We start from the raw sequence: 71,802 nt of genomic DNA on the forward strand, positions 1-71,802 counted from the left end.
ATACATTTTTTTTGGTCATGTTCTCATTATGGATATTTTCTAGCTCATTTCTCTTGCTAACAGCTCCCAGGTTCCATCAGTCCCAGAGCCAGCTCACAGAAGCCCCAGGTTTGTATGCTGAGTGACTGCAGAGCTGGGCACAGAGATTTTCTTTACAAATGAATCTGAGGGAGGGAGGATTTAATCTCGTAATGTGCTCAGAGGGGAGAGAAAAGAGCAAATGATCAAATAAAAACTGTAGTGTCTCCTCCATTTGATCCTGCCATAAACTGGGGCATTCTTAGGGTGAAATTCTCCCCTTTAGATCTGTTTATGTGCTGATTGCCAGGATTTCTGACCATGCTCTTCATGGGTGGTGGCTATGTGTGCCAAAAACATCTATAGTGTAATTACCCACTACTTGTGCCTTCATGCCAGAAGAATGCTGTGCCCATTGATTCTGCTCCACTGTTATCCCAAGATCCATGTGAGTGTTGAATTCAAAGGGGAAAAAAAGATCAAAAACGTTCTGCTTGGGACTCAGGGGCATCTGAGCTTCCTGTTGCTCTTCTTTCCAAAAACAGATCCACTGCCTGCTCCTCCCTTTCCTCCTCCTCTCCTCGGCTTGGCTGCTTTCCTCTTCCCTATTTTGGAATGAAGATCAGGCTGAGTCAGAGGGAAGTTCGTCAGATTCAGAGGAAAATAATTCCCAACTGCTTGTGGCCACTGCTGGTTGCTGCTGGCTGAGTGGGATTAGGGAGAGACTGGGAATGGCTGCAGAGCAGTGATGTTGTAGGGAAGAGCTGTGGGCACTCAGATATACATCAGCCTTTGCTTCACTTCTGAGGTTGGATGAGAGTTCAAATTAGATTTGGCATTAAAATCCCATCAATCCCCTTGCACAGTTTCAGTGTGAGCTGCTGTGAAATCTTTTAGTCACCTGTATTAACAAGGTTCCTTTGGCTGTGCAGATTCAGAGGATGAACAATGTGGGGTTTGGACGGATGGTGCTGCTGGATCTCTGAATGGTGTTTGGATCAAAGGCTGCGAGTCAAAACTTCCCGAGGTATCCCAGAGGTTTGGAAGGTCCTGGCTTTGGGCCTTCACTGGGACCAAAAGCCTTTTAGGTTTCTGTGTGATGTGAGGCAGTGCAGGGATGTGCCCTGGGCTCCCAGAGGAGAAAGAGAGGTGGTTCTGGACTGACCCCACAACTGGCAAGTGGACATGGCTGGAACAGAGCAGCCAATATCCTGCAGGGGAGTAATTAAAAATCTTATCAATGTGAGCAGACAATTTTGAAGTGTTCCTGGAGGAGCAGTCTCTTTGTCAGGAACTGTAGTGATAGGAAGAGAAGGAATGGGCTCAAACTGAGAGAGGGGAAATTTAGGTTGGATATACAGAAGATATTCTTCCCTGTGAGGGGGGGAGGCCCCATCCCTGGAAGTGTCCAAGGCCAGGTTGGATGGGGCTTGGAGCAACCTGGGCTAGTGGAAGGTGTCCCTGCCCAATTCAGGGGGTGAAACTGGATGAGCTTTAAGATCCTTTCCAACCCAAACCATTCTGTGATTCTCTGATTTTCATTGAAGTGCACTGTGACCTCCAACCTTCTGCAGAAGAACTGTGATGGTTCTTAAAATATGAAAAAAAAAATGGGTTATACAGACCCGTGGAATTGAGAGAGGCTGTAGTGAGACGTATAATTTGGTTTTTAATCTGCAGTCATATACAATTTCTAGTCTTTGATTTGAGAAAAATATACAGCTTGTTGTCAAGGCAGTCATTAAATGCTGCTGTTTATTCAGCTTTGCACCATTTTTTCCCCATATTATCTGTACAACAGAGTTTTATTTCATTCATTCATTATCATTGTTTATCAGTAACTGCAGCCTAAAATGTGTCAGTTCTAGTTACTGCCCTTTATTTTACCAAGGCATCTCAATTTGTGTGTACTTGTGCAATGACCTACAACAAAGTCCTGTAAAAAAGGACACGAAAGCCATGAAGTTCTGTGGTTAAACTTGCTGAATGTGCTGGAGTTATCCAGGATGTCAAACGAAATCCAGTATGGAGATCCCTGTCTTCCTTACCTTCTTCTGGAAGTTTTAAAAATCCTGAATTGCATGAGTTTCCCAGGCTTTGTCTGGCCCTGCTGTGAATGGACACCCTGTAATTGCAGTGTCTTAGAGCAGCAGGTAAAGTTCAACCCAGAGAAGCTTTCCAGCAAGGTTTAATCCAATTAGAGGTTTGACCTACCCATGCATTTGACACCAGCACAGGCTGTTCCAGAGCTGTGCCTCGGGCTGGCCTTGGAGGTCTCTCAGATGGCCAGAGTGACACCTGCCCAACTTCCTGCTGTGCTGAGCTGGTACAAACCTCCCCCTGACCCACCTGCTCACTTGTGCATGGACTTAAACTCTTTGCTGTCACCTCTGAAATCTCTGCCTGTGGCTGTCGGAGAGGTCACCGTGCCCTCAGCCCAGGGGATGCTGACAGTGATGGCTGGTGCACTACTGCACTGCTCAAAGAGACAGAACTTACTCCATGGAGTAAGTAAACCTTTAGGTAGAGCTAATTCTGCACAGCACAATGTGATTACATCCACTGGAGCCTTTTTGAAAGATTACGACGTTTTCAAGCTGTTGTGTAAGTGCCAACAGAGATGTCTTTCTACTCAATGTGTCCCCAGTTTGGAATTTCAAAGAATAGCTGTAGTTGTAACCACACTGAGTTTCTATATATTCATTGAAGGAAAAATCACTTCATAAATATTGGATTTAGCTGCTACCTGCAGCACACTTTGTATGTGATGGTGATCTAGAAATAAACTGATAGAACTAAGGTGTTTATCAGTGGTGGTATTCATGAGAATTTCAAGGCACATAAATAATGAATAGAAATGTCACTTACTCAGCTTCAGACCTAAGAACAGTCTCCTCATTATTCTATTGACTCAGTGAGAGGGAAGAGCTCTGTGAGGGAAGAAAATGGAAAACTAAAGACCATCAAAGCATTTCAGAAGCATCCTAAACTCCCCACTCGTACCAATTTAGGGATGGAGAGCCCAGGAGAGGAACAGTAGTGCTTAAGAGGTTATTTAGAAGTGTTATCACAGCACTTGTGTTGATGTGGTTTAAAATTAGGCTTTGTCTGGTTTGAAGTTAGGCCTGTCAGTTGTCACTGGCTCTGCTGGTTAAGGACCAGATCTCAGACCACAGAACATGCACCAGGGTGGTCAGTGGATGCAGAAGGTTTCAGGGCTGCTCTCTATTGACCTTGGGCCTTTTCTCTTTTTGCAAAAAACTAGGATTTCTAAAGGGTGCAATTGCTGTGGGCCTGTGCCTGGTCAGTGCATAATTCATTAGTGTGTGTCTGTTTTAAAAACTAGAGGCACAAATGAGTTGACTGTTTGCTAATTTTAATACTGCTGTGGTTAACACTGCATTTGAGACCAAGCTTCTTAAATATTTGTTTTAATATTAATGCAAGAAATGAGAAAGGGAAAACAGGTGTTCCAAGGAGAAAGGTGTTTTTGTTTAAGCATTAGGAACGAGGTGGGCAGTGGGAAGTGGTTTCCCTCTCCTGTAGTAGCTGCTGAGGGCAGGTTGATGACACCACATCGGAAAATCAGGGGAGAGCGGTTAGACAAGAAGAGGAATAGTGTGGGATGGGCCAGGGAAGAATGAAGGATTAAGCTGATGGACTTCAGGAATTGCTGAATTGAGAAACAGCTTTAAGAAGAGAAAATCTTGTTTCTCACTTGCAAAAACCTGCCCTCCTACCAAAACCTGCCTTGCTCTGTCTCTGCAGTGGTGCCCAGGTTCCTGAAGAGATGCCCATGACTGTTATCCCGTGGGATTGCTCCTCTGGAGCTTGGGCTTGATGTGCTGCATAACAACCAACCAGTCAGTTAATAACCAGAAGTGTTGCCTGTTCTGGGAGATGAGACTAAACCCTGGCTGTACGTTCTGTGTATCAAAGCACAACGTGAATTTTGTTCTGATTTCTATGTATTTTGAGCAGGTCCTGGGTGAAGTGTGACACTGAGAACAGCAAAGTGCCCGAGTCCAGGCATCTCTGGGTGCCTGAGAGCCAAGAGTGGGGTCTGGCAGCTCAGTGTTTTTTCACAAGCATCCTTTTCAGTCTCACCATTTGGCCTTGACCTCCTTCCCTTCCTCCTGTGGCTAATTTTGAAGTTCCATTAGTCAAACACTGATAAAAATGCTGAGCTCTGTATCTCTCTGCTGTCAGGTAATGGTTTTTTGCTATCTCCCTTTCCTTCCACTGCTGATTTCTGACTCGTTCATCCAGCTATTCTCTTTATTTTCTCAGCCCTTGCATCAGTGGGAGAACCTCTGTGAGAAAATGAGGACAGTAATTGTACATTGCCATTATTTATCTAAAAATCCATTTTAAAACCTAAAAAGCCCCTGGAACTAGATATTTTCCTGTGAAGTGTGTTTGTCCTTTGGAAAATCCCCTCCATTGCTGAAGGCATGTCTCCTCTGACAGTCTGTGCCCGAGTTAAAGTGAGGACAGGAACGATGTTGAGCACCTTTATTCCTGTTGCTTATGCTCAGTTATTCCCAGTGGGCTGGAGGTAAAATGTTCTGAATGATGCTTTAAATTTCATTGAGGTCTGGTTGCAGCTGCCTGGGTTCATTTGGTGTCAAACAATATGAATCATTTTCTCCCATTTTTTTATATAAAATGACTTGCCCTTATGAAGAAGCAAATATTTCCTTTTGGAAAAAAAAACCCCAACATATTTTGTTTTTCGTGGTCAATGGCTTTTCTTTTCCAGTCAGTGCTGACATGTGTCACTGCTGTCACAGCCTGGATGAGCTTTGATACCAGAGTTTAGTTGGTTGGTTACGTTGCTTTCTGAAACAAGAGAAAAACAGAGGAAAACCAAGCCTGTCACTCTGTGGGCTGGCTTACAGCGAGTTAACAGAAGTACTGGAAATTCAAGGAGTGAAAGTAGCTTTTTTGGCTTCCATCATAAATTAAATATGAGTATAATTGCACCATTATTTCAGTGTAGCAAGATTCTCAGAAAGTTGATGGGCTTGTTTATGAATAAAGTGTGAATAAAAGTTCCCATCATATTAGAAATGTGACATTCAAAACATACCATTTGCAAACTAAATGTGTCCATTTTATCTGTGTAGAAAATCCAGTCTGGCCCTTGCAAATGAAGTATCTGTGTGGTTGTTTTTGCACAGAGCATCAATCTTAACATGGTAAAATTCCAGTGTGAACCAATTCTGTCTAGTTAATATTCTTCTATGTTTTCCTGCAGAAAAAGGTTATTCTTGGTGTTCTCGCATTTAGACTTTAATAGTGATGCTATTTTAGCACCTGAGACTTGAATAGTGTGCTTTTAAATACCTCAGAAAATTTGATCAGGTTTGCCTGTCATCTTGTGTAGAAACTCCCAAATACAGTAAAGCAGCAGCATCAGTAAATCATCACATTTGGAGAGGTTCCCTTTATTAAAAATATTGCCTTTTGGGGCAGGACTATTTAGCCAAAATAAGGGATTTTATACTCCTATTATTGTACCAGAGATTTTTTTGCTGGTTATTCCCTTGATGAAATTGCCTTTCTGCAGGAAAACAGCACCAAATGATGTAGAGAAGACCAGGTGGGTGATAATAAGTCCCAACTCATATATTTGTACCCCAGAAGAGGTTTTTTCAGTGTTTCCCAAGTGCTGTTGTGATTTACAAGTGTTTGAGTACATCTTTATGGATGCACGAGAGTGTCTGTGACAATACAAAGGTGCAAAGCTGCAGAAAACTGACCTCATAAATTTATTTTGCAGCTGATTCTTGAGCTACAACCTCTTAAACTTCACCCCTTTCATTTTGTAGAAGTGCTTTTAGTTTGGCCTTTTCTGCTTGCCCGGGTAGGATATTAAAGCAAATATCACTGCACAGGGATTGTGTGGTGCTGTGCCCATCCCCTCCTGCAACAGGCAGAGCCTTTCAACTCACGTGTCGTTCCCAGACTGTGGCAGTGAGATGAAATCCCTGCAATGAGACAAATATGAAAGGGAAATATTTATTTTCTTCTCTTTGTTTTTTTGAATCAATGAACACTGGACGCACACACATCCTTTTTCTCCTCACAACTACAGTTGTTCTGACAGTCGAGAATTTTCTCCATCTCTCATCCTGTTGAACAGCATATATTTAGTTGTTGGTTTGGTTTTTTAGTTTTTGGGGTTTTTTTTCTGTCTTGAAAATTCCATTTATGGAGTGGCTGGCACAATTCTGCTTCCACTAATCACGATCCAGCTGAGCTGATGGCAAATTCACAAATCTTTAATGCACACTGGGAGGATACAGAATAAGGTGCTTGTAATGGGTTCTTGGTATCTCTTAACCCAAAGGAAACCTTGGTGATAAATACTGATTTTGTGTGAATTAGGGGAGAGAAGTGCATCCCTTGTCAGGGAAAGTGGCAGAAAATCAAAGCTTCTTGCTGCAGTTCAGAGCCAATATCTTAAAGTGGGATCTCATATTGCAATTTCTACTCACACATGTGATCATCTTTATTCCCATGGAGCATCTGATGGAAGCAAGAGTTGATATAATTGGATTCTCTTACCCTTCCTGTTCGTGAATTTAATTGAAATTCTGGTCTTTTTAATAATTATTGAGAAATCAACCCTTTTCCCTCTCCCCCTATTGCTCTTCCTAATGTGAACACAGTGTTCTTCATTTAAAAATTGAATTAAAAGAAAATCTTTCTGGAGCATGTCTGAGTTAATCAGTTAAAACTAACTTTCAAGCTGAACAGAAGAAAATACTCTTCTGTTCAAGGGTAAAGCTATGTCCGGTGCTGAAGAATTAAGCAACTTAAAGGTTCTCAGTCAAGTGGAAGAATAAAGGGAAAGAAGATACTTGGGGGTTGGAATTAGATGATCCTTAAGGTCCCTTCCAACCCTAACCATTTTATGATTCTATGACCTCAAAAATAGTGACTGTCTAACAGGACAGGACCTCTATAAACATTAAATTTAATTCCTGTTTTACTGTGCTTCTGATTTCAAACTGAAGTCAGAGCAGGACTGTTTCTGCTGAATGATGTGGTGAAAAGCAAGTTGGGGTAGTGGAACATCATGGAACAATATTTCATGTTCTATGAGTTGTTGTGAAAACAGTGGGAAGGAAGAGGGAATAGGAATGTTTAGAGGGAAGAAGTAAGGAAAAGAGGACAAGGGAGAAAATGTAAATGCAAATCCTGTTAATTAACAGGAGCTGCACAGAAGGTCAGTGCTGCAGGAACATGTGCACGATTCCTGGGGCCCCTGCAGCGCTGGCTTCAGGTGATTGGAGCTCTGGGAGAAGAGAAGGAATTTCAGGAGGTGGCTGGGGAAGGGGAACAGCCCTGACACACTCACCTCACTCTGCAGGATCTTGGGTGGAATTGTTCTCCCTTCCCTTGTCACTCCCCTGCAGGATCTTAGCCTTTCAAACTGCACCTGGTGTGCCAAGCAGAGAGAAGGCAGAGGTATTATTAAAGTAGTAAAGGTGCAGTTTTCTTAAAGGCTTTTTGTGTTGTCTGCAGCTGTGTAATTGCCAGCTTTCGTGTAGGCTGAGAGGGCTGAGCCTCTGCTACGGAGCAGTTAAAATTCTTATTCAACAGAAGCTTCAAAAGACCCAGAAATACAGGTGAGAGCAGCAAGTGTCCACCAAGAGCCACCACAAATTACCCCTCAAAGTGGTTAGTCTCTTGTAATTATGAGAGCTCTCCTCGTAGCTTTGTTTTAAAAGGCATCTAGGAATCTCCTAAATGGGCTTCATAGGGAAGGACAATGCTGCAAGATCAGCTCTTGGGCTTTTAATGCAGTGATATATAATGTCACTGTGGATTGATGCTCTGGGCTGTCTGTGCTGCTGAGTTGGAAGGGATGAGTGATGAGGAACTGCTGGGATACACTCCATGGAGCACAGCCTTCATCTGCAGTGGGGCATCAGTGGTGACACTACTTTTAAAAAGGCCAGAGATCAGGACACATAGAAATCAGCTGCTTTCCAAGATGAGAAAAGCCACAGTCAGGGTACGAGTCTTTTTTTTTTTTTTAATGTCTTCATTCTTTCTCAACCTCTTGTTCCTCATTTTGCTGCTCTTCTGCTTCCTCTAACTTGATTAAATGATTGGATTAAACAGGCCATGATTTTTAAAGCCTTCATTTTGTTCTGAGGATTCTCTTGTATTATGGAATTTGGAACAGAAAACCCCCCAAATACACTGGCCTGTTAGGAAGAGGAATTATAGTATTACTGATGACAGAGAATTGAACACTGCTACTTTTATCCTTGTGCAGCTCCTTCTGTGTTACCCTCTGTGATGTGCTTTGAAAATGTTGACAGTATTCCTTTAAAACAGCTAAACATTCTCCTCTTTTTCCTAAGATGGAGTGACTTGGCCGAGGCCCCGAGTCAGCCAGAAAAAGGACCACTGCAATCCTTTTTTCTCAACCTGTAGTTTTAACCCCTCTTTCCATGGGCTTTGCCTGCCTGTCTCTTCTCGGCAACATACTTAAAGGTCTGCTTCTAAAATGCAGCTTCTTGGGGCTTTCTGTAGATATATTTTAATTAATACCTTTTTTTCTTCTCAGTAAAGGGCCAGATTAAGACAGATTATGGAGTTTCTAGATGTCCTTTCTCATGCTTGAATATTTCTGAATTAAGAAGGCTGTTGGGAAGCAGAGGCAGTGTTATTCTGATGTTAAATTCTTCTCATCCTCCCGCATGATTTGGCATCTTTTCTGCCAAAAAAGAAGCTGTTTTTACCTCCTCAGCTGGTGCCTGTGTGTGTGTCTTTGTGCAGCCAGCTCAGACAGCTGCAGTGGTCAGAGCACTCTGGAGGGTGCTGACATCTCTGCTCTGGAGAAAAGTGAATTCCTTGGCACCTCAGATTTGGGAAATATCTTGTCTGAAGTGGTATATGAGTGGTTTGCTCACGAAAACCTCCCTGGTTTAGGGGATGGTTGTATAAAGGTGGGCAATGAAGAGCAGCAGAGGTGAGATAAGATGAGGGACGGCGAATTCCTGGCCTGGAAAAAGTAAGCATTGCCCATGGGGAGATGCTGCCACAATCCACATTCCCCTGTAACCTGGGAAGGGCCATAAAGGCATTGGTGAAGAGGTTGTCATGGCAGGATTGCTTCCTAAAACTCTGTTTCTTCTCTTTCTGTTGCTCTATCTGGGACATACCTGGGCTTTAGAGTGAAATGGATCCTGTTTCATATGTCATCGATGTATTTGGTTTTCTTTCCTTGTTCATTTTGAAGATGAACCCCAAAATTTGCATTTAGGGACAATTGTCGTGAGAACTTATGACATGGGTAAAAGTTGGGGGTTTATATACTTATATATTCATAAAGCTTTTGGGAAACAGAGGCAATATTAGTCCAGTCTCGTGTCTGTCCTATCTTCCTGCATGGTTTGCCCCATGCAGGCTTCTTTTCTTCCAAAAAAGAAGCTGCTTTTGGCTCCTCAGGTTGTGGCTCTATTTGTGTATTTGTACACAGCTGGGTTATATATATATTTTTACTTCTTTTTAATATATTTTAATATATTTATATATATAACATTTATTTGCAATATGTATTTGTAGCACTGGAAACATGCCTTCCTTTCATACATGCACTCCATTTGGAGGGCATTTCACTGTTTCCCTTAGAAGACATCCTTTCATCTCTTATGTTTTTCCTCATTTCTAAATGAAGTCCTTTCTGTTGGTGCTTCTAAATGTACTGCTAATTCCTGGCTGGGTGCTATGCCATTCATTATGTTTTGCTTTTTAAACTGCTGTGCAGACAGGACAAAGCTTTCCTCACCTCCCATGCCACAGGTAGAGACACTGAAGTTGCTCAAGTGACTGGCCAAAAGCCAAAGAAGGAGTCTGGCTGAAATGTTTGTGCTCAGAGCTCCCAGAGGGATCAAACCCTTGTTACACTGCATGTTGCTGAATTCACACTGAGATGTGCAGCAGAACTGTGTGTGGAATTGTCTGCAGAAAAGTGTCAGTAGTAAATTACGTTGCTCGTGTAATTCTTGTGTATCATATTAAAGGGTCAGAGAACGAAGTGCTTAGTCAGGAAAAGTCCCGATTTCCTGGAATTTTGCCTGACAAACAGACTGAGAGAGGGCCACGGGACAGGGCTTGGCAGCATGCTTGATTTCTACTGGAGAAATGAATGTGACACAGTGGGAGCTGAGCTGGATTCCTCTGCAGCATGCAAATGTCATTCATCAGAGGAACAAAAAGCCACAGCGCTGACTAATTTGAAACATCCTGCCCAGTGGCCCTGTGGTGCACCAAGGAGTGGAATTGGTGCTGGCACATAATGGCTGTGATGAATATTGTATTTAATATTTGACTTGCTGAGCTTTTCAGGAATTCAGTCTGTACAGGGATGACGATGCAGACGAAGCATCATCAGATCTGTGCTGATTTATCCGGTTCAGTTGGGCAGATGGAAAGGTACAGTTCTAGGAGAGGTGAGCTTAGACTACTCCGAAGTAACAAGATATGTATCAACAGCCTTTGGGTCTTCTTGGGTTTATAGACCACATTTGAGTCTTGAGCAGCAGTGGAATTGTTAATAGTGCTGAAGATGCAGAAATCAGCAATGCTGCACCTCATCCTACACCCTCCCCAGACTGGAGTCTTTTTGGCATATGACTCATTCAAGAGTCCTGAACATTCAATCTCCTTTGAACTTATATTTGCTTTTATATCTTCTAATTGTAAATCCAACTTTCATCTCTGAAATATGTGGCTTCTTTCTCGTCTGCTTCTTGCTTAAGTGAAAACTGCTGTTCCTGAATCTGGGCTACCAAGTGAGTGACCTCTCCTGGAGGGTGATTCAGACTCCTGTCCTTGCTAAACTTCATTATACTGATTGTCATCTGGATGGGATCCAGTTGACTCTTGTAGTGCTTGTTATTGGTGCTGCTTGGCTTTAGATTACACGGTATTTGAAAACTAAGAAGCATGGCCAATTAAAAAGAATTCCAATTTTTAAATAAAACAAAGACCCAAGACCTCAGGACCTTCTCATGCATTTCCTGGGTGCTCCGAGTGCCTTCGCTTGCTTCTCTCTCATTTTTTAAAAATGTTCTTTTCGGATTTTAGGTGCAGAATTATTCATCCAACAATCATGTATATGCTGATCTATTTTGTCCCATTCAAATGCCAACACAAATGACTAGTTGGTTCCTTGATTTGCAAGTAGCACATGAGGTAACCCTTTCTCTTATCTCCTGCCAAACGGAGTTTGTTTTCAAAAGTGTTTTTCAGACCAGGCCTCTGGTGCTGTATAGTGAAGGAAGATTTACAAGTATTGCCTGAAATGTTCACGTTCATTGTGCATTTTTGGGGACCACAGGATCCAGCTGGATTTGTGCAGTGATGGAGCTGTGTGTTGAATACTCACTCAGCTCCCCCAGCACCATCCAGGCACAGGCTGGCCCAGCTAAGCTGGGTTCGAGTTCCCCCTAAAGACCATGCAGGGAAGTTAAGTCTCCATAGGGTGATCGTGATCCATCTGCCTGTCTTGGGAAAAGATGAATTGCCCTTTCAAAGTGCTGATTTTCCTTTTTGGAATGCAGAGGGAGTTCAGGCTCACTGCCAGCCCGGGATTAGATGTCTGACTTGGTGGTAAGATGTGGCCAGGCCTTTACTCCCTGAAGTTGAGGCTCCTGTAAAAAGTGCCCAGATCACTTTATTCTCAACTCTGCTGGAGGAAGAGAGTGAAAAGAGAGAGCGGGGGGGAAAACAACCAACCCAACAAACAAACTCAAAAACCCAATAGTGCATGAGTCAAATCAGGCTTGTGCTCCACTGCAGAGGGATAATAGTCTGTAAGATGGAAAACCTGTCTGGGACTGGCAGTTAAATGTGTGTTGATGGATATAAAGTGCTCATAGATTCTATGAGGTGGTCTGGGCAAACTGACAAAGAAGTTTCTAATGATGAAACAAATTGTTTCTCATTTTGGAAATCCTGTTTTACACTCCTAAATGTGATGATATGACAGAACAGATACATTTCTAAGGGGATTTTTGAAGCCTGTGGATCTGAATGGAAAGGACACCTCAGTCTCTCTTCTTTTGAGCTAATTCTAGTAGCTGAGGATTTGTCTTGGTATAATTCCTTGTGTTTTCTGGGGAGCAGCTGGAACTGAGCATATCTGGCTAAAAGGGGTTGCAAACGAGGTAAGGACTGGGCCACCCTAGTCCTCAGCAGGGTGTCCCTGCTCCCAGGCACCTGCTTGGTGTCCTAAGGACAGGCAGAGGCAGGAGCCCATCAGTCCCTCTCCAGTCTTCTGTCAGAGCAGCCTGAGGGAAGGCTGGAAAGAACAACCCTAACACGTCCTGGCGCTGTAGTACTGAACCCAGACCTTACCAAAACCTTTAAACACAGACAAACCCCTTCTAATTTACAAGTGCTTTTGTCAGAAAATCATGGATTCTAGGAAAGGTCACTCTCTGAACTTCAGAAGTTGTGGTTAATCCTGTTATAAGCAACATCCAACAGTTTTCTCTTTACCCTGAGGTACTGGCATCCCCAAGGGAGGGGAAGGGGACTGGTGAGACAGACAAACAGCTCTTTCTTTTCATGTCAAGTGTTTCTGAAAGTGCTTCCTCTAAGTTGTCACAACCAATAACCCTAAAGCCTCAGCTCCTGGGAGCAGCCCTGCACAGTCCTTCATGTCCTAGACAGTGTTGGGAGCCCCTGAGGGCCTGTTCTTTTGGCAGGGTGTTACTGGCCACGGCAGCCCAGGGGAGGGAGGGCAGGAGCTCTGTAGGACACAAACTTGGCTTTGGGCTGCTGGGTTTTAGGCTCATTTTCAAATATGAGGGATCAGGAAAATGGCAAAATATATAAAACTGGTTCTTGCCAGAGCACAGACTGTAACTTTGTGTAATCCAACACTCTCCAGGGGCTGGGTTTGAATAAAATAAGGACTGATGACTCATCCCTTCATCTTAAACTCCAAATGAACCTAAGCACGGAATTAAAACATGAGTAGCTTTTTCCCCTACTTTAATTATTTCCACATTTCTCTGTAAACCCCGATTCCTACCCAGGCTGGAAGTGAAGATTCTCTGAACACAGTAAAACCTGTGCTCTCGATGCATCTGGAAGTAGGAAATTTATACAACTCAATAAAGTCTGTCCCCAGGAAGATTCTGTAGGTGCTGGTGTCCGTTTTCCTCTTCCATTGTAGGAAATATTTAATCCTAGAAGTGCTTAAAAGTTGCTTTTTATAAGGACTGGATCATTTAGTGCCCCTGTTCTAAACAAATAAAGGAAATGTATTTATTTCAATTCACACATATATGACATGACCGTGGAAATGCAGCTGGAGGGACCTTAAGTAGCACATACAAGGATTAATTGTGAGTGTTCCAGAGCAGAGCTCCCACCAGAGCTGTGCTCAGTAGCTCCATCCTGTAATGAACCTTCACTAATCCTGGGACATGCTGGAAAAATAAGAGTATTTGAAGTCCAAGCTTTTCAGAAGTGCCTGCGATTTCCATGGGTTTGAAATCTCCATCCTCACGACACAAGTTTGTCTCTGGATTGAGTTCAATGTGAAAAATGCAGTTCTAGACCACTGCAAGTCATTGCTGCTTTGGAAAGGGAACAGCCACAATAGGGCAGTCTTCAGAAAAGCAGGATGAAAACTCCAGGCACTGGGGAAATTTTTGGAAGTGTTTCTTATGGTCTGTGGTAGGAGTACATTGCATTGTGCACAGGAACAGGTCTGTCTAATACAAGATCTTGTGTAGTAGGTTACCAGAAATGTAATGTCACTCTAAATTTTATCTATAAAAGCAATAAAATACTGCATTAGGGATATTTTATAATTTCAAATCATGGATATAATGCATAAATGCTGACATAGAATGGATTTATCACAGTATTTCTTGTAGTGTTGTGTTGGAAAGTACATGATTTAGCTCCTGGCAAACCCTGTGAAGACAGACAGCAGGAGGCTGTCATGGATTTTGTATCAAATCTTCAAGAAAGAAAAAAAAATTTTAAACTTTCTCTACCTCTTCTTTAACCTGGGTGCTCTTCTGTTTACCTGAAAGTCTAGTGAAGGTCTTACTGATTACACCTGTCATTTTGCTGGTCAAATCACAGTTTCAGACTGTGTGTTACGTTTTGGAGTTCTTTTTGTTTTAGAAAATGTTGATGAGGGCAATTCAAAAATATTGCTTTGCTGATTTCTGTTGATATCTTGCAGGCTTAATGAATTGCTTTCTGTTTCAATGGGTTTTCCAAACCTACTTGAGATTGACAGGTTATGATAATCAGTGCTTTTGTAGTTAAAATGCATAAAGGGAGCCACTAAAACCATGTGGATTATTATACCTGATGTTATTAGAAGCTGATCAGGATTTGCCCATCATTTTTAATAATGTAGAGCTGCAAAAATCTCCAATCCCATCTCAAGAGTTATTCAAGCAATATTTCTTCTGATTTCATCAACTCTGTTTTCTTGATGAGTTTTGATTAAGGGACTTGGGGATTAACTGTAGTGATTGCAGGAGTGGAAGTGTTACACAAGTACTGTGTTTTTTCTGGTCTGCTCCCTCTCATACCTTGATAGGCTGTGCATGTGTTAATACTGCAGCTGGGATTTATCTTTCATAACTATTTGGAATTAAATGAGGTTTGCTGTGAATGGGAGCCATCCATGCAGTTGCTGAGTACAGTGTAATCTCTTTCTGAGGGTGATTAGTCTGACAGCACAGCTTTACTGGCTGCCCATTCTTGACTTCCTTGCTTTGCCAGTGGTGCTCAGAGCCTGAACATGCTCCTGTCCCAAATTCCCAGCCCCATGACATCCTGGATGGGGATTTAGTTGTGCTTAAGGACATACCAATGAGTATTGGTGCCTAATGGTGAACTCTTGCCTTTCTCCACACACTTCTCATGCCCCTCCCATTATGGACATGCCATAGGGTGCAGCCACATCCTTCTCTAGGCAGTTCTTTCATCCCCAAATTACCTTGGCCCTGCTGCTTTTCTGTATAACTTGTGAATTTTTGCCTGCACACTCTATTCTACTGTAAGATTTATACTAGAACCTTTTCCTCTGCAACTCCCTTCCATTGAAATGCCTTCCTGGTACTACTTTTGATTCCAAATCTCATCTGAAAATCTCTTTTATTACCTGTTTAATTTCCTTTTTTCCTTTCTCACTCTCACATTCTTTTGCTACTATTATGCTGACTTTGTAATTCTGTTATTTAAGAGTAAAGAACATTTCAGGTAGAATTTTATGAAAGGCATTCCTTGGCATGCCTATAAAAAAAAGCAGCTTCCAAACAANTGATATGGCATAGCAAAGATTACACTGCATCTAGATTTAAATTAAGATTATGAACATCAAAATGAACAAGAGCCAGAAAGTGCCAGAGGGAAAGAATGGAAACCCAGCATTGAAAGTGTGAAGGTTATACTGAGAGCAAAACTTTATCCCTGTGAACATATTTGTTATTTCTCCGCTGGTGTTGCCCAATTTAATAAAATCTTGGAGAACTTTCAACCCTGCACAACTCCTGATTTTTAATGAAAAATGATGAAAGAGATCAGAGATCTGTGTGCTTGCAATCTCTTTCATAAAGTGAACATTTTCTGTACATCAGAAACTGCGCCTGCATAAAAACGCCTGTGAAAGGTGATTTTTAAAGAAATCCCCATAATGTTTATTCTTGTTTTATTGGGTGCTAAATCTAATACTCCTTGTATGCTCTTGGAGTCATGTTTACACTGGAAAACAGAGGTTGTCAAGGCATCTGTCTTCATTTTCTGACTATTGTTGACTTACTGTTCCCCTGTTAGAAGAACATGACCTGCCTGTGCCTGTGGTTTGTGTCTCTGCAGCACTGAGGTGCTGCTCAGGTGTCACACAGTGTCTAAGAAGCACCTTGAGCTCCACAGAATTCAGATGGGCCCATGGCACGAAGCTCCTGGTGTCTCTTTAAATGCCTCCTGATTTGAAGAAGAGAGGGAAGCCAGACTGCCATGTAAAAATGTGTATAAACATATTTTTCTCACTTGCAGATTGGGAAAAGCAGTGTTTGTTTAGTCCTCACTGCCCCATTGGTGTCACTGAGTGATGCCCCTGGGAAGAGTCCTGCCTGTTCCTACTGAAACTTCCCTGCTGCACCTTGGGCTCCATGGAGCCCCAGGATGCTTCCTTCCCTTCCTATTCCTGGGGCTGTGAGCTATCCCTGTGCCCTCACACACATCACAGCCTTGCCTCAGCTGCTGGGCAGCAGATCTGTCCATGTGTGCTGAGAAGCACCGGAGACACTGCCCTGAGATGGTCAGAGAAGGGTTTGAGAAGGGCCCTACGCAGCGTTCCCGTGCTCCCCACTCCCAGACCCGGCACTTCCGACAGCTCTGACGTCCCCAGGGGCAGCTGCAATGTGAAAGTGGCTCTTTCCTGACAGCTCCCTAATATGTACAGAAAATTTGTCTTGCGAAATCTTACCGTGGTTGTAGACTTAAAAATACACGTTGAGTCAACTGAGCTGAGCGTAGGCTGAGCTCCTGAGTCTCCAGGAGATGCTGCTCTGTACAGGCATTCAAACTTTGCTGTTTGGGGGGCACTTCCTCAGCACAGAGGAAAAGGTTCATTGGGAAACGTGACTTCCATGATGAACCATCTCCCAGAATGTGTCTCTGCTCTTTCCTGTCCATACCCAAAACCCCTGGAACGCTGGGGGTGAGTCCCCAGCCCTGTTGGAGCCTTTAACTTCATTATCTTCATGGAGAAGGACACTTAGATGTTTTAGTAACAACAAAATAGATGTCAGAGACCCTGTTTTATCTCCTCCAGGACCCAGGAGGGTGTGTGTATCCTCACTAGTGTGATGACTCCTGGAACAAGATGTTACTCCAAGTGAGGAGGCTCAGACCTCCCATCATTTACACTGTCTGGTATCATGGCTGGCCATCAAGTTTAATGGAAGTGCTTGGCATCCTCCTAAATAAAATATTAAACCTTAAGGCTGAGAGGCAGAAGCACACAAGTGATGTATGAAAATGCTGGTTCCCAATTGCCATGTTCCAGGTGTGATTCCTGAGGATGCTGCCTGGGAACCATTTATATCCAACTGTAGCAAACCTAAACAGAATGACACAGTTTATTAAGCCAGAGGCAAATGTAAATGATGAAAGGCTGCTGTGTAAAACTGCATTAAACATGTCCCATTACATGAGGCAAACCACATTGTGTAGCTGTTTTAACATAACGCTCCTTTCATTACGCTAATTCCTTGGTGATTTAAATTTCTATATTTTATGAGATAGGAAAACAATAAAATATTAATTGCACTGGTGTGTGCTAACTTTATCTCTTTTTTTTGTGTTGATAATAGAATGTTATGTCACCGGGAGGAATGTAGACCTCTAAATATCTATTGTCAGGAAGGGAGAATCAGCCCTACCTGAAAGTGTGATGTTATAAACAGAGAAATGTGAGAAATGCTCGGAGTCCTTTGGTTTTCAGCAGAGTAGTTTCATTCTTCTCGCATTTAAGAGTCATTGAAAATATTTTGCAGAGAGAATTCATCTCTCCTTACACAGGAATTAAAGCACATTAAACAACTTCCTGGGCTTCCACTGGTGTCACCTGAAGGTGAAGGCTCAGCTTTGTTCTCCAAACGTGGCTTTCTTAGGTAGATTTTTTTTTTCCTAGTTCGTAGAGATCTGACAATTTGGGATCAGATTTTTTCAAAATTTAATGCCCAGCTCTGAATGCAGAGAGATCCCTCGAGTGTGGAGGGATCACTTTGGTGCCCGTGGGCCTGGTTTGGGTGGGATTCGTGGCCTTCTGGAATCACCATGAGAGGGACCAGGGCTGGTTGAGCTTTGCTACTACCCTGCTCTCTCCCTGCAGGCAGCTGGATGTGCTGTTGCAGAGAGCAGAGCAGTCCTGTGCCATTGCCTCACTTGTCATGCAATCTGAATTTCGATTATTAGAAGAGGCAGAGGAAGAGAAACCTCTAAGAGCATGAAGGAAACAGTAGGTGGGTTTGTTCTGACTTGCTGCTTAAAAACGGAGTTGGGAAGGAAATCCATTTCCCGTCCTGAAAAAATATTTTCGCTGTGGCTTAAAAAAATATTTGAGCTGTGCTGGAGGTGAGGCTAAAATCCCTCCAAAGCTTTGAGGAAGGCCCACCTGCTCTTTCCAGAGCAAGGGCACTCCTCTAGGTTGATCTAGAGAGAAAAGGAATCTAAATCTGTGTCCAGACACCCCTGGCCTGCAGAGCAAACATTTCCCACACCTTATATTATCTGAAAGTCCTCCCAGGGTATAAAATGTTTCCAGGTGATACCTTTACAAAAATTGATACATTGTTCTGGGTTTTTTTTTTGAGAAACTGGCATTTTCTGAGGGTTGGGTTTTTTCCCAAATAGACTGAAGACAATCAAATTCTGTTGTCATGCCAGAGGAGAGAGACTCATTTTGAAGAAGGATATATTATTTGTGCAGTGAAAAGTATTCCCATCTATTCTACACTATTTATGGTACTCTCATATCCTGGTTCTTGTTAGTGGAAACCATCAGCCAGTTCCAGTGATAAACTACTGATCTCCAAACATACCCAGTGCACAGCAAAAGCTGCATAGAACATAACTCACAGCACCAATTAAAAATATTTACAGCACTATACTTCCTATACGAAGTTTAAACATAGCCTTTTCATCTTTTTAGAGTTCTGTTTTGCACAGATTTGATTACAATTTGTAGTTCACAAAGGTGGGCAATAGTAATGTTGGCCAGAAGGGATTTGGAGGCACCACAGGTCAGCACGGTTCATTTGTCCAAATCTGTTCTTACTCCACACTCTTATTTTGGGGTCTTTGGTAAGTATCACAGAATCATGGAATCTTCTGAGCTGGAAGGGACCCACAAGGATCATCCAGTCCAACTCCTGGTCCTGCACAGGACACCCCAACAATCCCACCCTGTCCCTGAGAGCGTTGTCCAAACACTCCTGGAGCTCTGGCAGCCTTGGGGCCGTGACCACTGCCCTGGGGAGCCTGTTCAGTGTCCAACCACCCTCTGGGGGAAGGACCTTTTCCTGATATCTTAGTACAGGCTGTCAGTGTATGAAGGACCTGTGCCTCCTGGCAACACACCTCCTGGCTACCAGGGTCACATTGCTTTCTTCATGCACGAGACAGGATGTTATTTAGAGTCCAGGACTGGTAGAGGGGAGAATGGAGGAAAAGAGGGTCCATCCATCTCCCCCTTTTGTGGGAAGCCCTACTGCATCTTGTGACAAAAAGTCTCCTCAAGAGAATTGTCTCAGAAATGGAAGAATTCAGTGCATCACAGCCTTAATGACCACTACAACCATGGTCTTTGCAGCTCATGTTTTAAACCAAGGCTATTTCCTCAAGGATGGATAGAGGGGGTCTTTTCTCTCAAGTATTCCACTCTCTGCTAAGGAGAAGGTGATCTCAGTCGCTCAAGAATCCTGACCTGAACAGAAAGGTTTAGGACAAGGCCAGCCAATGAGATTTTGGATTCACACACCCTTGCATTTGAGGAGTTCTTCTTTAAGATTTCAGTCCAAAATGTCAGAAACATTTCCAAGAACTGCTAACCTGAAGAGGTTTTTCTAACCTTGGATGATACAAATCATAGCAGAAATTTCCTAGGAGTTTTAGCAACAGCTAAAGGAACCTAAAGGCAATGCTTCTTACAACCTTCTGGCTACCTCTGGATCAGACCTGGAGAATAAACTCCCTTTCAATTTAATCTCCTTATGTTTTATGGTTGCAAATCCTTTTCAGGTCCTTTTAAGGACCTAAAGAAGCCGTCTTTCTCTTTTAAGTAATTGCACTTTAACCCAGTGTCGAACACTGGCTTGTCCTTCCATCAGCTGGTCCCTCTCACTCTGCCAGTCCCACACATGGGGATCTCCTTCATGGCTGTGCAGAACCTCTCCTGGCACCTGCCTCACTTGGCTCCATGGGCTGGGGAGCATCCCAGCAGAGAGACAGGGATACCAGCTCAGGGGGAGCTCTGCTGCCTCTGTGACTTCTTCGCTGTCTTCACCCGTGAGATGTCGAAGGGTTCCAGGAGATGTTACTCTTGAAGAAATTTTCAGAAGCTGATTTTGCTCAACTTCTCTTTCAGGGAGTATTTTTATGCACCTCCCATTATAGTCATTAGACTTGTGTGGCTGTTCAACCCCTACATGCTCCACATTTATGTTTTCCTCCTACCTTTTTAAAAATAGACGTTTCAGTGTTCTGCAGCATCACATTTGTTGCTGTGGAGACGATTGTGATGTTGCCAATGGAGATATGATTTCACTGACAACCTCTGAAGAAGGACAGGAACATGAAGACTGTGGCTCTATTTCTCTCCTGCCCCTTTCCTAATAAACCTGTTCTGCCATTCCCTCTTCCCTGTGCTGCTCTATGCTGCATCCTGAACTTGAGCTGATGCACAAATCTATCTTCTTTCTTAACCTGCATTTTGGCATAAACATATAAATGCAGTGGATGCAAATTGCCTATAATTAGAGGTAGAACACAGCACTGGTGTAATAATTTGTGTATTCCTGCGACACTCTTCGTAAAACTTCACCAACACCCTTTTGGGCTGTAACTCTGTAGGAATAATCTACCAAAGGTACAAGCACAGAGAAATTGTCTAATATTCAGGGAAAATGAAAGTAATTTCCTAGTTCTTTGCGTGGGCAATTCCAAAGCAAAGTGACAGGTTGGAGGGAGGGAGGGAAAGGGAAAAGGGACGGGAAGAGTGACAGGCCATTATTGCTCCTGCTGCTCGTGCTGAACGTCTGGCAAAAATATAAACGTCGCTCCCCAACCTGCTGATACCCCGTGGTGTGTCTAATGAGGACTGGTGGGCTTGTGAGAACAGGTTTGACCTGAAGGAGGAAAGAAAGCCAGGAGAGAGCTGAGGATTTGGATCGGTGGGGTGCAGGAGGGTGTGGGCAGGGCCGTGTGGGTGGTTCTGCGGGACCCCAGGGGCAAGTTCCCTCCTGCCATGGAAAGATTTGTGCTCTGGTGATGCTGGAATATAGTGCCATGGTCAACATCAAATTAAAGTTCCCTGAGAAGAAAAATCCAGCTCCACTATGTAGTTTTTTTGTTAGTACAAAGGTTTGTAGAAAATTCCCATAGTACCTAAACAAATGAGCTGTGTTTGCCACCGGGGAAAGGAGCGTGTTGGGAGTACAGTGGTATTTCTTCCTGGCAGCCTGAGATCTGCCTCAGGAGTGGTTTGTACTGGATGGTAATTGAGTTTCAGCTGATTGCAGCAAAACTATGAATCAACTGCAGCCCATTTTTAATAATGAAGAACTGAAATATAATCAAAAATATATTCACAGCGCTACAGCTTTCAGTGATTATATGCAGCAACTGGTGCCTGCAGCCTCTTTGGACTCAGATTCTCTCTCTTGGCTTTTTTTTTTTTTAGTTTAAGGATTAGAAAAAAATCCAATATTCAGAGCAGTTGATTTGGCACGAGATGGCAGAGAATGCAAGGATTAATAGTGCTCTTTTCTGTGCTCCAGTTATTTCCGATGCCCTGTTGCAGGGGAGCTCCTCTCCCCACTCCTGCCTCAGGCCAAAGTACTCAGCAGGCAGCAGAATTTGGCAAGCCATGGTGAGCTCTTGAAATCACTTGTGAAAATGGTGCAATAACCTTGAGTGCTGACAACAGAAGACTGTATTTTGCCTCTCTGGAATACAGGAAGATATTGTGTGGCATTAACAGAAGGATATGTTACTATGGTGATGAAGTCTATATAACAGATGGAAATAAATATATGTATAATGCCTTTTAGGTATGATCTGACAAGAAAATTGTGACCTGTTTCCATGGGACTTGGTGGAGCATTGGAGCGTGTTAACACTGATACTTTCTGCAAGTTGGAAGTGATGGATGAGAGACCTTGTTTTCTGTCAGAAAAGCACTGCAAGGTGTCTGTGCTGCAGCAGCACCTACTGAATCTCACATTTCTCTCATATTAGCTGCAGGCCTTTCACCCTCTCACGTCCAGAGCTGTGGTTTTACAATATAAACAATTCCCCTGTCCTTTCCTTGTCTGCTGCCTGTGGACACTGGGCTTTGCTGGGGTCAGCTCAATCTCCCAGGGCTGTCCCCTCTTGCCACCTTCTGTTGCAGCCAAAAACTCCCAAAGTGACACATTTCTGGCCTCTGTCCTTCTGGCTCCTGCCATTTCTTTGTTCTGACTCTGCTGTACGATGTTCCTGGGCCCAGGATCCAAAGTTGGCTTGGCTTTAAGGAGAAGATGATCTGTCCAGGGAGGGAAGGGCAGTGGCTGTTTCTTGCACAGAGGCTCCTACAGTGGCTGTGCCAGAGCCCTGCAAACACTCATGGCTGAGTTTGTAACCACAGCCCTGCAGACCCTCAGGGGCTCTGGGCTTGGACAAATAAATGGAAATGCCAGAGGCAGGAGAAGATTTAACTCCTCACACTCCCACTTCCCACAGACCCTCTGGGTGCTTCAGTTTCAAATCTTTTCTGGGAGAAAAAAAAGAATATTCAGTTTTCCCTGCTTTCTCCACCTCTCCTGCTGCCAGGTCACTGGACCATTTTCAACTGATCTTCAGTACTGCTTTGCTTTTCTCCTCCCATATCTCCCCACTGTAGCCTAAGGCAGCTTGGCCAGTTGGACTCTGGGTGTCCCTTATCTTCATCTGTAAAATGCCAAAGTGAGTTAGAGAAAGAATTTAGGCAGCACTGAAGGTAATGTGATGACTATGTAGATTAATTTTGAAGCCTTTTTTTGCTTTCAGGATTTTGTTCATGACTCATATTTGTTCACAAGATATGATTACAGAAGTTTTTAGAGCAATGGCATGTGTGCAGCTTTGGGAGGCCTCTTGTTGGTTTAAAGGAGACATCCCAAATGAGAAGGTAAAAGTCAAGTCTCAGATAAGACACCAGAACTTTATATTTCCACCAGCTGGTATTTATTTGTCTGCATCTGTCATTCTTCAGAAAAGGCTTCTGGCAGCAAGAGCTGTGCTGCATTTTCATGATGGATGCAGGGGAATCTGCTCCCTGGATTGGTTCTGCAGTGCTGAGAAGGTGGAAAACTTGCTTTTGTCAGTAAAATAAAGAGATATGACTCAAGGAGCAAAACAGGAGCTGAGTAAGGCTGTTCTGTCAAAGAAGGATTTAAAGAGGGCTGTGAGGGAGCAGTGAGTGGCTGCTGTGCATCCACAGCACCTTCACACCCCAGGCCTCTGCCACTCACCACACAACCTGCTCGGTTTTTCACATGGAAAAAAACCTCACAGGTCACTTTTCCAAAGAGTGGATGGTTGAAAGGGGACACATCAGCTCCCAGAGTGGCTGAACTCCAGCCCTGAGTCCAATACACCAAGTAAGGGCACATATTTATCTGTACCTATAATCTGGAGTTTATTTCTCCATTCAGAGTTTTGTGTTCTCTCAGAAGTGCTTCTGTGGTTTCTGCAACCAGCATTTTATTTGTGTGCTTCAGCCTGACTGAAGGTGCTTCTGTCCTGGCTGGGCAGCTGATGGCACCGTTGTGCTACCCCCCAGCCACGCTGGCAGAGCTGGATTGTCACCCCTCCCTTCCTGGCAGTGTCTGACTCCTGACAGACACATTATTTGCACTCAGTTTAACTCAAGACTCCCCAGTGCCAGATGGGCTCTCACCAGCCCCGTGCTCAACCTTGGCACACTCTTGTTCCATGATCCCAAGGAAAAACTGGTTTAAGACAGAAAACAGCACCAGGAATTCAGCTTTCTGTTTCAACAGCCAGAGCCTGCTTTGATAGAAGGTGTTTATTCAGTTGTGCACCCAGCTGATGACTGGACATGGTCAACAGTTGGTGTTTTGGCTGCTCTGGCCTGAGCCAATTAACTGATTTATTCCTGCACTGGCAGTCATTGGGCAGATGAATCAGATGTGTATTTGCATTTCCTAAATTTAGCATATGCATCTATGTATCCAGCCTGTGTGCACAGTTTGGGCATGTTTTCATTTGCATTTTGTCACATTCGACTGAGGGAGGTTCAGACCATTTTGAGTTGAGCAGGACCCCTCGTGGCCACTCCATCAGAACACTGGCATTCCCAGACCCTTCATCCCCCTTTGGAGGCTTACTTGCAAGGGAAGACTTCTCCAGTAGTGCAAATAAAGTTAAGCAAGTCCATGAAAATATCCCTATTCCTTGGAGGCTTATACAGCAGTTACCCTCGTGGAAGGCTACTCTGCTGTAATCATATCAGCTTGAACCCACAAACAAATTTAACCAGTATAGTTTCCTCTGTAAGTGGCCTTTAAACACCTCTGATACTGTGTTTTTGAACTATCTGTGGGTGTTTTTTTCCCATATCTTCCATTAAATGTACTTAATATTAAACAGATGATATATTGCATAGTCGTTGAATATCCTCCCATGGAGTCACAAGGGATGCACAGGAGGAATGCAGAACATGGTGGGAGCAGTAAAATCCTGGAGCTCTTATCTCACATCTCCATTTGTACAAAGGTTTTATCTCACAGTCTGATTTCATTTTCACTCCTTAGAGAAAGGGGAAGCTCATAGGGATTGGGGTTGTTTCTGAGGAAATGAATACCAAGTTTTATCGTACCAAGTTCACTGCTGTGATCTGAAGGTATTTAAGCAAAGGCAGGATAAATGACAATGTTTGAGTGCATCAGGAATTTACTCTGCTAAAATAAAAGCTGGCCCTTTGGATTTAGTTTCAAATTGGAGCAAAGAAAGTTCTGTTACTGCTGTCAGCTTTTGATGCTTGTTGTGTTCCTCTGTTTTCTTCCCTGACAGAAGGAACTAAGGAGTGGCAGAGTGTTTGGCACAGTCTTGGAGATTGGGAAGCATCACTCTATCCTACTACTGAGGCACTAGACCTTAAAGAAGATGCTAATGAAGCTTGAAATCACATTTGCATTGCAAATGATACAATTTGTTCTGCCTTTATACAGAATTAATTTGAACTGTTTGCTGCTTTGTTCCAATTGTGCAGCTGAATAATGCTGCAGCTTTCAGTGGCTCAGCGCTGTAAAGATCTGAGTCATAAACAAGGCAGGGTAAATTAAAAATTTGCTATGTTGGACAGATCATCTATTCAACTTTCTGACATTTTTTTATCAGCCATCTTCAAATTATCAAGCAATAGATAAGCAAGTCCTGCTCTCCCTCCAGGTCTGAAGTATTGATGCTCATTTGTTCGGTTACAAGCAGATTTTTAATTACAACTGCTTAAGAGATTACCTAAGGAGTTAAACCAGCCTCCTGAAGTGGTTTCAGTAGCTCTCTTGAGTAAACAGAGCATAAGAAAGTGTGAGTTTTATTTAGCAACTGGTTAACAAGAAAAGTGGCAGGTCTTAGGGGAAACCTGCTGAGAAACAACCCCTTTTGGCCACCTCAGCATGAGGCTTTGAACACCTGTGGGTGGTGACAGCAGAAAGCCAGGCCTGGAGTTAGTTAAGTCCAGTATGAAGAATAGAGTCCATCCACATCCAGTGACCTTGTTCCAAAAGTCTGAGAACCCCCTTGCTGAGCCTGTGAATCTAAACCAAAGCTTTTATGTGTGGCAGAGCCACAAGATGTGCTCAGGTGTGTGTGGGACCTGTGAGGTTGCAGCATCTCCAGGGTCCCACACTGGGGGTTAAGGGGTCCTGGGCAGACAGGTGATTTCACTTGGGCAGCTATGTCACTGTGAGTGTGTTCCCTACGTGACTGAGCACTGGGATCACCCCCTGCTCCCATGACAGCATCCCCTCATGGACTCCAGGCTGCAGCCCCCACCAGCTCTGGGTGCAGCTCACGGCTCTGCTGCCTTGGGGTCTGCCATCCAGCTCTAGTGCAGTCCATTAGAAGGACAGATTGCTGTTATTAGAATGTTATTTCTCTGTCCATGAGCCCAGAGGCAGGGAAAGACCTGCACACTGGCTACTAAACACTTCTTGTCCCTGGGTGGCAGGATGGGAATGTTGCCAGGAAGAGGCATCCGAGCAGGTTCTCCCTCGGGCAGTGCATGGATAAAGCAGCTCCTGTCTGGTCCTGTAACTTCCTGACAAATTTCTTTCTGGGCCCCTCGTAAAGCTAAGGATGATTTTTGTGTTATTTCAATGTACACTGCTGAAAAGGCAGGAAACCTTGGAAACATGACTGATCTGCATGGTGAGATCTCAGGTGAGCCTGGGTGAAAAGTCAGGTTGTTAATAGCTGGGATCAAATCCTGATCCTCTTGCTTTTATTTCAGAACATATTTGAAATCTGAAGATGATATTTTCTAGGCCTACAGTGTTTATGGATCTGTCTGAATGCAGTATTTGTGTGGCAGGGATGAAATCTGTAGCAGAAGCCCTTCATGGGTAGTTTACTGCCCAAGCAGCAGTGGCAAGTGTGACCAGGTCAGAAGAGAACAAAACCCAGACTTCTTATGTTACAGGTGCTTGGATGTCCCTCTGAATCCTGGGGAGATGGTTCTCCCCAGTGGTAGATCCAGGAGACACACTTTAATCAGCATTAGTTGCCTCTGACTTTGTCTCAGGCAGACCAGGCATCTCCTGCACAGTAGTCTGGTGTGCTTTGATCAAAGCCAGATGAGCTCCAGAAGGACAAGGCCTGAACAGCTTATTACCAGGTCGGGTCTAGTTCTAACAGATGTTAAACATCCACAAGTTCAGATTTAGTCTGAGGTTGTGTTCCTTGGCCAAAGCAGCCTGGCTTTGGAACAGCCAGAAATCTGGAGCTGGTGTTGAACAGCTGGGGAATCATTTAAGGCCCCTTAATGCAGACATTTAGGGGTCACTGGGTGTGATTCAGTCTCAGTCTGAGAGTTGGATTTGAAAAGGTTGCTGATGATGTAGGAGCCAGTTCCCATTTTTATTGATAATGAATGTAACTACTCAAGGCATGTTCCATACACTTTTGAAAAAGGAATGTGAGTTCAGATGCCAAAATGGTGACAATTCTACCTGCCTTGTGCATCTCACCTTTTGTGAGGAGCAAGAAGAGGTCTTTGGAAGGGTAAAGGGTACAGCTGAAGCTCTCTCCCATGGCACTCAGCAAAGGGAGTTGTTCTCACCTTCAACAGAAGAGCAGATCCTTAGTCCAGACAGAAGAAAAGCATTTCAGATGATCTCACAAGTCACTGTCTGACCTGCTGAAGGTTTGACTTTTTTTCCTTTGACTTGTGTGGGTTTTTTTCTTTTAATGATATTACTTATAATTTTGCTTTAGAGTTCTGTGCTGCCTCAGCCTGACAGGAGAAATACCTAAAGGCTTTACTATGATACAGTTGAATAACAGTGTGATTAAGTACCTGAGTGTTTGAAAAGTTTTCAAAAGGGTGCGAAGAAAATATATTTCATCTACTTATGCAGCCAGAGTTGATATCCAGAGATTCAGATATTGGCAGCCTTCACATTGGGTGTCCAGATGCCATTTGACAGCTTGAGATAAGACATGTGTGTACTGGGGTTCCTGCTGCATGAACATAAAAAAAGTGTGTGCATGAGGTTTTGGGTTGATTTTTTTACTTATTCATACAAAACAATTTTTGCATGTCCTAGGAGGAGAGGCTTATTTAAATTTCTCAATATGTTTTTTCTCAATAAAAAAACATTAAATAACAAAACCTAATGCAAACTGAAGAATTATAGCACTTGAAAATGAAGTTACTTTGATTTATTTTCAAAGAAAGAGCATTAAATTACCTTCTTCAATATAATGTCTGGACAAGGGATCATCTTACTTAAATTTGTTGTATCTCTGCAATAACTTTAGTCCACCTTTTAAATGCTGATCTATACTCTCGTCATAATTTCAGATTCTTCATCCATTAGCAGCTGTAACAACAACATCTCCTTAGTCTGTGACCTTCCTAAACTGGTGCCTATCTGGCTCAGTTGACATTTCCTGGACTTTCTGAAGAGATTTTTGGGTAAGTGTAGAGTGGTGCAGCTTCATCTGCATAGCTTTTTTTGTCTCTCTGCAAACAGAGGCTTCACAACAGTAACATCTACAAATTATTTAACTTTCAAATGCTCATTAAATCTTGGGCTCCTTCTGGGAAGGCTCTGCAAGTGCCACACACAGAATTCGGGAAGGGAGGTGGGAGGAGGAACAGGACAAAAATTGCTTTTCCTTTGCCCTGGGATGAGTTTCTGTGTGGTCATTCACTGTCCCTCAGCTCAGTGTCCCTTCTTTGCCCAGGCAGTGTTGTGACATGGACAGCAGCCCATAATTCAGCCCATAACAAAGCCTGATTAGCAGAAGGCTTGGGCAACACTAATGAGGAATTCTCATTCAACTTCAGAATTTTAAGTTTGCATCAGAGCATTCTGAAAGGAGGCTGCTGCCTTAATATGCTGATGGGGCTCACGTGGCTAAAGCAAGAATTATTGTGATGTCTGATTTAAACCACACTTTGCACCATCTAAATCTTTTTTTTATTCCTGCTGCATAGTTTTAGCAAGAAAAACGAGTGAAAAATTGCTGTCATAAAAGACTCATCTGCTTTCCATTACACTGACATTTAAGGATTGCACACATTAAAATGCTCCTCTGCGCTACAGAGAGCCACAGAAAAACCAGGAGGGTGAAATCTCTAACAAAAGGGAGGTTTTGTAATTCAGCCACCCAGGGATGGACGTGAACCAGGACTGGGGAAGGGTAAAGCTCTCCCTGCATCCAACCCTCCAATCCCTCCCTAGAGCTGCTGTCAGGGAATTGAACTGCCAGTGCATAGGAGAATATTTTCTCAAGGCACCTTTTACCCTCTGTCTCCTTCAGATAAAAAATAAAGGTGTTTTTACTTTCAGCCCCAAGTCAGCATGTTGTGCTCCCTGAAGGGAGAACTCCAAAGTCAGGGAATTAATGTGATCCAGGTTATCAGGGCCTTTTTAGTCTGTACTGGAATGCAATTGTTAAGAAGCTTTTTCTGTGAATTAGGAAAGCCAATTCCTCCTTTTCTTCTGGGCACCTTCCCACTCCTGATATCTTTGGCTTTCTCACCAGCTGAGGAGCAGCGTTTTTTGTGAGAGATTTCCCAAAACACTGTCTGTTTTCTAAGTGAGTGGCAGACAGATAGCTCTGTGTGCCTGTCCATGGAGAGCTGAGGGGTGTCCCTGTGGGTACATGGAGGAAAATGTGGTCTTGCACACCCACCTCCCCAGATACCTCCAGTAGACCCCATGAAAAAAATTCAAGAACCTAATTTTTAAAATACCATCTCATATGTCTCTTGGCATTTGGACCACATAGCACAAGCCCAGGTATGGGAATTTTGACTACAATTCTGAGGGATTTTCCTCCAGAACTTTTTCTACAAGTCTCAGATAGGCACAAACCATCTAAAATCTTTTTTTAAAAAATCTTCTTGTGGTCAAAACACAGAGTGTAAAAGCACCAGCGCTGGGATTCTGCCTCTTATTCTCCAGCTACTACGTCTGTATCACATTTATTCAGTTTTCAAGTCAGGCCCAGGGTCTTGTTTCCATCTCTGTGGCTTCCTGCTCAGCCTGTTTCTTGTAACTCCCACAGTGTTTACTCTGTTTGGTGTGATGCTCCTGCCAGGAGTGAACCTGGACTGGGGGTGCTGCTGCCTGAGAGGGAGGGAAATGCCTGTTTTCTAACTGGGATATCCCTCCTCTTTCCAAATGGAGTAAAACCTTAGTGTTGTTAGTAAACTGTGTGTTTTAATTCAGGAGAGAAACTAAAAAGAGACACTAACAGCTTTCATAGGATTCAGCTTGCACTGTTTTTTCTGAACCCAAGAAATATTTAACATCGATCCACCTTTGTGTTAAACCCTGATCTTTGGGGTTTGGCAGTTGCCCAACCTCAGGTTGTGAAAGGATGTGTTTATTGCTGTGTAGCAAAGAACAAAATAGCTAAACCTCCACATTTGAAAGAAAATATTTCAGCTTCTCATAGAAATAGAGCTGTGTGGTTCTGATTTCCAGCATTTCCTTTTTGGAGTTGAACATCCTTGTCCATGCTAAGGCACATTGCAGTAAAGAAATGACTTGTCTGAGGCTCTCTGAAGACAGTCACTCATTGACCCATAAAATTCTGCACCTAAAGACTGTGGGGAGCTGATTCACCAGCTAAGTAACTTCAAGTGATGTCCAATATAAAGTAGAAATTAGGAAAAATTCTGCACAGCAGTACCAAATATCAGATCCCAGCCTACATTTCTGGGGGTGGATTTTTGCATCTGCAAGTGATGGTGCTCCAACTTATCAGCCCGTACAAGTGATGGGTTCAAACACACGCCACTGAATTTATGGCTCTGAGAGCCTTAACTGGGGGTAGCAGGAGGAAGTGGAGGAGGGGGAGGAAAAGTGAAAGGAATGAACACTTTCACTGAAGCACAAATTGTTGGTCCTTTGTGCCCTGCTGGTGCATTAACAAGCAACACAGATCCCCCTTGGAACACGTATTTCTCTGTGCTCTCCCCTGCTGCTTCACCTGCCCTGTTTTCTGAGGCTGCACAGGAGGAAACAGAACCAAAACTGAGCCATGGGATGAGTTATGGCCATCTAGGACAGGGGGAACAGCAAGCTGTAACTTCTTCACTGTAAAGAAACCCCAACAAACAATCCTATTTTATCAAAGCATTTATCTTGTGCCCTCTCATTACACACCCAAGTAGGTTTGTTGGCTTCAGTGGATCCCTGTCTCTGGTATTTTAAGCCCAGGTCTAACTTGGGTGTATTTGGGCACAATGAGACATGAAGTGGAAATATCTTGAGAGTATCTTTACTGTCATTAATCTTTATAAACAACATTATGAAACCTCGTACTTACCTAGATAAATGGGGAAAATCAGACAAGAAAGAAACACTTTAAGCATGCTACCAAGCACCAAAAAGAATTGTTTTTTTCAGTTTGGGGTGAGTCCAGGTAAAACTTGGTATGTAGATTAGTGTTTATACTACACTGGAGATCAAGGGTCCTAATTCTAAGGCTGAATTATTGCACTGAATTAATGCAGTGCAAGCCTGATGTGGGATGGGAAGTGTGGATTTAAGTTATTTTGTGCTTGAAGAGGCATTCAGTGAAGGAAGTGATATTTTAACTGTTTGACAGAGACTATGCTGGCAGGTTTTTGCAGGTTTAATGACTTTGGCCAGCAAGAATCTTCTCAAAAACATCTCTTCTGAACCCTGACTTGGCCTCTTTAGAAGACTTTCCTTCTGGGGACTGTCAGAGGGAAAACAAGAAGCTCTCCTGGCATCAGGTAATGAAACGCTACAGCACTTCTGTGAGTGGGGACATTTGAAATTCCCCTGGTTTACAGGTTTAATTGGTTGCTCAGAACATCATTTTCTGAGCTCTGAGTGGGTTTGCTTCCCAACAAAGCAGGATGTTTTGGAAATTGTTTGTCTTCCTCGGATTATTCTCCCTTTCCCTGCCAGCAGTGCTTGCTGCATCGTTGCAGTGGACGTTGGCTGTCAGAAATTATTCAGTTAGAGGTAGAATAGGCTCTCTTCTGGCCTTTTTGCTATAACAGGGTCATCTTGTATCCCTGTCATCACAGTAATCTAATGTAGCCTGTGTATAAAATTGAAATATATATGGAAATTATATAACTCTAAAACACATGGACAAATAACATTGATGTTCTCCACAGAAAGATATTTTTTAGTATTTTATTTATGTTTTTGTCTATCAAAGTAAAAAATTATTTTTATAGAAAAACTATCCTTTGTTAAAGGTTTGAGGGTACCTGAAGGTTTTCTGGTAATAAATAGTGCTACTACTATTTAATTATTAATTGCCAACATTTATTGAAGGACTGTAGATATTAAAGGCCAGATTTGTCCTGTCTCATACCATGCAAGTCTCATTAAATCTGTAATCAGAATCTGATCCAATAAAAAAACTTTTCTCCACTGATCCTAAGCACACCTTTTAAGACAATTAACTTGGCTCAGTGTTCTGATTTGATCTTAAAAAGGAACCGTGTTCCTTTGGAAAGGATTAATTGCATCCATTTGAATCAAGAGTGCTGTTAAAAGAACACTGGAAAAGGAAACTAAAAATGCCATATGAGGTAAATCAATGAAAAAAGATAGTAAATTTTATAGAAAAATACAGGAAGCAAAATTGACAGTCCAAGTCTCAGCCAAGGCTTCAGTTCTGGTGCAGAGATGGACAGTGTAAGTATTTAATTAAAGCAGCTCAAACCTCCTGCAAGGCACAGATCACAGCAGAGGCTGAGAGGTGCAGTGGGGGCAAGGAAATATCTTGACAGGTTCTGAATGCCTGGAGTGCAGTGTCTGCTGACAGTGCCTCTGCCTGAAATATTTACAAACTGGGATACTGAGGGTCTGGGAACACAGGCTCCCATGGCAGGTAGACACGTCTCCCTTTGGATCCTGTCTCACCAGTGGAAGAGGTGACAGTCTCTGGTCTTGTCACTGCCTCTTGCTGCCACTCCTGTCCCCATCACCCCCAACGAGCCCTGGGCTGAAGGCTCCTGGGGATCCTCAGCTGGTTGGGCTCGTGCATCCACTGTGCAGGTCTGGGCTCATCCAAACCACACAGGCTGTTCACAAAATCACACAATCAATTCGGCTGGAAAAGACCTCTGGGATCACTGAGTCCAATCTACAACGTGAGGAGCAGCAAGAGGGAAAAGGAAAAAAAGGGAGAGACAGGAGGAAAAACACATTTAGGAGCAGTGACAGGCAGCTCATGTGTGTCCTCACAGAGGGTTTGTGGTTAGAGGTACAGCCCCAAAAGAAGGACACGTGGTTTAGTGCTGCCAGACTGAGGCTTTGCCTTCAGCTCTGCTGCCGACAGCTTGATGAGCAAATTGTTTCATGTAGCCATGGAATTGTCCTACTCCTTGGAAATATTAGTACTAATTGTGACTAGTTTAAGCTAAAGATGAAAAGCCTCATATATGAGCACTGAGATGGTGTTATTATTATTATTAACACTTACATGCCAGAGCCATCAGTTATCTCTGACAGCCACTTGCTTTCTTTTTCCAGTTCTTCTCTTCAAAACACAGGGGAGGTCCCTTGAGTCACATCCCCACCCTCAGGCACACAAGTCACCTCAAGGTGGGAATTTGGCACCCACAGATCTGCTGTCACTTTAGTGCAGCAGCTTCCCTGGACACAATCCAGAGCACGTGGTGCCCTGGCCAGGCTGAATGCAGGAGTTCCTCCTCATGCATCTCAAAATCTACACCCAAATAACCTCCCAGACAGTCTGTGTGCCAAACAGAAGACAGCTGGCAGTCTTTGACTTCAGAACAGTCAAACAGCCTTGTGTTTGCTAGGGTTTTTCCTCAAGCTAATCAGTTAATTGGAGTTAAGTACTCTGAGACATTACACAACCCTCTTCTCCTAATGAAGAGGCCCTGCCACCAGCCAGGCTGCACAGTCCCCTCACAGCTCCTGTCCCTCCCACGTGCTCAGAATGAAAAAATAAGGAACTGTAGTGACAGGACAAGGGGATTGGCTTCAACAGAGTTAGACTGGATATTGGGAAGAAATCCTTCCCTATGAGGGGGGTGAGGCCCTGGCACAGGTTGCCCAGAGAAGCTGTGGCTGCCCCATCCCTGGAAGTGTCCAAGGCCAGGTTGGATGGGGCTTGGAGCAACCTGGGCTAGTGGAAGGTGTCTGTCCCTGCCCATGGCAGGGTGTGGGACTGGATGAGCTTTAAGGTCCCTTCCAACCCAGGCTATTCTGTGATTATGATTCTACTCTGTGCCGTGGCCTGAAATGCTCTGCAGCTTTCTCTGAGGCTGGCATGATTTTTTTATGAAGACCAAATTAATTCAGAAATATGAAAAGAATGGAAATAGGTACAAATATGCCAATTTATGCATTTAGCACTCCTCACAGCATTTTTGGGTTTTTTCTTTTTCTTCATTGCCCCCATCCCCTCAAGCAACTCAGGGTTGCTCTATTTCATTAACAGTTCAAATGCCTGGTGAATTCTTCCAGAACAGCCTCATAAATTCTCATCCCAGGTACAACTGGTTTTTAAGTACACTGTATAGGTTTACGCTTATTTAACCACACGTCTCACCATTTTTGATCTCTGAAGGCTGAGATTTCAATATTAATTGTGATTATAAATCTTTGTTTTTATGAGATTTCAGGATCCCCAGAATATTTGTTTCCTTAATTCATCAAGATCGAGAACTTAGGAACACTTGCAACACTGGGACATTGCAAATGGTAATTGGAGGCACAATTTGATTTTATGAGCCATGTGGATTGAAATGTCTGTGCTTGCACCAAGCTCTGAGTCAGGGATCAGCCAAGGGTTGGTGACAGCCCCTGATTAATCCCAGCCAGGCATCGAGCCAGAGGCAACCTGGGGCTGGAAGCTCCATCTGCAGTTTCCAGCCCCACAGGGCCCCTGGGGTTTCACTCTGGGGGTCTGGTATTCCTGGGCAGAAGGCAAAGCAATCCATGGATTCATAGTTCTCTGGGGTCCTTTGTTTTTTTATGTTCCTGATAAAACACTATCCAAGTTTCTATCCAAGTATGGATGTTTTTTAAACAGGGGGTTTTTAAGCAGAAAAAGAGATCTGATGGGTTATTTTATTCCCCTAATCTGCCTCAGAAATGAGGTCCTGGAGACCATGGACTTTGCTGAAGATCAGCTCACTCCTGACATTTAAGAATGTTGCCCAATCAGTTCATTCAGAGCTGGTTCTTTCACAAAATTTTATTTCTATAATCTTTTTTTTTTCCAGCATGAATCCTGGTAAGATGTTTTAGGCAGCTGCATTTTAATCTTTAGCATTAATTAACTTGGTAAAGTGTAAAGTAGCAGAAGCATGGATGACAATACTAATGAAAGTAATAAAAACAGATTAATGACTAAATCCAAAGAAACAGAACCCTCTGCCTCCCTGCAGACATGGGTATTAATGAGATTTCCTTTGTTTCTCTCCGAGGGTGGGCAGTTTCTCCCACCCCACAAATCTCTGTAAGTGCCAGAGTTTTGTTTATTTTGTGCCTGGTTCCAGTTAGAGCTTCAGGCAGAAACTGGTAAACACTGTGAAATATTGCTGGAAATGGGAATTTCTGACCTGACAGTAAAATGACACACCAGTAACATTAACGGGATTTTTTTTCTTGAGGTGACCAAAGAGGTTGCTTTATCTTTATGCAGACTCGAAACTCTGAGATTTCTTTGCTTGAGTGGGAGAGACAAGCAGAAACTTTTCCCAACTTATTAGGGAAATTTAAATATATGGAAATGGACAAAGGAGGTGAATTAGGGAGATCTGCCACACCAGCTGCTGGCCTGGTTATCTGCTCAAATAAATAGGACCAACAAGTGCCTTGAGGGCAAATTAAATCTTGAGTTAGCAATGCTTGGAAACAGCTACTGGGGATTCCTGATGGTTTTCCTGATGTCTCTCAGTTTGTGTTGAGTGCACTCTTCCCTCCCTGGGTTTCAAAAGGCAAAACAGGGACAGGTCACAGCCTCTTACAGTGATGGTGGGGCATAACAACACCTCAGTGTTGGTCTGCCAGAGCCTTTGCCCAGGAAAAGGTGGTGATGGACTGAAAATTTAAATAAACCTCTACGTTTCTGTGTCCATGCCTTAGGGAAGCAGAGAAGGTTGATGTGCAAATTCCTTCTGTTAATGACTTGCGATCCTGCAGCAGCTCAATTTGTTTCCATAATGAAGCCTTATAACGTTAGTGGCAGTACTCATAGCAATGTAATTAATAATGCTGTTTGTATCACCGAGAGCCAGTCACTGCTTCTGCAGAAGGATCGATATCTCACAGCAGATTGACCTCTCTCACTCACTGGGCAATGGCTTGAACCTGTTTTCACCCCAGCAGCTCATTGAGGATGATGCTCAGGAGTTCTGTCACGGGGGGAGAGCATCGAAATCCGGCCATCACCAACCACAACCCCGTGAGGAGGACAAAGTCTTGGGGCCAAGGCTCCATAATTGAAGTTAAATAAAGTTACACTTCTAAATGAGCTGCTCTCATGCCTCTGAAAGGGGACCTGGTCCTCAGGAGTAAATCAGTGTAACCAGCACATCTGTGTCCAAGGCAGTGCTTTCCACTGGAATTTGTCTGCAGCTGGATCACTCCTCAGTTATCTCATGTGTAAGTCAAGACCTTCCACTTAGTTGTAGGCAATAGTAAAAATGTCATTTATAAAACCAGGAACAGAAGAGGTTCAGTCACTCCCAGCAAAGACATTTTTCTTGACAAGGTGGACTCCATAGGGATGGAAAGCATGTGAAATTCTTTATTCCATTAGTACTTCATGATAGTTGTTTAAAGAAGACTCAAACATTCTAACTTGTTAAATTCTTTCATTTTCTTTTTTTGTTTGTTTGTTTTCTTAAATCAGGTCCTTTCTACCCAGATGACTCAAGAACTGGCAGGGTAATGAAGCAAGAAATACTGTGCAAATAAAGGCTGATCAACGGTGATGGTGAGAACTTTTTTTCAAACAATTTGAAGTCCTTTGTTTTTTCTTAGTGCTACTTTAATTCAGACTTCTAAGAATTGCTGAGGCATAAGAAGTCTTTGTTAAAATTCATTATTTCTTTCCCTTTATTTAAAGAAGGAGAAATAAGAGAGCGCTGATGAGTTACATGGGAAGGTCAGAATTGATAGCAGCTGTAAAGTAGAACAAAACAGCTTTAAAACCTCATCCCTTTCTGGTCATAAATAAAGAACATGATCTCAATTATTTTTCTCTTCTGTGGACCTGTTTTAAGTGAAGATTTTTTATTATGTGCATTTTCTTCTCTGAAAACAAAGTATGTTGACCATAAAAAATAGTCCTTCCGTTGGGTAAGCTTTAATCCATGAATTCTGACAACCCAGCAATCAAGGCTTGCCTCTTCATCCCCAGGCTCATGGCTTGTACCCCACAGAGGGTTGTCCATGTGCAGTGCACGGCCACAATGATGTCCCAGGCCCATTTGTGTTGTAGAAAAGCAGTGTTGTGGTGACAAGGCAACGGGGTTCCCAAGGAGAGCTGGGAAGGGCATCAGAGCCCGGCTGAGTCGGCTGTGCTGGGAACTGGTTTGCTAAAGACTGCCCAAACTAATTCAGTGAAACTGTGCTCCTGAACTTTTAGCCAGGGAAAACTCAGGATCTCAGCAATTTCCCCACGACAGCCCTGCCTTGGTCTCTCTGAACCAGCAGTGAGTGTTGGCAGGGAATGAGCTCTGGGTTAGACAGTCTTGACAGCATCACCTGAGACCTGACACAGCTTCAGTCAGGCTGTTGTGGAGATATCTTGTAGTGCTGGATCAGTGCTTGGTGCTCTGTTGATCACAGCCTTGTTCAAAGCAGAGCAATAGATGAAAATCCACTGTATCCCCCCTGGGACTCCGTGTTCTCTCAGTTTTTTTACTGAGCTTATCAAATGTTGTCGTAGCAGAACTGCTCTCTGACTCTGCAGCTTCAGGGGAGAGAGGGGAGTAGGAGAAGAGAGAAAAGCTGTCCTTAAAATCAAGAGATTGAACTGTAAGGAGAATAAAGAGGCATAATATCCAGATACTCACAGTAGAGCTCCTGAACAGCCAGCAGGTAGTCCTGATACAGGTACACATGGGAGCAGAGCTGGAGTGAGAGCATGACAGGCCAAACTCAGCCCTGATACAACCAGAGGAACAGGAATGTCAAGCTGGGCTTTCTTCTATCCAGAAAAGGAATGTGTATTTGAGTTCTAGTCTATTTATTGAATTAGAGAAAGTTTAGTTCACATTTCCCTTCCTTCTTTAATGTTTTATATTCACACCTTGGAGCATCTTTCATCTTTCCTCTCAGGCCTTCACTTCCCATTCTCTTGAGCAGCTGGCAGCCACTATTTAATCCTCATTTACCTCCCTCTGGATGAAGGCATTGGCTCTGCAGTTGGAAAGGCTCTCACAGCCAGCACTGAATGCAGGTCAGCAGGAATTACCTGAGGCTTCCTACAGCAAGTGGATTTTTGAGAAAGAAGGTGAGTTTGGAGATGACAACAGAGCAATGCTTATGTTTCTGGTTCCTGGCCTTGCAAGGCTCCCTTTGGCCTGAACCATGTGTTTGGGGTTTGAGCCTGTGCTGGACATCAGTCTCCCTTTGCCACCCGCCTTCCCTTCGAAGAGCCATCTCAGCATCTTCATGGGGTCCAGGATGGGCACAGAATTTAATGGCTTAAGCTGCCAGAAACAGCCCCAGGGTCTCCTCCAGCGATGCTGGGGCTTGGTCTCTGGGAGTCCCTCTCTGGCAGTGGCCAGTTGACGGCTGGTCCAAGCTCTCTGCAGTCAACAGGAGGACTTCTTACCCTGAGGGGTGCAGATCTGATCCCAGCTCATTAACCCTCAGCAAGAGAAAAACACCTGCTCCCTCCTGCAGGTAAGTGCAAGTCTCACTCCCCAAATAATTAACTTGGCCACGTAAACAAAGAACATGCAGAACAAACTGCTGAGGTTTAATAGCAGACATGACATTTGAGCCTACAATTAATGAGCTGCCAGCCTACAGCAAGCCTGTCCTTTGTCACTGAAGGTCTGACTTGATGCTCTGTGGCCTTTCAGCAGGAGCCCCTGGATGCCCCCAGGGACCACGATGTGCTCAGGAGCCACCCGGGTCCCACACACGCCTCGCCACCAGGCAGGAGAGGCACTGCAGGCTCCTCCAGAAATTAATATTTCATGTAAAAGCCCTGCAACAATGACTCTTCAACATGCATATATAAATAATTAGCGTGGTTATAAGCTGGCTGGTTTGGTTTTAATTGACTGTATGTATGTATTTATTGACTTTGAAAACGACGCCAAACTTTGCTGCTAAATCCGAGGAGCTGACTTTCCCTCTCCCGATGGTTTCCATGTGCTGAGCAGTTTGTTAACACACTATCCCTAAGTTACAGAAGGAGAAGACTCCCCTCTCGTGGCTGCGAAGGAAAATGGCATGTTCTGCACTATACTCTCCACTTAGCTAGAGGAAAAAGGAAAATAAGTTATAAAATTCCAATCATCTTTTGCTCCCACCCCAGCATGGAGCCTGGCCAGCTCTGCTGGGGTTTAGCAGCCTCTTCCCTGTTTGCTTCAGGGCAAAGGGAAATATTTGGGGAGAACTGATGTAAGTTATTTAAATGATAACTAAAAGTCATGATCTATATCAACAGTCAGAAACACTGAAGAACAGATTTAAAGCTGTTTTCCATTTGCTCTTTTAAAATACTTTGTTAGTAAATGTTGACTTTTATGCGTTGGATTTATTTTGCTCTATAAAGCTGCTCTCAGAGGGGAGACCTTATAGATAAATGTTCAAACCACTCTGTAACTCAGTAGGCATTTATTCAGATGATCAGGTTTTCTATTTTTATTAGGCTAGAAATGCTGAAAATCATCTGTTATTTAAAGGACGGCTGATTTCATTTCCAGTTGGTGTGAAACTGCTTTTGAATAAAACCTGAGATTTAATTTAAAGGCTATAAAAGCAGCAGCTTAAAATTATGAGTCAAAAGCTGTCTTTAAATACTTTGGGTGCATCAGGAAGAGAAGCAGTAAGTTCATGCAGGCACAAGTGACAATTAAAATTAAGGCTTTTCTGAACCAAGGGGAGTTTTTCTCAAAATCAGTAAACCCAAGTGCTTTTTTCTCACCAATGTGTCTGCCAGAGTTTTGGAGCTCACAGAACTCAGCCTCTCACACCTCATTTGTGGGATAAATGGGAAGAAGAAAACAAGTTTTCTTGCTTTTTCAGCTCCTTGGTGGTTTCTCAAGGGTTGAACAACATACTCATTGAGCACAGATATGCTGAAACTCAAATACACTGAATTTCTCCCTCTTCCTTCAGAAGAACCAGTTACTACTCAAAGTAAAGATCATTTACACATTTAAATGTCCAACTTCTTGGAGAATTACTTCCTTCAGGCCACTTACTTGACTTTCTTTACAATGTCAGTAGAAATGATGCACTATTTGAAAACTATATAAATAGTTTATAAAAAGTTTAAAATAGCTGATGTTAAATTTATGCCTCAATCTAAGTTGTTATTATTTCAGATTTCCTCTTCAAATTTGCATATTCTTAAAAGAATCAGTTAAATGATCTGCAAGTCTTTTTTCTTAAATCTGTATTTCATCTATTGTAGAGACACTTAAATTCCAGGAAATAATTTGATCCTTGGGATTTGATCCTGGACCTACAAGAAAACAGTAAAAGGTCTGGATTCAAGGCTACAATCTTGGACAACTGTCAAAAGGAAATATAGAAAAATGTAGCTCAGGAAAAAGGCAGCCTGAAATTAGAACTGTTGTTAACACAAATAGAACAGATTCAGATTTTAGTTTTAACCCTGGTGCTTTTTTTATACTATTTTGAGGCTAAAATGGGAAGTCTTTTATCTAATGAAAATCCAAATAGAAACAATTCCTTTTTAATTTCTAGATTTTTCTGTTGAGGAAGACTTATGATTTTCGAATTTGCTGCATATCTATTACTGTTCTTGTTGCTAAAAATGATACGTATTTAACCCAATACTTTGACACATATGGCAGAACCGTTCACTTTTAATTATTACTCTGGGGAACTAAACCCTGTCATTTTCCTTATGCTGAGCAGATCTATTCAAAAAGACCTGAAAACAGTCTGGAAATGGAATTGATCTTGGAGTTAGAGCAGGAACAGAGGAAGCCACAGCACTTGTGTGAGTGTCAGTTCTCAGAGCTGATCAGAACAGAGGTTCCTCTGTTTTTGTGTCCTGTCTTTGGCCATGTTCTACAGGGCATCACTTGGTACCATTGATGCCAGTTTGATTTTCATTGGTGTCTTTCTGGGGCTGAGGCACCTTCAGAGGGCAGTGCCACCAGGGAACTGAGTGTTCCTCTTCATTTACAAAACAGATAAAAATCTGCAGCTTTTGGAGCTGGAAATGTCTCCAAATGTATTTGATGTGTTTAGTCCACATACATTATGCATGTCCTCAGCTTCACCAAGGGCTTCTCAGGAGATGCAGCTATAACCACACTGCAGCCAACTGTTTATGCTTCCCTCTGATTAATAAATATACTCCAGAGAAGGCAATTTTAGCCTTCTGCCTTTGGACTCAGCCTGATCTCAGTAAACACTCCACGAGGTGCAAAGGACACTCGAGAGCTCTGCAGTTTGCAGCTGTGAAGCTCCTGTGCTCATTCCCTGCCATCCTGATTGAGATTTTAGGAAGAATTTCTTCACTGAAAGGGTTTTTAGGCATTGGAAGGGGCTGTCCAGGGTCCTCATCTCTGGAGGTGTCCAAGGAATGCCTGGACATGGCACTCAGTGCTCTGGGCTGGGTGACAAGGTGGGGATCAGGCACTGGTTGGAGTCAGTGATCTTGGGGTCTTTTCCAGCATTAATGATTCTGTGATTCTAAGAGCCTTTCAGATCCTTTGCAGATTTTATTTCTTTAAGAATCTGCTTGCAGAGTTCTCAGATCCCCACTGAAAATAGAAACCAGCAGCCTTGGGGATGTGAGAGGTTCAAACGAGGGCCGTGCTCTTCCCTTGCTGCCACAGACCAGCCTTGCAGAGGAGATCCCTCCCCACCCATTCCTGCTGCTCGGCATCCACTTCAAAAGCTTTTTTGGGAGCTAAGAAGATGCATTTATGCCATCCAGCATGGAAATTTGGGTTTGACCCTTAATACTTTGTAAAGGGTAAAACCTAGGGCGTGTTTGGTGCCTCATTACTGTGCCCAGGGACACACGACGTGTGACTGGAGCTCCTCTGGTGAAATGAGCTCCAGAACACAAACGGCTGTTCTGCTCTACATTGAAGCAATAATAATTTATGAATCTAATTAGGCTCTGGTTTGCAAGAATGATGAATATTCACATTCTAAATAGCTGAGAAATATTAAAAATGTATGACAGCTTTACTTGTGCCAGCTCTGAGGGTTCTGGGGAATGTTTTCCTGAATGTGCTGAGCTTTCTCAGCATCAATTTTGCCCCATCCCCGGAGGTGTTTAAGGCCAGATTGGATAGAGCTTTGAGCAACCTGGTCTAGTGGAAGGTGCCCATGCCCATGGCATGGGATTGGAACTTTAGTGTCCCTTCCAATGGCCCAAGAATCATTCTGTGATTCTGTGATCATTCAAGGGCTGGTCTAGGGAAAAGGGATGTTCCCCTGATGCAGGGCAGCACCTGCAAACCCAGGCACTGTGCCCCCTCCAAAATCAGCAGTGACAAGACTGCAGCACTGAAGGTTTTAGAGTCTCTGGGACAATCTGGTTCACTGCCATAGCCAATATCCAAGTCCTTTTCTCATATGTGCATTTTTAAGAACTGGATTTCTTAAAAGAGAAGTTAAGGATAATGTTTTCCTGGTAACCTCCCCCTATTGCTTATCTTACTGGTCACTTTGGAGTTTGTATATTTGAGCTGGAAGGATTTGATAGCTCCTTTTGCATTTCATATTTAATTTTGTGCCTTTTACTCTAAAAAAAGCACATGATCAGCAGTCCTGCTGCCCTTAATAAGGTGTTTAATTTACAAGTTCTAAGTTGCCTATGGAGCTCCACATTGTAGGGGAAGTTTGTCACTTATTTTTTTATTTCCTTCTAATTACTTTCTATATTTTGCTTTGCTGGCACAAGGGCACAGTATTTGATTTGCTTGTGTTGCAGCAATCTTTACAGAAGACCTAAACAATATTTTACCAGTTAAATGGCCAGTCAAGACTAAATTAATACCATGGGCTGAACGGTGGTCTGCTGCAGAGCCCATCATGTGAGAAATTAATTTGAAATGCAAAGTGGGGGGAGGTTGTGGTGGATTTTTGTTGTTGTTGATATCAATATAAGTATCAGGCTGAAGGAAAACAAACACTTCTGCCTTGGCAGGGCAGCACAGAATCAGCACCTCAGGAACTCTGAGTCTACTGCTTATGAGCGAAAATTGGGTCAGACAACCTGGAATTCAGCATTTATAAGTTGCAAATAAAAATTTGGACTAAAAAATTGACGATCATGGGAACTATCTATCTGCACCTTGAAAACGGAAACAAAACATGCCTTTTACCCAGGGCTGAGGCTTTGGATAAGTTGAAGAAAATTTAATATTTTATGGGTTTTGTCCATCATACAATCCCTTCTCTCACAACAGGAATTTTCTCATGGTGTGGCATCTTGACTTGGACACTCTGGTGGAGATGCAGCAGCATTCCCATTAGGAACTGGCTTTCCAGTGTGGCACAAGTGGTAACAAACCCCCTGCACAACAAACCTTGGTACAGGGTCTCCAACTGGAGCAAGAAACTCCTCCTAAAGGGTTGAGCAATCTCTGCAAAATCTCTGCAAAGTCCTGAGCTGACCACGTCCCACCAGCTCGTTGGTGTCTGTGAAAGGACAGGCTCTGAGTTGATGGATTTGTCACCTAAGTGGATCAGACAGACCAAAGGGGAGCGTGAGGAAGTGTCATTATCCCTGTTCCATGGCCTGGGAGATGGAAGGCAGTTACTCATTGAAAGTCACACAATAGATGTGTGGGTGCCAGATGCTGGAGATGCCAGAGAAGGGATTTAAACCCAGATGTCCTGAGTGCCAGCTCATCACACTAAATTCAGAGTTGTCCATCCTCTCCAAAATCCAAGAACCTTTCTTATTGATTCAGTATTTAGAACATTTTGGCTGCCATAAAAGGATATTTCGCAGAACTCTACAACTTACTAATGCAAAAGACACCTTTTACTACGTCGTTCATCTCCTGTAGCATTGAAGAAATGTATCCATCTAGGAGGCAAGAGAATAACAACTGTGGTGACTTTTCAGAAGTGGATGTTCCATCACATCTGAGTGACTTGCCAGTAACACCTGAAAAGTCTGTGTTAGGAGAAATAAATCCAATCCCACTTGATACTGTAGTGATTTTCAGGTATCCGCCTTTAATATTTTGTTCCTCGGTTTTCCTCCAGTCTTTGATGCGTTTTTAAACATTACAGATCATAAAAATTTATTGTTTTCAGATTGATAAAAACAATTCCTTATGCTGGAATAAATGGAGCGTCTCTGGTGGATATAATTTAACTGATGTACAGCAAAGAACAAAACTTAAAGAGGAAGCCACTACCTTGGAAAAAAAGGGAAGGAGGTGGGGAATCTGTAGCTCTGAAGACTAAACTCTGGAGCATAAATTACAATGGAATTTTATGGAGTCTTTTGGATTAAATGAAAAGCCAGCCCCATTAAACCAAATGGAGCATTCCTAATCTGACATGTTGACAAGGACAACCCTGCCTATTCCAAAAGGGAGTTTCAAATGAATCCAGATTTATCTGATGTTCCCAACAGGGGCTGGGCTGACTCGAAAGGAAGTTATCCTGGCCAAAAATAAACAAGATGCACATGAAGCAGTTTGTGCCACCAGGAAACCTTCCAGGGAATATGCAGAGAGGAGAAGGAGAGCCAGGAGAATCACAGCCTAAGATGTCTTTCCTCTCTCCTCATTATGTCCTGTTTCTATTTCTTCAGAGAATGTAAATCAAAGCTTCTTCCCCATGAGACCCCTGGTCCTTCTATTCACTTTCCTGATCTTTGCTCACCTAAGAAGCTCCATGTGCTGCCTCTCCCCAACACTCCCTGCAGTCACAGGGGAGCAGCCACAGAGATGCTGTTCCTGCATCCACTGATGTTCATCCTCAGTTACTGATTCCTGGAGCCAACCAGCCATGCTTTTCCCAGGAGTGTGTGTACACAGTGTGAATTATGTAATTCTAGAAAGCAAATTTAGCCTTTTGCAGCTGCTTTTACTGTGGCAGACATGAAGTCACAGTCATTGCAAATAGCAGGACAAGCACCTTTTGCATTTACATTTTGTCAAACCAACCTTTTGATTTGCAATGAGGCCCCAGGAGATCTGCCCTGGAGAATTGAGATTGTTCAGCCTGGAGAAGAGAAGCTTTGGGATGACCTAATTGTGGCCTCCCAGTGCCGGAAAGAGCTACAAGAAAGATGGAGAGAGACTATTTACAAGGGCCTGGAGGGACAGGACAAGGGGGAATGGCTTCACACTGACAGAGCGCAGGGTTAGATGGGATATTGGGAAGGAATTCCTCCCTGTGAGGGTGGGAAGGCCCTGGCACAGGTTGCCCAGAGAAGCTGTGGCTGCCCCATCCCTGGAAGTGTCCAAGGCCAGGTTGGACAGAGCTTGGAGCAACCTGGGCTAGTGGAAGGTGTCCCTGCCCATGGCAAGGGGTGGAATGGGATGATCTTTAAGGTTCCTTCCAACCCAAACCATTCTGTGATTCTGTGATATCATCACTGCACCATGTCTGAGCACGGCCTGACGTGAGCTTTGTAATCCCCTGGAGCAGAGTCACTAAATTACATGTTTCAATGAGATCTATAACCCCAGAGACAGAGAACAGCTCCTTAATACAACAGCCTCCAAAGAGGCTTGAGCTCAAATACCCCTGCAGAGAACAAGGCTTCCCAGTGTTAGAGACAATATTGGGGAGTTCTACCTCATGCAACTGTACTTTTAAAGGAAATCCAAGTTTGTGCCCACAATAATGGTGTGTTCAGAGCTTCCTAACAGAGAAAAGTCTGTCTGGCTACGTGTGGACAAGCCCCCGTGCACACAGGAGGGAAGGCTGAGGAGTGTCTGCTCCCCAAGGCAGCTCTGGGGGTTCTGAAGCACAGACTGTGCACATGCAGGATGGAGACAGTGAGAGGATGTTTAGCAGTGAGGGCCAAGGGTTAAAATATGAGTCTCGGAAGGTCGTTTCATAGCCTGAACTATAGATTTCGTAGCAGTCTTAGTATTCTCTTAGCTGCATTTCAGAAATCAGAAATCTGCTCCAGAAAGTGTGTTGCCTTCCATCCATTTAACATTTAAATTTTGTGTGTGAATCTCTTGCATCAAAATGACAGCAGTGCTGTTTGTCCCTGAGCTGTGTCACTTGCTGTCCCCAGTGATAACTGTATGATAATGGCCATATTCTAGTAGAATGTGATACTTGAAAGAAATATTCTAAGAGAATTAAAAAAAAATAGATTACTAGTGCCACTTGCAGCAGTGAGAACATTTGCAAAGAGATAGGGCAGTATATTGCTGCAGTATAGAAAATTGTGGAAACATTGCACATAAACTAGAAAAGTGACAATCAGTGATTTTATGAATCCAATCAGTGATTTTATTCACCACAGCCATGTTGATCTTAACAGCAGTTTTAGGTACTGCCAAGGAAGAGTTTTTATCATATATATATACACATATATATACACACAGATAGCTATATTAATATATCTACATGAGTGGATAGATGTGTGTGCATTTATGTATAAAACCACACAAACCCACAATGTCTTGGTCTTGTCCTTCTGCTGTAATGTTTAACAAGTCTGGTAGAGATTTATTCTGATGATATTACAGCATATTTGCTACATGTACCAAGGGTTTTTTTTGTTTATTTGGGGTTTTTTGTGGGTACTGAGAAGTTAGTAGGCATCCGGGGTTTGGGGTTCAAGCAGATGCAAAAACTTGAGTCTGGCCAGGTCAAGATTTCAGCTTGAGAAATGTGAAATGCTGAGCTGGATCTCTCCAGTGGCTCTGAGACAGTGATTTTGCTCTTGTCTGCCTGTAAGATGTCTTTTGACTTGCTCTCAACCCTGGCTAGAAGCTCACATTTGAGGCTTTGGCTCTCCTTCCAAAGGGGAATATTTAGGCCAACACAGACACTTGAATCATGGGCAAGTTCCATTAAACGATATTGGAGACGTTTGTTTGTAAAACTATTTAGGACGGGTGGGATTAGGGATGGGTATCCCAGAGGGAGTAGGGAACCTGTGTGCCTGGATGAGGGAGCTCCTGCAACGCTGGGGATGGGGGACACCACCCCTACACTCCTGTCCCCAGCCCAGGGTGTGCAAACCTTGGCAGCAGCACATCATCCCCTCCCTGGGGAGGGAGGTGACTCACAGGGGTGTCTGAGTCACCGGGGCTTCCCCGGGGCGAGGCAGCACCGGGCACAGCGCCCTGCCTGGTGTGGACAGGGAAGGAGCTTCCACCTCCCCAGACCTGCAGGAGGAGCAACCTCCCTCCTGTGAGACCCGCACACCCGAGTAGCCACAGGTGACAAAGAGGATGGAGGTGACACATGACACGTGTAATATTCATTCTATGAGTTGTTTTTGTTGTATTTGCTTTGTGTTTCCAGTTCACTGGGGCCACAACCGGCGGCAGTTCCCTGCAGAGCCTGCAGTGATGTGAGAACAGAGAGGAGCAGTGAGTGCCTGTTGGGAGTGCACTGGGCTCCTGGCATCCTCAGCTGTTTTCCACCCACCCTTGAAAACCATCTCTGGCCCAAAATGGAACTGTGAGCTGTACCACATGCTCCAAATGAAGTGCTAATTAAATACTTCTACTTAATGTAGACAACATTTCTTTGAGAAGGCTGTAATGTATCGCAGATGTGGCGAATCCCTTGGAGAGCAGAGAAGGAGCAATGTGCACGTTGGATCCCTCTGTGAGGTAGGGATGTGACCTGGAGGGTTGTGATTGGTAAGCCCTAATGCTGAAACAGCACTTGTCTGATCCAAATTCCCACACACGTTCTCCACAGTGACCTTGGTAGCGGGAATACTGCAGGTGCTTCCATATGGATGCACACTCTGACACATGGGACATAAATGGTGGAGCTGTGGAGCTTGATGGGTACTTGAGTCTTAAGAAAAACAGGTAAGAACTGGTGGGTGTTGCAGAAAAGTCTCCTGGGTAGAGCCTCAGCCATGCAGGAGGAACTGGCAAGTGGTTTTTGGCTCAGGCTGTCCCAGTGCAGGACAGAGCTCCACAACAAAGGAGCTGGAAGGCTTTGGGTTTAGCACTAAAGCCCTTTCTGGCAAGAGGAGAAAGGCTGAAAACCCAGCTCTGGAGTATCTGGATGACTGTCCTGAAGTTATTGCCACTGAAATCATGGTTGTTCCTTAGGTTTCGGGGTCAGCAGCCAGCAGGCTCGGAAGAGCCACATCACCCAGCTTTTGGGAAATGCTGATGCCTTTAATGGACTGTGTGTTCAAGTCCATTAAAGCCTGGATCGCCCATAAGCAGCTTGCTGGCTGGAGTCCAGCTCTAGCTCTGTCTTGAGGGAAAGGTTTGAGCAAAATGGGTGCCTTTGTGCAGCCCCAGGCTCACCCCAGTGAGACAAAAACAGGGCTGTGAATTCAGGGGTTCTGTTTTCCAGTATGAATCCCAAACTGGGATTGAAGCACTTTGTATACCAGACCCAGATTACCACCAGGCCAATAACTAACCAAATGGACCTAAATTTGCGTGCACAGAGCTTGTCTCCATGTTCCTGTGCTCCTCACACACATGGCCTCTGCCTGCATGCAGGCTCTGACACCAAATCCTCTTGGCTTGTCTTGAGAGGGAGGAGATTTTCCTCATAATCCATAGGACTAGAAATCCACATTGTCCTTTCTGTGTCAGTTTAAACCTTTGAGTATCTGCCCATGAGCCACTGGCACTTTGTCCCAGGTCAGGATTCAGGGATGGGTCAGAGGGAAGGACCAGTGTGGACCAATCCTGCTTCCAGTGCCCAAAGTCTGCAGGTGAGATGGAGCCAAAGGGAGAGGGATGTCTGGTCACCTGGACAGTGCTGTTCCTATCACCCTCCCACACTGTCCCCAGCCCAGCAGCTCCTCCACCCCGGGCAGGGACATCTCAGCCATGCAGAGCTGAGGGGGAGCTGATTTCAAGCTGGGCAGTTTCTGAACAAATCACTTGCAAGGTGCCTGGTGGCTCGAAGTGCAGAATTAAGGGGGCAGCCACAGCTGTCAGTGTTTTGGGTAGATATTATTCACCTTTTGTGGGTGGGAAGGAAGTTCCAAGGTGGGCTTCAAGCACACAGAATTGCTTGGGCAGATGCAGAGGGCACTGGCATGAGCCTCCAGGGAACTGTGGTTGTCCTGTGTGAAGATACTCCAGGAGATACTGACCAAAAGCAGGCAAAAATCTTAGTTTTCAGAGTGACACAGCAATTAATTAGGACTGTCTTTGCTGTTCTTTTGCTGGGCCTGATGACAGAACAATATGGAGATACCTTCAAAGACTTTCTAATAGGAAATATACAGCATTTTCCTGTGTAGAGTATGAAAGCTGCTCCTGTAAAAAACCATGGAATATTCCGCATTTCTTTCAAGATGGTTCTGCGATGTTGGGAGTGCTTTTTAGGGTTCTGTGCTCTCTTGGGAGAAAAAGGAAGTAGAAATCCAAGATGATGCAGAAATAAGAAAAAGGGGGAAGAGAAAGCAGATGGTGAGGTGGAGAGCTTTCCTAAACTGAGCGCTGCACACTGAGGATGAGAATTCAATTGCCTGTTGCTATTTATCGTGACCACATAAAATTCAAAGTACTTGAGTATTTAAATAGCAATAGATTCAGAGATGAGTCATGAGGCAGAGCTGATATTTTATCCCTGGACATGTTGGTGAATGGTTTTCTAGTTCAAGGATCTTATTTCCACTTTCCCTATTTTAATGGCATTGCTGTTCTCAGATTATTTTGTTGTAGAGAAAAGGGAAAAAACGAATGCTTCTGAGGCTGTCTATTATTACAGACTTAATTATTTTCTTTTAAAAAGCACATTGGTACACTGTATTGCAGAGATATTCCAAGTTCTCACTCTTCAGAGATAATCAGGAGAGAGTTACCTTCTGACTCCTTCTGTAGAACACTTGGAGAGGAATTTTTGCTGCTGTTGGTGAGCAGGTCTCTGAGTCAAGTCTCATTTTGCACATCTTTTTTTTCCAAGGGACAATGTGTCATTTGTGTGATAGTCACTGCAGGCATCCTGCACAAGGGAGGGAACATTTCGGAGCGCAGAGAAGTCTATCCAGTGGTATAAACAAAAAAAACCAAAAAAACCAACCAACCAACCAACCAACCAACCAAACAAACAAAAAAAAAAAAAAAAAAAGAAAAAATCCTGCAAAGTTCAGTTCTGCATGTGGAAGTGGATCTGATTTTCACTTCTTCAAGTTTAATTCTCTTTGTATTTCTGGGTATGGCAAGCTAGAATAGGCTGAAATTTGTACCATAAATAGGATCATTCACATGAAATGTATTTTGATACAAAACGCTGTCTCTTGCCCAGAAGACAGGCAGCCCCTCCAGCCCTGAAATCATTTGTCCTGGTGCAGTGGTGGTTTTAGAAGAGTCAAGTTTGAGAGCAGACAGATCCTTGTCCCAAGGAAAGTGTTGCTGATGTTGGAGCCAGGGACCCCGAACAGAGGCTGCTTTTGGAAGAGGCATGTGGAGGGTTGTTAATGCTGGAGAGGGAACTGACTCATCACATCATCAATTCTGCTCCTCTGCCAGCGCAGCACAAAACATCTTTTATCATCACACTCTCTCTTTCTTCTTCTTTTCTATTTTAAAGGAGTTTAAAGCTGTTCAGTCTCTTGTCTTCCCCTTCCCCAGCCTGTTGCTGTTCTCTGGATGGTGGTTACAGTTTGGGGTGATGGAGCCCCTTTGCCCTGTGCAAGAGGACTCTCCCCATCCAGGCATTCTCAAGGACTAGCCAAAAGATGGATTTCCTGGCTAAAGCTCTCACTCCTCATGCTGAGTTGCACACATACCCCTCAGATGTAAGGAAACTAAGCTTTCCCATCTGAGCCCTTTTTCTTTGCCTTAATCCCTGCTCCCTCTGTTGCAGAAAGCTCTGTTTATCTGAGAAGGGACAGCAGGAACACTCTGGCCACGTAATTGCCACGAAGGCTGCAGCGGGTCCAGCCGGTACCAGTTTGAAATGATATTTTTCGGGCCCGTGCCAACAACAGGCGGCTGCTGGGAGAGCTGAAATTGCTGCTTTTCTGCTCACATCTGCCTTTGATTTTCAATCAGAGCTGGTTGGTGAAAAGCCAACTAATCTACAGTGCTTAGGGGGTTTTTTTGTTTGTTTTTAAGGGGCTGGTTTGAGCCAACTTTAGTACCACAGAATTAGTTTTTAATAGATTTTCTTTTTTTTTGCCCTGAATTATAAGTATTTTGGATATAGAGTATTTGAAATGGATCTTATGGGAAAATTATTATTCACTATTATTTCTTTGTATTTCTTGTGTATGACTTAAGGAGGGCCAAGACCTTCCTATAGCAGGAGCAGACAGAGCACAGCAAAATGGCAAATCCAGTGGGCTCTCATGGAACCAGGGATGCAGGGAGATGGTGCCTCCACTTCATGCTCTGGAGCCAGGGAACCTGAAAAGTTTGACTTTTCTGAGAATTCAGAGAGGAATTTCCACAGTTTTCTGTGGAAACTTCTGGCATTTTGTTTGGGCTGGTGTCACATCCTCTTCCATTTGCTGCTCTTGTGGCAGATGAGGAATTGGCTTTGTATTGAAGATACATGAAAAGTCACTGCTTAATCAGGAACTTCAAAGGAACTGGAAAAGGATCCATCTGTGATTCAGCCATCTTAAGCTTTAGGGGACAAGTCTGGTACGAGAAAAAAAAAAGAGGAAAAGGTCTTGGATTACAGAGTTTTCACTCTTTTATGACAGTTTTTCTGTGAATTACAGTAACAGAAAGTACTGGCCTGTAACTAGCACAGTTTATTGCTTGATGGCCTTTATTTATCCAAGCCTTCATTTGATATGTAACTCACTTTGAAAACAATTTTTAAAGTTGGGCATACAGTTACTGTTGCAAAATGCTGAATTAATAACCCTCTGAAACAGCAGTTTCCTCTTAATGTGGGGAGCACTGGCTGGGTGAGGCAGAGAGCACATTAATCACACTGACAAAGAAATAACATAAAAGGTAAAACCAACTAATAGAACACAACAGTTGCACTGTGAACCATTAAGAGTCACACCTTGGTGCTTTTTACCTGTATTTTAATGTGTGCTAGTGCAAAATCAGTGTAAAAATCCACCTTGGTCAGCCTGGGTGTGTTACATGCTCTGCATTATTATCCTTCTATGTATATTTTCTATAGCTGGTGATTTTTTTTACTAAAGGTTAAGTTTTAGTGATGAAAATCCATGAGCCCCATCCTTTCTCTACCAGCATTGATGCAATAGTTTAGCTTGTTAGAGAATGGGTTTAAATAGTTGAAAATAACAACTGTGTGTTTGTTGAGCAAAGTCCAAACCCCAGGAGCCCTTGATTTCTTCTGCTATATGGCAAAAGCTTGAAAGGCCCCTTAATAACGGATAACCCAGTGCTAAAATCCATAATTTCTTTTTGGTTTGTTGTCTTTTAGCCATGAGAGATTGTAACTGCAGGGACAGGCTCTTCTCTGCCTTATGTGGAAAGCAGAACACAGAGAATTTTAAATCTTTACACATTTCAGTCTTTGTGGGACATTTTTAGGGAGCACAGAAGTGGTGGTACCTCTGTGGTGCCTAAAAACCTTGATCTTGGTATGGTTTGTGCTTATGTCCAGTATATTCACCTGCATATCTGATCCAGGCACCAATGTAAGCTGAGTAATTTTAGGCTTTTAAGGGTTTTAATTGAAATTTCTTTCCTTCCTCCATGCTTGGCCTTCAGCAAACCGGGTTTCTTTTTTTTTTTCAATTCTTTTTTAAGGAAGGAAGGAAAAGTCTTGAACTTGTGTTGGGCTGATTTTGTTTGAACAGAGCCCTGTGTGTTACCCCCCAGCACACAATGGGGCTCTGTCCAGGGAGAGTTGGCTGAGTGGGTCCTTATTCAGGGTCATTCATCACCACAGCTCATGCAGACGTGGCAGATTTACATCAGTGAAACTGAGGAGGGAAAACAACAGGCCCATGATCTGAAGGAAGGGCTGGAGTTATTTATGAAGTGCCAGCAACGTGCTGAGGACCAGATGAAGATCTGACCAGCCTGGCTCTGCAGAGGTGCTTGGTGGCAGGGTGACATGTCACCCAATGCTGCAGGGAGGAGGAAAATGTGTTTGACAACTCAGGGCTCCTCACAGGCACAGGGTAGGGTGTGTTTTGGACATCTTGGGAAGATGGGACGTGTGGGAAGTCACTCTAATGATGCGACTTTTCTATAGCCAGTAAAATTATTTAAGGGAAATAATGTTCATGTTGCACCTGCTTATGTGAAGCCTCAGGAGGCTTCACCTGTTCAGGAAGCAACAGGGACAGCTTCAGATCCCACCTCACTCATATTTGTCCAAAATAAATGCCAAAAACATCAGAGGGGATGCAGAGGTGGATGGGGAATGTGCTTCTTGGAGTCAGCAATTCCTCCTGCTTGAGAGGCTCAAATCTACACCTTCCCTGGTGTCTCTGTGCTGTGTTTCAGTGAGGGACCAGCAGCAGCTCTGAAGTTGTTCCCCAGGAGCCCAAGCCCAGGCCAGGCTCAGTCCAGCTCCAGGAGCATCCTCGGGATGGGCTGGGTGGGAGCGGGATGTGCAGTGTCCTCTGCTTGTTCACAAATCTTCTACTTTTCATGGCAATATTCGCTCAGCAGCCAATTGCCAGGTCATGAGGAAGCCTTCTCCCACTCCCTGTGTCCTGGTGGTTCTTGTTAGAGGAGAAATTGCATCTCTTGGCACTGCTGGACATGAGAGCTGCTCTGGTTTCCGAGGCATTGCTTTTCGGTGAGTGTCTCCAGCTGCTGCTCTCCCCTCACCCAGGGCACTGACTCATCTTTTTGCCATCACAATAAGTCTGTTTTCATAAACAAAATTAAGTGCACTGTGTTTATTCATTAGGGAGATTTGAAGTCTCTCAGCAACCAAGTTCATACATACTTTGTGTATGAACTCTCCCTCTTCCCCCTCTTCTCTTTTAACAGCTAAGGGGAAAAAAAAAGATTTGGGAAAACCCAGTGCTCTCACTGGGTGGTTCTGTGTCTGCTGATGGGCAGCATCTCCCCTGAGGGCTATTATCTGTCAGCTGGATTTGTACATCTTGGAGGGGGATATTTAAAATTACACAGAGATGAATGGGGAAAAAATGGGACAGGTGAATGAACTGGGCTTTAAACAACACTTCAGGTAAGGACAGTACAGGGGAGGGGTCCCAGGGTAGAGAGAGAAGCTTGTCTGGCACCTGGATGACTCTGTGTCAGAGGCTTTCTTACAGGTAGTTTGGGCCACTACTGGGCATGGACAGAGCCAGGCATGGCAGGTTTCCTGATGTCCCTGTGCCAGAGCCCTGGTGGCACAGCCAGTGCTCTGCTGTTCTCTCTGCTGTGTCATCTCACCCCAGCCTACCCCTCTCCTTCCCACAGCTGGATCCAGCCCCTGATCCTGAGGGGGATGAAATCCAATTTGCCTCCGGTGCTGACAGGTTTTCAGCCGGATCTGCAGCCAGGTAAGAGGCTCCTGCAGCCACACCATGCCAAGATTCCCTCTTTTTGGGTGTCACTCCTCCCTGCTGCCAAGGCTCCTGCAATTCCTGCTGCCTGGGATTACTGAGGCATCAGTGCCATTGGTAGAGTCGGAGGGGAACAACGAGGGAAGCAGCAAAATGGGTCAGGTATAATGTCAATACACAATGGGGGCAACTCCAGCCTCTAAACCAGCAAGGTCTGGGTTTGAGCAGTGATTAATAAACCCATGTTATTACAGGGTAGAAAATATACCTTGAATTTCTGCTCATAACAACTACTCAGTGACTTCCTGCTTAGTATGCAAATGTTGTACCCATTGAAGTGGAAATAAACCTGGAATTTGCTGTCTTTGCAGCAGGATTTCAGCCATTCTTGAAGTCCCACTTTCTACCACATAACATAAATGAAGTGAATACCTTTCACTTCTGCTTTAGAGGGATCCATAAATCAGAAACAAAGGACAGATGAAAAACAGGCTGGTGTTTCTCCTAGAGCAGCAGGAATGCTGTGCCAACAGCAACAATGTCAACGTGACCTGCGGTTTCCATGCCAGATGATTCCATGGAACTTGAGGCTGCTCACCTTCCAGGGAGCCAGCCCTCACCTGCAACACTCAACCTCCCTCAGGGGTCATTCCTGGGTATGAGGTGCTGGCAGCCACCTCAAACCTCATGAATTTGGGGGAGCAGGGCTGTGGGTATTGATGAGGGCTCAGACTTCTGATAACCGGGTTTGTGCCTGGTTGTCATCGCAGCTGCTGTGCAAACACTGGTTAAACACAGAGCTGCTGTGAGTAATAGAAAAGGCCTCATCCCTGACCATCACCCCCTGCCTGCTGTGTGGGACACGGGAGCGGAGATCAGCCCAGAAAATTCCCTGCTTTCTTTGGAGGGAACCAGGCAGCACAAGGTGAACCAAACTGCATGGAAGCCTGGAAAACCAAGATTTTGGAAAAGTGCATGTGTGTGTGTTGGGGGGTAACAGCTTTGCCTGGCAGTGCCTCGGCTGTCCTTGGCTGTGAGAGTGGGGAGGATCAGAGTGGCTGTGACACCTGCTCACAGCTCAGCCGTGACACGGTGCTGGGTGGGAGGCTGGGATGTGAGAGGGTGCAGCACGTGCTGCTGCTGCCATCAGGACCCTGCCTCCCTCTCCCCAAATGCTGGCCACCCTGGGAAGGGTTTTCCATGGCCAGCCCATCTCCTGCTCCCTCTGGGGGGTCTCTCAGGTGGGTCCCTGCCCCGGGGCTGCAGTGCAGGACCAGCGCTGAGCTCAGCTCCCTGCAGATGGCACTGATATCCTGTGCAGCAGCAAACCTTCCCTGCATTTTTCCCAGACTTTTTTTCTTGCTAGGGAAAACAAAAAAAGACACAACCCTCCATGCAGTATAAAGAGCACATTTTCTATAAACTTTGCTTGGCCCCAGCCTGCAGCTGAGAGGGAGCGGTGCTGTTGTGAGGCAAAGTGTTACACTGCCCATTCCCACACCAAAACCTAGAAAATCATGGAATTACTCAGGTTGGAAAAGACCTTTAAGATCAGAGTCCAACTCTTAACATAGTGCTGCCAGTGTAAGATACGCGGTCACAGCTCAATTTCATTTATTCCTTCCATTTTTTTCTCATGGTATAAGATCTTTTTTAAAGGTAAATGAAGCCAATATGGTTTCTTGTAAGAGCCCTGTATAGAAGCCAGAAAGAATCCTGATTTATAGAACTGAGCTTAGAATTGGAAAAAAGAGTAAGGAAAGAAAGGTGCTCCTGATTGAACTGGTCACTGGAGAGTTAAAAGGGAAAGGTTTCTTACCCCACTTTTCGTTTAGTGAAGCCTAATATGAAAAAGCTTAGAAATTAAACATCAGCTGGGCTTTGATTTCAGGGGTCTGCTCATGCTGATATAAGCAGGCAGCTGAGAAGGCTTTCATGACACTGCTCACATTTCAATAAGGTTAAATAAAGGGTCCATGAAAAATACACTCAGGCCAACTTAAACCTTCAGGTCAAGCCCAGGGGTACAAGGAGTTAAACTGCACTTTCTTACTGCTGGTTTCTTACCAGGCACAGCCCAGCCCTTAGAGCAGTTAACAACACCTAGAAATAACTTCTTTAATGGCATGAAATCCCAGAGTTGTGCATGACTGATGCAGCTGGCTGGGAAGGGCTGCCGTGCTTTCTGCTTGGTTTCTGAGGAAAACAAGGCTGGTATGGTGAACGCTGGCTGCTCCCACAGCCCATCCCCAGCCTGAGAGCCCATTTCATCCAAACTCCCCAGGCAGAGCAGAGCTCTCATGGGCAGTTAGGCAGCTAATAGACTGCAAAAGCCCAGAAAAATACATCCTTTTACTGTTTGTGTGTATATCTGAGTAACAGATAATGTTTTTATTTTAGTGACTGCCCTCCGAGCTCTGGGCTGCCTCTGAACTCTCCCTCTTGATTTCAGCTATAATTTCAGTGGTCTGCTGAATAAAGAGGTGCCTTTGTACTGCAGTCACCTCCAATGCCTGGCTTTGGCCCATTGGTGTGCATGCAACTCCTGCCAGCCTCTCCCACCACCTCCTTCCCCTGGGTTTTTAGGGTAAGTGGTTGCTCACAATCTCAGCAATTTTGCTGTGCCAGCAGTGTTGCCCTTGAGGTCAGTAGGAGCCCAAATCCTCTGCTGTGGCCTTCCCTTCCTAAATAAAACTAATTCAAACCCCTCTATAGCATGGGTTCACTGAAATGATGAGTTCACAGGAGCAGATGGTCCAACTAAGGTCCAGGGATAGGGAAGATAAGGATGGTGTGGGGTGGGAGCTCATCTTCCCTGTGAAGCTCCCTTACAGCAGCCTGGTTGAGCTTGGCCACCTGAGCAAGCCAGTGATGATGTATTTAGAAAAGAATCTGGTATGAAGCTGAAAGGCAGCTTCTTAAATTGCCTAAATTACATTTGTATTCAAAAAAAGAAAAAGAAGTTGTAAATCGCATATTTACACAACAGAGCACGCGAGCGAGAGAGGGCTCATACGAGACCCAGATGTTCATTAGAAACAGGGATTGTTCTTCCTTGCTGCTACCCTGAAAACTGGGAAAAGAGTCAGCTATGTTGAAGGGTTACAAAGGAGGGAGTTAAGTCTACAAAATCCAGGAAATTTCCCGTTAAGACGAAAAACCTGGGGTACTGTTGTAGTCTTTTAATTCCGACCCAAGACATAAATTAAAGCCAGAGGATCGGGTCAGGTGCTCGGGTTCTCAGCCCTTAACTGTGGAATTTCCAGGTTAAGTTACTTAAACTTTCCTGTTGCTGAATAAAGCTAAAATCCTGTGTGCCATATATTTGCTCATCATAAAATGTTCTCTCCCAGCCAGTAACAGCTTCTTTGTTGGCGAGGCCTGTCTGGTTTATGAGCTTCCCAGCCTTTGTACAGGGTTCTGGGAGTTAAGAACTTCCACATGGTGCCTGCTCCGAGGCTTTTGTGAATAAGCAAAGCAAAGCGCTTGCTCCATGTCCAGCAAATGCATCAAATATGGTTTGAATTCTCTGGTTTTAAATGCAAAGGATAATATTGATTTTGTTAAGGTAAATGTCTTTAATTGCACACTGGATAAACTCGCCTCTTACTGAGGCATAATGGGCTCTGGGCACCCTTCCAGCACAGCAGTATGAAAATGTCTCTTTTAGTGTCTCCAGTAGAGAAATGCAGGATTAGGATTTAGATGAACAACAATGAAATGGAGTACATCCCCAGCCTCTGAAAAAGCATCTACTGACGCAGAAGGACATTTACTCAGATAGAAATTAATTCTTTATTAAGGTAGAAAGTCTGCAGCACCTGTTATGTGGACTGTTTGGGGCTTTTTATTGGGATGGTGGGAATAGAAAATCAAAAGAGGTGAAAATAGACAAGAAGAGAAAATGAAGAAGTTCATAAAATTGTCCCTGTATGACTCGATCTATCTCATCTACAGAACCTGAGTGGGATCTTGATGCAAAGGGGAACTGAGCAACTCATTAAAGAAGAAATATTCTGTACTCTGACATCCTTATGCACATCCCACTTGTGAGTATTTAGGAGGATGACAAGGACATGAAGACTATCAAGTGGGTGACTCAGCCCCTTGATATTAGTTTAGCAAAGGCAATAAAGGTGTTTAAGAACAGACCAAACACTCTTGCAGCAGATGATGCCCTTTCATTTATTGCTAATCTACCATATTACAAGCAATATATAAAAATATTTTACAGATAGAAAAAAAAATCATTACATTGGAGGTTAACAACGTTGTTGCAGGAATGTGAATGACAGAACCCCCTTTTCAGTTGTGGAAGTTAGGTTTTTGAACTAGCAATTTGATTCAAAAGACATCTGTTAGGGTGACTTGAGTGACAAGTGCTCACTCCTGTGTCTGTCAACATATGGCTTTACCTGAACATCCAGGGCAGGGCTCCAGGGGGTGTTGGACTTCGGGGGGGGAATCACTTCAGAATTACACACACACACTCAAACACACAGATCTGTGAGTCCCAGTCAGGCCATCACTGTTCATACTGAGCTGTCCCTCCACTCCCCGTTGGTCTCACACCACCTGTGCTCCAGGTGCTGCTCAGCACCACTAAACTGAGGGCAGCTCAATCCTGGAACAGCTGAGGATTCCAACAGCATATCTGTGGATTTCTGGGCTCTTACAAACACATAAATCACTAGTCATTTTTGTGACAGCCATTGTAGAACTTTCTACTCCATTTTGCTATTTTATGGGAGTTATTGACAAAGAACTCAAACCACCATTCCCCAGATAACCACTCTTTTTGCAGCTGATATCATCTTTCACAGCATCAGCACCTTCATTTGAAATTTACTGCAATGTGGGTCAGGGGCTAAGTCATATTTTTTTGCACCCCAGAAACAATAAAAATGGCTAAACAAACCTTAAACAGCCCAGAGTGGGTTAGACACTGACAGGCAGTTTAACAAATCGCTATCAGCTGCCACCCACTGCACTTATAAAGGAGCAGATATTAAAGGTACAGATGTCAATCTTATGGCAAACATACAAAAAGGTGGATTGTTCATTCTGAACTGAGATGAATAAAGAATTACAACCTTCCATGTGTGACAGCAGAGCGTTGCCTTACTCTTACAGGTAAGAAACCACTGCAATGTAAACGATGAGGAATTTGCAATTCAGCCCATCTAGACCCAACATCAGCATCTCTTCCTATTGCACAGGAATGTGGAACATAAATAACAAACACTCAGAATTGCAGATAAACTGGAACGTCAGATGACTTTAAGTGGTGCAAAAATTACGAGGATCTGAATCAGTTTAAGATTTGAAATTAAGACAGTCATTTTCTGGAGTCCCATCTGGCAGATAATTGTTCCCTATTAAGTAGCAATTTGGAAAGAAATGCAGGGGGGAAAGTCAGATTGAAATATTTAGAAACATATTTCTCAAGCATTTAAAGCTCTCTTTGAAGTCTTTGGGAAATCTATCAAATATATGGGTTTTTTAAGACGGTAACAATTCAACAACAATTGCATAGAAAATTAAGACATTGAGAAAATGAAAATCGATCCTTTATAAATACTAACCTTAATCCAAAAAGTGTTGCATATTTGGTCAGACAAAAAGCATAGTCACTTTTTTGTAAAGATATGGACTACAAAATATACTTTAAAAACATGCTAGCTACTCTGAGAACTGGTTTAGATATGTTATCAAGCAGCAGCTTTTTATACAATAGAGAATAACATAGTGCTGGTTTGGGAAATATTCTACATTCAGAAAATGCTGTATTCCTACAAGGAGCATGGAAGTGATACATATTTACATGGATACAAATAAAGCAAGTGCAAAAACCATGACTCTTCTACATTCTTTCTACCATAAAAACACATACATGAGACACTTTCACTCCATTGTTGTTGCTCAGATCTTACATTCTGCTCATTCTCATGGAGAAAAACAAAAACAGGACTTCATATTTCATTGCAAGTATCTTCACAAGCAATTCCCCTCCTGGCAAACTCGACTTCCAACACTCATAACTGACAAAAAAAAAAATCTTCCTGATGTCTGTCCACTCCCAGTCCACTCTCAGACTGTTTACATATCATGAATGATGATTTTTATTCTACGTATATTTGATGCAGAAGTTTATAGAAGCTCATCCTGTATTCGCAGCCAAAGCTTGGATGGAAAAATGAAAGTAAAAAAAAAAAAACACACGCACACACACACACAAAAAGAGATGAACTTTTGAGTTCCAACGAGCCCCATGTACTTTGCATGGTGTAACTTTGATGGAAAACGCATTAGAGTTGTTCACCCTGTAGACAAGATATTTGTAGGCCTTTGGTACAATGGCAGGAAGGCACTGTGGTGAAACATTCAGATAACTGAGGAAAGACAGAATTTCCTCATGTGCAAATATGGCTATCTTCCAGATAAAGTGAGAACAAATTACTCACAAAATGGTATTAACTCTTCCAAGGTTAAGCTCATGTTTCTACAGAAAGAGAGCAAGTTGTATTAAGTAACAAAAATATTAATACTGAAAAAACACTGCTCAGCAAGAACAGGAAATAATTTAGTACTGTATATTTTGAAGTTCCTCAGCCAAGCTATATAATTTTAATGTATCAGTTTTCATTTTAAAAAGAGACAACAACGCATAACACTGTCTGAGGATGCTCCTTTTCTCCAGAAATAAATACAAAGTTGGTTAAAGCTGTATTATTTAACTATTGGTTGCACATAAAAGTAGATAGGGCAGCACAGCCTGACCTCATGTAGCTGTAAATAAAACCACTAAAATGTAGTCTATAGTATGTACATGGTATGAACCCTCAGTCCTGGCTCCATGTGCTGCTCACACGGGGCTGGAGCCAGGACAGGATCGTGACCCAGCATTGTAATGGGGTTGTGTGTGTTCATATAAAATCATATTTATACAATGTACCCAGATAGACGAGGGAATCAAGGAATGGTCTGGGTTGGAAGGGACCTTAAAGCTCATCCAGTCCCACTCCCTGCCATGGGCAGGGACACCTTCCACTAGCCCAGGTTGCTCCAAGCCCCATCCAACCTGACCTTGGACACTTCCAGGGATGGGGCAGCCACAGCTTCTCTGGGCAACCTGTGCCAGGGCCTCCCCACCCTCACAGCCAAGAATTTCTTCCTAATATCCAACCTAAAACTACTCTGTCAGTTTGAAGCCATTCCCCCTTGCCCTGTCACTTCAGGCCCTTGTAAATAGCCCCTGTCTATGTGGGTATATTATATAAACTACATGTATACGCACCTGCACAAACACACAAACAGATTAATATCTATGCATTAAAAATGAGGAAGGAATATAGCTAATGCAAGAGCAACAAAAGCAGCTGTAGCACATTTTAAAAAAAAAAAAAAACCAAACTCCAAACACTCTCTCCTCAAAAACAAAGTGCCTGAAGGAACATATAAGCACAGTGGAAATGTACGTTTTGGTTACAGAGCCCAGGTGTCCTGGGTGTATCCTGAACAGGAGTTCATGGAGCACTGCAGGGGCTCAGGGGTTTGCCTACCTGGGGCCCTCTGACCACTGAAAAGCCTTTGCTAAGAGTCCACAACCTATTTTGCATGGCCAAATGTTGCAGCTTTCAGCTATTCTTTCCTTTTGTGATGTATTAAAAGGACATTTCAGCATCTACTATATGTAAGGCAGAACTTAACCCTTGACTTTCCTGTTTGCTCATATCCAGCACTAGATTTTCCTTTTTTCCCTTCTTTTCTTGACTGATATTACTGTAAAAATAAATATGCAAAAAATTATACTCCTAAATTGATGAGCAGTTGCTACAATCACCAAATATACTTACAGACAGCATCAGCACACCTACAGATCTTAAAAGACCTTTATATTCTTGAGATTCTATTTAAAATCCAGCAAAGGAAAAGGTTCTGTCAGTTCTTTGGGATCTTCTGGTTTTCTGTGAGTGGGTTTTTGGTTTATTTGCTTGTTTAATTGTTTTTAAATTTCTCCTATACTTTACAGGTTGGACCAGGGAAAGATATGTTAATACTTCCAAGTGTGAAACTGGGAGACACATTTGGTCTGTTCTTTTACTCAGCTGCAGCAAAAAACTCCTGACAGGGAACTTTTGGTCTTTAGAATATGTCCATCAGACTGCATTAAAAATCCACTATGTCTGTCAGATTCTGGCACACTGACAGTCTTAAAACAATCCAAAATAGCTTATTTGAGGCATGTGAGCCAGTCAAAGTGCTCTGTGAGCGCTGTTTAACAGTAATTCCCCTGTGCTGGAGTCCTTTCAGCTGGTCTGGGCCTCAGTTTTGGTTCTATAAAAGTCAGCAGTAAAAAAAGAGGCCATTTTCACCTCTGCAGGTACAGGCTGAGGCTGGGCCATCTCACCAGTCATGCTGCTGCAACGTGTGGAGCTCACAACATGAGCACCAGAACTGAGGCAGCCAGGGAGTTTTTGGTGTTGCTGAAATGGGACACGGGGGACTCATTCTGGGACAAAAGATTTGAATCTCACCAAGTGGAAACAGAAGCCAAGTCCCCAAGGTGTGTTATTAACGCCAGGTTTTGATGTGCAGGGCTCTGCTTGGGTTCTGGAGCCAGGCTGGGCTGAATCCAGAGTTTAGAGCTGCTCTTGTGAAATTCAGATTTCTGTTTCAGATCCAGACCTGTTGAGACCCACGTCAGGTGTTCTGGAGAGTCCAAATCTGCCTCCCACTCTAAACCCCAAGACCTTGCAGAGTTTAAGCACCAGCTTTTAGTGGTAGAAAATACAAACTCAATACTCACAAAGAGATTTTGGTTGGACTGAGCACAAACTCTGCAGGGATTGTGCAAGATCTGTCTTGAGCCATTGGGGAACCAACTTTGGGGCTGCTCTGCTGCATTCCCATAACGTAATTCCTGCTGTGAGCACGTGGACACGCTGGTATTCAGCAAAGTTTACCGGGAAACAACCGAAAACAGGATTAATTTCACTGCGCTTTTTAGAACAGAGAGCAGGCTCCACACTCCTAAAGGTATCAGCGTTCCTCATTTTTAAAACCTATTTCCTAAAATATTATGGCTGTTTTTTACTGCACATGGATTATCCACTCAGGATGTCCTTTTATCCCCCTGTGGAGGCACTGACACTCCAAAGTGTTCTGACTTGTAGATGTACAACTGCAGGTGGCAGCGGTTACCTGGTATTGTGATAAGCAGTGTCAGCACAATCTATTCTAACACATGAAGCAAAACACAACAAAATACTAACTCACGTGGAAATGTAACTTTTCCAGAGATTGCTGGTAGCTTTGCAAAGCTAAAGAGACAAGGTGAATATAAGTAAGTGTATATTTTTTATGGAATGTATGGCTTCTGTAGGATGCAATTATTTTCCTCTGCAGCTTGGGGTGATTAAATGTTCCAGCTGCTAAATGAGACAATGAGACAAGTTACAGGCCAATAGCGGGTTCTACATGAAAAGAAACAGCAACAGTTTGTTAGAGAAAAAATATCTAAGTTGTGTTCATACACTGCCTAAATATTGATAAGTATCAGTCATAAAATCTTTGGATTTACTGTGACTCCTAGATATTAATCTCTATTTTATCTGCCTTTATTTTACCTCGGGACAGGTGTTGCAACTGCTGAATTGTTCTTCTTCACTGGTTCTCAGTGAGAATCCCTCTCCTTCAAATTCCTATCCAGTCTGACATGAAAAATGAAGAAAACTCCTGGATTCAGCTGACATTTACTGTTTGAAATACCAATCACAGTGCTCAGAGTCAGAAAAAAATGGCTTTTGATCCCAGGTTGGATAAAGGCCGAGTAAGCTCGGGTTGCCTCAGTTTCCTACAATAATAGAATTTCTCAGAAGGGCTTTGAGACCTGGAGGGCAAGTCCTTGCTAGTGACCTGCAAATCATGTTATTCTTTAATGGAATATATTACTCTTTCTTCCCCCATTTCCCACCCCACCCAAATAAGCTCTAATGCACGACCTCCCTTGCTTTGTGTGGTTCAGGAGTGACAGATCACTTCTCCCTCAGCACTAAGATAGATCAATACATAGATATTTTGCAGCAGGCTTGAAGTGTTTCCTCAGACAGATGCTCTGTTACATGAGAACAATACAATCTTTGGAGGAAAGGAAGGGTGTCCTTCTCGGTGTTTACAGAGAGAGGTGGCAAGTTGCTTAGTCAAGGCTGTCACTTGATGCCAATACATTGTTCCTTGCATTGAGATGAACTGTAAAGGAAGCTGGAGGTTGCAGGGGCACTGGAAGGACCTAAGAGGTCAGTTATGGAAGGATTCGGTAAAAGTTGTCTCACAAATCTCTTCTTCTATGTCTGACTTCTGGCAGGGAGTCCAGAAAATTCCTTCCTGATAATTTCGTTAACTGTGAAATAAAAGAGAGAGGAGGAAATGTTAAAGCACTTTCAAACCCACAACAAGTGGAAAGTAAAAGCAATCCTTGGGCAGTTTGCTGTCAAGCTGAAAACATCCCCTCCATTCATAACATAATTTTATTAAAGCCTAAAACTTTTAGTCCTATTTACCCAGACTACACATTTTTGGAAGGCAAGGGGAAAGGAGTAGAGAGAGGGGGTTTACACTGTGTTCAGCTTCAAGTACCATAAAACACACCTGAGAGGCTGCACCAGGAAGCCAGTACCTGTCACATCCCACACACACAACACTTGCCCTCTGGCACAGACACTGCCCTTACCCGAGGGAAAAAAGAAAAATCTCAAAGTCTCTAAGCATTTTAACACATTCACTAGGCTGAAATAAGATTATTTTGAAGAGAAAAAAGGCCAAGTTTGGAGGAAACACAGTGAACAGTGAAGAAAACACAGAGACTGCAATTCAGGTAAGAAAGTGTAGTTTGTGTTTGGGTGGTTCTTGTTTGCTTTTCTTTTTCTTTTTTAATTGATAATCTCACTCTAAGCTCTCTTTGCTCTACATTTTTATTATAGTTTGTCTGTAGACTGTAGCATGAGCAACTTCCATGCACCACCAGGACACTGTGAGAGGCTGGGACAGGCTTGTTAATAAAACTCAAGAAAAGACATTGAAGAACTTTGTTCTCTGTTTAAAAAGTCAGACCAGTAGTATGTGTTATATACAACAACCAATCTCTCCATTAACTTTCTCTCTTACTTGCCTAAAGCACACTTTGGTACCTCCTGGAACAACAATTCTCTCTCTAGAATTTAAGTGCTCTCCAGAACTTAAATGCAGAAAGTTCCCATCTCTCCATGCTCACAAATCCCACCATCAACAGCCAACAGTTTAGTTCTTTCTAATTCCAGCTGGGAAGTGCCTGATTTCAGCCTGATTGGTGCCTTTTGGAGATGACATGGGCAAAAAAGCCTTGCTGACAGAACTCCTGTCCTCCTGCTGCCCAACATTCTACCTGCCACCATCACCTGCTGGCTTCTACCAGCCCCTGGGGTGAATTCTTGCAAATCAAGCCCTTGCAAATCTGTGGGGATCTGGTGTGGTGCTGCTCTGCAGTGCAAGTGAGCAACCAGAGGGAGGTGAGGTTGGTCCACTTTGAGGTCAAAACCTCCTCCAGCTCAGTCAGAGCTTCCTGTTTGCTCTACCCAGGAAATGAGAGGAGCAGGTCTTCAATGGAAATTTTTCACAGCCTCAGCTAAAAATAGCAGTGAGGTAAAAGAAATGGGCACCCACTCTTACAGGGTCATTTCCTTTCTAAAAACAAGTGGGCTGAGGCTGGAGGCTGATTTATTTATCGACACGTTTGTTTGAGCAGCCAGTGTACCAAAAATACCATATATGAATTTCCTTTTATTTAATACAATAATGGAAATATCAGAGCCAACAATCATATCTAGGAAGGGTTAAATACAAGAGAAACATGAGCAGATAATTGAGTTTACTAAACCTACAGGCTTTTGAGGGGTCCAGATTTGGTTCTGTTTCCCTGACTGGACGGTGTGGGCAAATGCTGACTCAGCCTGCAAACTTCACTTTCCCTCCTGCGTGCTGAACAGAAGGTCAGCAGTGGGTTCTGTGGGCTGAGGTTATAGGGGGACTGCACTCTGAGTAGAACTAAAAGGTTGCAGGGAACAGTATGAAACAAGAACCCCACGGAGTGGCTGCAGGACTGAGATTGCTCCCTGCGAGCTCGTACAGGTGGCAAGGTGGATTTCTGTTGGAGACACCTGAATGACAAGAGCTCCCTGTGATCACCTGGCCTGAAGGTCCTGTCGTCACCCTGAATTTCACCTAAACCCAAGTGGAGAGGGGAGTGTCAGGTGCAGTTTAAGCTGGACAACAGTAGTCTGGGAGCTCTGAGTGAAAGGTGTAAGTCAGTGCTTGTTCCTGCACTAAAAGTCCTGATCTACAACCAGAGTCCCTAAATCTAATGAATATATAAATTTAACAGGAATGTATCCCAAGGCAAGTATCTCTCTCCCAGCTTGGAGTCACCTCCAGACCAAGCCTAGTGAAATCACACATCTTTGTGATTTGGGAGCACATGGATCCAGATCCAGGCATAATCCAATAGATCTGGGTTTCAACAGAACAAAATCAGCAAACTGAGACCTATCTAAACCTCAGAGGAAGCCGAGATCATGTGCTGAACTTGCTCTTCTGAACTCCCATCTATCTTTTTTTAGTAGCATGGTTAAAATGTAGCTCGAGTATCAGTTCTCATTATTTGCTCATTTCTAGCTGAGAGGAAATGGAGATGATGTGATTAATAAATAAAATATTGTTGTTTAAGGTGCCTGGAGTGTGGCTGCTCTGGAGCTATTGATATGTTTAATGATTAAATGGGGTCACAAGGACATATGTTAAGATAACAAAAGATTAAATCATAAAAAGGGATATTGAAATTACAGTTGACATCAGCCATGCAGACCAAGGTTGGCCCTGAATCCCTTCAGCATATCCTCTGTTACACTACTGTTGTACAAGCACAACAACAGCCCTGGTGCTTGGAAACCCCATCAGACACTGCAGAGGCTGCTGGAATCATGGGAGGATGTCTGTGATCCCCTAATTGCTCAGCTTGGATGGGGCAGAGTCAGTCTTTTAGGCTCCAGGCCTCAAAGACATTTAAGCCTCTAATTCACATCCTCTCAGATAGAAATCTGGAGCGTGTTCACTCGCAGGATGACAGTGGGTTGTATTAAATACCAAGCTCCACCGGGTAGTCCAGAGACAGAAAACAGCCCCCAGTTCAGCTGGCAGGGAGTCAGGCTCCCTGGAATTGATTCTGTACATGGAACTGAATCTATACATGTAATTGATTCTATACATGCAGTCGATTGTATACGTGCACACCCCCCTCTGCCTGTGTGCACACACAGCCACACATCCAAGTGACAGCTCCACCAGTGTTGTCCCATGGATCTGTCTGGAATAACACCAACGAAGTTGATGTTGTCACAGTACTACACCCATGGCAGTGATGCACTTGGAATATATTTTGAATATATAAACAAGTAAAAACTTGAATTTTCTTGTTAGCACTTTCACCTGATAACATGTTAATCATTTTTATAAGGCACTTTAGTTGTCTCATTTATTGTATTGCAACAATTACAGCTGCTTGTTTCTCATGTAAAATGAAAAAAAGCACCAGAAGGAATGTGCAGTAGGGTGTCTGTAACCTCTTTACTTTGGGGATCAAGAGCAAAGGGCTCATGAGAGGGGGCAAAGCTCAGCCCCAGTGGGCTCCTCCCTGCAACGGGCAGGAATCCTGCAATATTCCTGCAATAGTCCATGTCTGCTCCACTGACCCATCCAAGAAGTGTTTTGACATGCAAAGCAAACACAAGGCACATGGGGAGGAACTAATGGAATAACAGGGGCTGGGGAGGAAAGCTGAACCCTGGATTTGTAGTGTGCCCCCAAAACGTGACCAGGCAAACCACAGTCCTACTGTGGGTCCAGCTGCTGCCTGGGAAGGACAGGATGCTCTAGCCCAGCATGCACAGCCCCATCTCTCCTTCCCTGCCCACCAGGCCCCAGCTACTTCAGGACAGCTCTGTGGTTCACAAGTGGGGAAGAAAAAGAATGAAAAAAAATAAATTAAATAAGATTTAAAACCCTTTAAGCCAAATAAAAAGGGGCATGACTTTTTAATTGAAAAAAATAAATAAATAAAGGTTAAGAGAAACACACAGCTGGAGAAAAGGCAGAAAAATACCAATTACCTTTCTTTTTGATTGCTTGGATCAAAGATCACAGTCATTCTTTTTCATATAATGTTTTGTATCCAGCTAAGGTGTGTATCTATCAGCTCTGAAAAAGATTTGCAAAACCATTTTTGAGAAAAAAAGGTAACTTTTGACCTATGTTGCACGGTCAAATGTTACAGCTTTCAGCTACCCTTTCATTTTGTGGTTTATTTTATTAAAAGGACATTTCAGCACACACAATACATAAGGCAGAACTGAACCGCTGACCTTTCTGTTTGCTCAGATCCAGCACTGGATTTTACTTTTTTCCCCCTCTTTTCTCGACTGGTATTATCTAAAAATGAATATGCCAAAAATTACAACTCCTAAATTGATGACAAAACATGTGAAATGCTGATAATTTGATCTGAGACTTCAGAGGCACAGGAGGTCCCTGCGACTGGTACGTCAGGTCAAAGACTAGTCACTGCCTTTTGCAAAAGTCAGGTCTGTTATCACCTCAGTGGCCCAAGTAAGATACAATACATTTATGCCAGATCAAAAGTCTGTCCCTTTTAATTAAGAGATCTAACCACAGTGGCTGTGTAAATTAGACTTTGCCTTAATTTTACAGAACAGGAAAGATGCGCAAAGAAATCATGAAAGTTACAGTCTTTGCTTCAAACACAAATAAGGCGATTTTTTTTCCTCATAAAAAAAAAGATATTCTGCTTCATTTTTTCCTGTCTAATCTCTTTAAATTTCGTTTGAAATCACCGTGAAAGCATTTGGCACTTCTGCAAAACCACGTGGAAATTTAAAAAAGAATCGCAATTTTAAGGAGGAAAAACTGCTTCTTAAAAACGAAGTTTTGAGTGCAAGATTCAGAAGCGTCTCTGCTGCTGGATTTCAGGTGACTATATATAGAAAAGAAATATTTTACTTGGCTCCCAAGGATTGTGCAGCCACGTATCATAGACTGGAACCTACCACTCAGTACACAGCCTATTTTATACTCTGCATCCTGGAAAATCAGCTTTTGCACATGTGAGCACAGCAACTCATTGACTGGTAAATACAAACTTTGGTGGATAAGGCACAAGGAGCCCAAACCCAAAAAACTGTGCTGGGGAAAAAATACTGGGGGTGTGGGGTTGTTTTATAAATTAACAGCAATAAAAAGGCTTTTTTTCCTGGAAATTTGGGACATGTAACTGCTAAGATGTTCTTGGCCATAAAGCTTTATTTAATTATACATCAAGAAAAGGGTTTACTCCTTACTGAAATAATGCCAACAGATACACCCTGCAACTTTTCTTCCCTGTCCTGCTTGTAATCTATGGAGTCTGTGTATAAACTTCTTCCACACCATCCAGCCCAACAGCAATCAGGTCATCTCCATTAATTAAGCAAACTCTTGGAAGTTACTGATCTCAAACTAAGTGGCAATTCAAGTCCCAGGATCCATTTTTGCTACAGTAGTTTCAATAGACTCAAAACCCCTTGACATTATTCTGTGAATTTAACAACATAACCCAGATATCTGATGCAAAACAGAATCTAAATAAAAATGCATATTTTTGGCTAAAGGCTGTCCCAACTGATATCCATATCTAAACACCTCAGGATTCACAGGATCTGGATTTCACTCAGGACATTTAAATATCCTTCCCCTATATCTCAGTACATTCCCAGAGTGAGGCACAAAAATAAAATGACCAGTACCTATGGTACTATACTACCCAAAATGTTTAACAGGAAGCTGGGTGTGCCTGTAAGAAAAGAGCAGAAAATAAAGATAGCATTTCTGCTAAAAGAAAAAAAAATTCAATGCCCTAAACGCACTAGAGATCAAAATCATCACAGAGGAAGTACCTGAAACACAAATCTCTCTGCGACACCACCTCAGAAATGTTAAGGATTTTCTCAGTACTTTCATTATTGTCAGAGCACTTCCAGAAAAAAGATCAACAGCCACTACAAAACAACTGCCTTAAAAATGTCAGGAAAAAGTGGTCAGTGGGACTCCAGAGCTTGAACCTCTGTTCTGTGATCATCCTGCCATATGGCTCTGGCCGAGTCCAAAGCATCCCTGAAGGACCAGATTTATTAAAGATCTGTCTTGTTCTGAAAAACTCAGAAAGTCTGTGAAGGTCACACTCATGGAATTTAAATAATCCTTGCTGAGCTAACAGAAACCAGCCTGACGTGACGCTGACCTGCACAGAATGACCTATACTCTGTAGTATATCCACTGTACTATGTGTGGATGTAGGAGAGAGCAGTCATTTTCAAGAGTCTCTACAGGAATGTTTTCAAGTCCTTAGGTAGGACTCCAGATCCTTTAGATCTCAAAGTACCACAGTCATGAGGTGCTGAGCTCACTCAGGCACTCTGAAAATCCCAACAGACAATGATTTAATTTACTAATCTAAGACGTTTAAATCTATAAATGTCAGTGAACACTGGAGTGCTAAACACCTCTAAAAATCAGGCCCTAAGTATTTCCATTAGGAAGTTAAATGAACAAAGGTGACAGAGAGAACTTTGAAGACAGTGACCAGTTCTGACTTTGCTGTACAGCACCTAAAGTGAGGAGGCTACAGAGCATCCTCAGCCTGGGGATGCCTCGACCTACAAGACACTGGGGTACCACTGGTGAGAAGCTGCTACTGACTGCTGAAGGCTTGGACTGGTATCCCCACACAGCTGGTAGCCTTAATAATTTCTTTTTAGACAAACGACCCTTTGTTTTTGCTTATTCGTGCATTACCCTCAGACGGAAGTTCCGTCTCCAGCCAAATTCTCCTCGGTGACACGAAGCAAAGTGACCCGTTATGAGGGAAGGAAAACAGAGCAGCTTGCAGCAGTGCACATGAGGTGCAGCCTGTGCAGCTCTGCCTGCTCTCCTGCCATGCCCAGACCTGCTGGGTGCCTCAACTACACTGCCAGGCTTCACTTCAGCTTGTTACTCGAATGGTTACAACCTTGTAAATCAGTAATAAGTTGCACCCAAACCTGCAAGTGATTAGTAAACAATCATTGCACTTCCATGGCCAGAGGACTTTCACAGTTAATCAGTTAAGAAAAGGATTGGGTGTTAACTGGTTGGGTAATTCCCTGGAAGACCAGTTTATTGAGACCCCGTAGTAAGACGGCTGAAATATGAGTGCAAACAATATACAGGAGAATGATATTGCTCAAAAATGACACGTTCTCCTGCAGAAACACGTGCCTAAGGTTGCCCTAAAGTGAGCTGAATGTAGGAATCCTAAGGTTGATAGGTGCCATTTGTGGTGCTTTTGGTTATTTAATCCACTTGATCCCCGTCTGA

At 43.4% G+C, this 71,802-nt stretch overlaps 1 protein-coding gene and 3 long non-coding RNA genes across 4 annotated transcripts in view; 2 read left to right on the forward strand and 2 right to left on the reverse strand.

Annotated features, from left to right (window-relative positions):
* The first annotated feature begins 45,372 nt into the window (after positions 1–45,372).
* Positions 45,373–54,335, forward strand: LOC108497537. The gene is made up of 4 exons (XR_001874853.1): positions 45,373–45,563; positions 47,208–47,521; positions 47,613–47,728; positions 54,221–54,335. It is a non-coding gene; the product is annotated as an uncharacterized LOC108497537 (long non-coding RNA).
* LOC108497535 lies at positions 51,097–54,843 on the reverse strand. Its single transcript, XR_001874852.1, has 3 exons — positions 54,739–54,843; positions 53,074–53,655; positions 51,097–51,484 (listed from the first exon to the last, which is right to left on the reverse strand). It is a non-coding gene; the product is annotated as an uncharacterized LOC108497535 (long non-coding RNA).
* Positions 54,844–56,765: 1,922 nt separating this feature from the next.
* LOC108497510 lies at positions 56,766–59,524 on the forward strand. The gene is made up of 3 exons (XR_001874846.1): positions 56,766–56,893; positions 58,264–58,355; positions 59,440–59,524. It is a non-coding gene; the product is annotated as an uncharacterized LOC108497510 (long non-coding RNA).
* Positions 59,525–63,638: 4,114 nt separating this feature from the next.
* Positions 63,639–71,802, reverse strand: part of NFATC2 (nuclear factor of activated T-cells 2) — an 84,831-nt gene continuing 76,667 nt past the window's right edge. The window contains exon 10 of the mRNA XM_017815355.1: positions 63,639–64,708. Within this exon, the coding sequence (XP_017670844.1) occupies positions 64,653–64,708 (56 nt within the window). The 3' untranslated portion in view covers positions 63,639–64,652. The remainder of the gene's footprint in view (positions 64,709–71,802) is intronic.

This window comes from Lepidothrix coronata, unplaced genomic scaffold (genome assembly GCF_001604755.1).
Source record: "Lepidothrix coronata isolate B3197 unplaced genomic scaffold, Lepidothrix_coronata-1.0 Scaffold49, whole genome shotgun sequence".
In the NCBI taxonomy this organism is placed as follows: domain Eukaryota; kingdom Metazoa; phylum Chordata; class Aves; order Passeriformes; family Pipridae; genus Lepidothrix; species Lepidothrix coronata.